The following is a 72,089-nucleotide window of genomic DNA, read 5'->3' on the forward strand; positions in this document are numbered from 1 at the left end:
ATATTACTAAATATTTAATATGTTGTATATCAAAAAGGGATAGCGAAATGATTGCAATGCCTAGTTTTGCCACAGGGTGGCATCTATTTCAGTGAAATTCAAGCTGTGGTCAACTTACCCAACTGGAAAGACTATAAGAGCAGCCTTGGTCATAAATGCTACAGTGAAGTGTATGATGTTATTTGGAGCCAGAGGAATTGGGTCCAAACCATAGCTCTGCTTCTAACTGCCTGGGTAACCTTGGGCGAGTCACCTGACTGTCCTAGGCCTTAGTTTCCATTTATAGTAAGTAAAGGGGTTGCTCTAGATGACTTCTTAGGTCCCTTCCAAATCCAAATCTATGACCACCCAGAATATATTCAGAGACACTCATGGGCAAAGGGCTGAGTACTAGGCAATATTTTTGATCTCAGCAGCTTATTAAGGCATCTGCAGCTAAAGGATGAGGGGCTGTTGTCTGGTTTAATGGAGGAAGCACCCACACAGATGATGTTATGTATTCTTTATCAGCAGCATGCTGTTGTGGAAAGATTGCAGGACCTGGGATTGGAACTAGGTTCAAATCCCTTCTCTGATAAAAACCTCTAGATTCTCTCCAGACACATAAGTCAGGTATGATCCCCTACTTGGCCTTCCCAGATCACCGCAGTCTTTAGTGTTGTCCCCAATCTTAAACTATCTTGTATTTACTTATCTGATGACTTGCTATTTCTCCAGTCAATTTGCACCCACTTTGTGCATAAATGATGACAGCTCATAGGCCTTGGAGACTGTCTAATCCAGCCAGATTTGAACTTAGGAAGATGAGTCTTCCTGACTCCAGGCATGGCACACTATCCACTGTACCACCTAGCTGCCCACTTCTGGGAGTGATAGTAGCAAAATAGAGGTGTTTACCATCTGAGATGGACCTTGATGGATGGGGGAAAATTAGAAGGGCAGAGGGGAATAGCCTCCGTAAAGGAGAGAAATGACAGGCCTGAAACTGATCGTCAAGGGACACCAAGAGCCACTTAAAATCTGATTAGAAGGAAAAGAAAAATGATTGGACTGCTAACTAGTCACATTTCTATATACTTCTAAGATTTATTAGGCTTTATAACAATATCGTGAAGCTAATAGTGTAGAAATTATCTCTACTCTTTTACATACAAGGCAACCAGGACTCAGAAAGGCTAATTGACCCAAGGTTACTGTTAGAAAGTGTCAAAGCCAAGACTGTCAAATTAGTGCTGCTGCCTCTATCAAGAATACAACAATGGGCCATTGGAGGAAAATGCCCTCTCTGGTCTCTGTACCTTTGCAATGACTATCTCACATCCCTGGAATGTACTCCTTCTTTATCTCTACCTCCTAGGTCCCCTCTCTTCCTTTAAGACACAACTTAAAACCCCCTTCTATACACAGCCTTTCCTGATCTCCTGACTGCTAGTATCCTCCCTTCCAAACCACCTTGTATTTAACTACTTTGCATATCACTGAATTTATTCACTTTGTATTTATGATATATATCTTATTATTTTATTTTTAACACTCTTTTTTTTTAAATTTTCAGTTCCAAATTCTCTCCCTTCCTTCAGCTGTTCCTGTGCCCATAGAGAAAGCAAGCAATAAAATACCGATTATACATGTGAAGTCATTATACTATATGCTTTTAATGTTCTTATCATCACCATCATCAGAATGTAAGCGCTTCAGGAGCAGGAATTTTTTAAAAAATTCTTTGTGTTTGTATCCTCGGTGCACAGTGCCTGGCACATAATAGGTGTTTTACAAATATTTTTAATTGATTACTTTTAGTTATGGGTAGTATGGTGGATTAAACTGGGGGCAAGTGGAGGAAGGGGAACCTCTGTAACTGCAGTATTTCAAGAATTAACTCGCCTGAACAGTAAAATACTATGACAATTATGACTACCAATGAAAATTATGACTGTTATATAGGTGCAGAAGGTTATCTTTGTATCTAATCCTGAAAAACTGGGGTTGGGGTGGGGGGAGCTGGGAGAGTAGTCAGTGGCTCTGGAACTGTCCAAAGTGCTGAATAGTGTTAAGGTCTTTCTGACTATGACTATATCAGCAAGAGAAAAGAAAACATAGGTTGAAGGAAGGGCATAATACGAGAGTAATATTCATATGGATCCAACATTCATTTCAGAAACATGCACTCATACCCCTCATGAAGTAAGGGTGAGGTAGCATCGTGTAGTGGATGGTGCAGTGGAGAGAAAACATATTTGATGTGGAGTCAGAAGATTTTGTGTCTAGCCTCAGCTCCAACATTTGTTAGCTGCGTGTTCATGGGAAAATTGTTTCACTCCTTTAAACCCAAGTGTCTACATCTATAAAATGGGAGGAGGGGCGATAATACTAACACCACCTATGTCACAGAGCTTTTATGAGGAAAACACTTTCTAGTCTAAGGCTTAGCTCATGTGCCACATTCCCCACAATGCCTCTAAATGCTCATACCTTGCATGTAAGAAATTACTTTATATCATATCTATATCTCATGTTACATTATATTTATATGTCATATTATATCTATATCTCACATTATTTTATGTTATGTTATATATTTAAATATGTACATGCTGTATCCCCTGGTAGAATGTGATGTCCTTGAGGAGAGAATCTTTCATTTCTATCTTTCTGTTCCCAGCGTTCAGAACATTGTTTGACACTCAGTTGGGTTTAATGGACACATGTTGATTGATAAATAATGTAACCTAGAAATATGAAATACCATCATCATATACTTATATCTAGAGAATTTACCCATACTGAGAATATTGCTTATTTCTTTTGGACCAGACCTCTGCTTTTCATAAGTGTAGAGAACTGTCAATGAGGAAATCCCTCTACCAAATGCAGATTAAAACCTGCACCACAGCTTAGAGTGTTACAGTTGCCTAGGGGACTAAGAGGTTAATTGATTTGCCCAGAATCATACAGCCAGTTTTAATCACAGACAAGCCTTGAACCTAATTCTCAGGACAGCCTTCTATCTACTACTTCATGTTGCCTCTCACTGAATAATTATAGAAATATCAGAAAAGAAAAAAATTCCAAATTATATGATCTCAGTTAAGAAGTAATAAAACTATTTAATGTAAAGGTCTACCTAAAAATATGAATACTCAGGTGACGACTATTTACTCAAATATGAGAACAAGGAAAGAATGAAAGTTTGTCTGGAACTAAAGCAGACAAGAGAGGGTAATTAGTCATACCCAAATAATTAATTCCAATGTAGGCTTTATTGTTGCTAAAAGTGGAAATAAACATTCCTGGGAAACTCTAAAGATAAGGAAAAGTCACCAGATTTATAGGGAGAGAACAATCAAGTAGTCAAGATTAGTAGAGAAACCAGAGAAGAGAAGTAGAATAGAAAGCAAATAGAAAGTATAATCCTTCAGGGGTTTATTTATGGACTTAATTAAGCTTATGAGAATGTAAATTGGCAGCACTGGAAACATGTGTTCCCATCAGCAACTGGGTAGGATTGGGTGAAATCATAGACTCATACAATATTAGGCCTGGAAAAGACCACTAAACATAAGGTGCCAGAAATGGACTGGACCTTGGCAGTTATCTGCTCCAGCTCCCTTATATCCCACTTTTGATGCTTGACTTGTTGCGTAACCATGGGAAAGCCATAGCTTTTTGAATCTGTTTCCTTATCTGTAAAATGGGGATAAATTAAAATTCAATTCAAAAATACATATAAAAATTATACTGTCTACATAATAGTGTAGTTGTGAGGTTCAAATGAGATAATGTACGCAAAAGATTTGCAAAAAATTAACATAATTTAACTAAAATTATTATTTAATATAGCTATTGAGGGTCTATCACAGCTAAAGGATGAAACAGAGTTAGCATTTATATCGAACTTTACCTTTTACAAAACACTTCATATCCATGTTCCCATTTGTTCTTTGAGATAGCCCTGTGAGGTTAGTAGTGCAAGTATTATTGTCCCCTTTTTGCAGATGATAAAAGAGACTCAGCTGTGGAAAGGGCTTGCTGACGATCACATCACTAGTAAGCGGTAAAATTAGATCTGGGACTTCAAGTCTAGTATGCTTTCTATTATGCCCCAACTGTTCTGATCTAGAATGAATGAACAAAGTGATTATCAAGTACTTACTATGTGCAAAGCACTGTGCTAGGAGGTCTGGAAACAAATAGAAAATTAAAGCATTCTGTGCTCTCAAGGACCTCCCATTCTGATGTGAGAGGTAACATGTGCTGTCCAGAGACTTTCATTCCCTTGACTTCCATAAAACTGTTCTTCTCCTTCTAGCCGATTTCCTTGGCAATCTCTTTCACTGTTTTATTGTCCTCTGACGTGTCAGTATCTTCCAAGGCTCTGTCCCAGCTCACATTCTCTTCTTTCCCAACACTCTCATTTGGTGATCTTGCCAATTGCCATGCTTTAAATTATTACCTCTTTGCACCTGACTTCCAAATCCCATATCTAGCCCCAATATATCCTTTTATTCCTAACTCCACATTTCCAGGTGCTGTTGGATTTCCTATTGGTAGCCCAAACTCAACATCTTGAAATCTGACTTCATCATTTCTTCCATTCCCTACCTCCACCTCCAAACCTCTATTTCTTCCCAGTTACCCTTACAAGAAACCTCAATCTCTTTTGACCTTTACTTCTTCCTCACTCCCCACATGCAATCTTTTGTTGAATCTACCATTGTAGCATCTCTAATACTGGTCCCCTATACCCCTCCATTGGTACCTCTACCCTCAAGTTCAGGCCCTTAACAACTTGTATGGACTATTAAAATGGTTCCCAATGAATGTCTCTGCCTCCAGCCTCTGCCTTCCCCAATCTATATTCCACACAGCTGTGAAAATAATCTTTATCAACACACAATCCAGTTGATACTGATCAACTGTCACTTACCATGTCAATCAAATGACACTGACCATGCCCCTTGCCATGTGCAAGAGCATTGAGTGGTTTTTGATTGCCTATAAAATGAAACACAGACTTCTTAGAAAAGAGCGTTTAAAGCTTTTAAAATATGCTTACATTCTAACTTTTCCGTTTTGTTTCAGAGGCAGCCAGATAGAATAACAGACAGAGAATGGCACCTGGGGTCAGGGATTTTTGGTCACCACAAAAAGCTGCTATAACCCTCTCCTTTTAAACTTCTTTATTCCTATTTTAGATATCACCATTATTCTAGTCTCCAGGGTTTGTAACCTTGGCATTATCTTTGATTTCTTACTCTCCTCCATTTCAAATATCAAATCAGTTGCCAAATTTCCATTTCTACCATCACAATGTTTTTTGCACCTGACCCCTTCTCCCTCCTCGAGTAACTACCACTTTTTCCAGGCCATTATTGCCTCTCCATTATATTACTAGAATAGCCTTATGATTGCTATCTCTTTGATTTTCTCAACACTGTTGCCAAAGTTATTTTCTTTAAGGCCAGATTTGACCTGGCCATTCTTCTCAATAAATTCCAGTGGCTTCCAGTCACCTTTAGAATGAAATATAAACTACTCTGTAAACTTTTAAGGTCTTTAACAACCTGGCCATGATCTATCTTTCTGACCTAGATGTCATTGTGCATTATTCTCCCTCCTAAATTCTATGATACAGTCAAACTATCCTTCTCTATGTGCCTTATAATGAACACTCTGTCTCTGGTCTTTGTGCCTTTGCACTGTGTGTCTCACATGCTTAGGATGCACTCTTTCTTCCTAAAAGAACCCCCCTCTTCCTTCATAAAAGCTACATAAAGCTTTTCAAAATTCCCCCAACTTCTGTCCCACTTCTTAAATTGCCTTTTATTTAACCACTTTGTATGTATTCTCTCTATATTATATATATGTATATATATATATATGTGTGTGTGTGTGTGTGTGTGTGTGTGTTTATGTATTTGTATATATACACACATAAACACACATCATCCCCCAAAAGTCTTAGTGCAGTTTTAAGCTTGAATAACTTGAAGAATTTTGAGATACCCTGTAAATATATCTTCTTGTTTCTACCAGTAGAATATAAGTTCCTTGTTAGTAGGAATTGCCTAATTCATTATGTTTGTATCCCTGATGCTTAAAAAAACAATAATTTATTAATTAATTGAATAAACCTGGGTTTACATTCCAGCCCTGACAGTCACTGTCTTTGTAACCTTGGGCAAGTCACTTGATTTCTCTGGGCCTCAGTTTCATCATTCATAAAATGAAAAGTTTATTCTAAAGTCACATTCCAGTTTTGAATCCCATGATCTTCTGGGCCTCTTTGGATTGACTGGTTTCTTAGACTATACTGACATCTTACTTCATGGGTCCTCATAGTTCTATTCAGAGGTTGTCAATGTGAACAGTGTGCTGTGTCTCTGGACCCATCTGATGTGCTACTTATATGGGTAGAGGAGAGAGAGTAGTGAGCTGGCTTATATTCTGCTGCCCCCTACAGTGTCGATGTCTCTGGCTCCAGGCCTATCCCAGTGCTTGTTTTGAAATGGATCAGGATACAGACTTGCTAAGAGACATATCTTCCCATACAGTCTAAAAATCCAAATTCAAGAGGATAATCTCAATTCTGGGATATAAGGTTGATTAAAAGTAAAAGTGTTTGTCTTTTTGGAACATGCTTCTTTTTCCATTGCTGAATGCTTTAGCTCCTGTCACCTGGATGTCCACCTTTCATCCTCTTAGATTAAAACATTGTCAACTGAATGTGATTTTTAAAAACTTTCATATCACTATATATTAGCACCCATTCAGCAGGATTAGTCAATCAGATTACTCTATGTAATAAAATAATGCTTTCTATAATTTCCCTTTTTGGATCCTATCAACGTTCCAATGAGGTAGTTCACAGAAAAATGATGGCCACTGTTCTAAGGATCTAGGAAAAGAAGCTCAGAGAAGAGATGGGACAAGTCACAAAGCTATTTAGTGACAGAGATGAAGCCAGAACTCAAAATTACAGATACAGGCTCATGCATAGCAGGGCATGACAGAGAAGCCCGTCCCAACTTGTGATACAGGAAGAGGGACTTGGCAGATTAGGGGTGAGAACATAAGTTTGTATTTCCATATGCAGTTATGTTTCACTTCCAAGTTAAAGGTCTTGGAATTCTGATTGTTGATGGAGTCATAGGATCAAAAAACTTGAGAGCCAGAAAAAACTGGAACATCATCTCTATCTCTAATCCTCCCTAGCCTCCATCCTGCATGCTCTATACCCATGTTCCCTGCCACACACTTTCCATGTTTTATCTAATTTGATTTTATTTTCAGTTCCTAATTCTTTCCTTCTCCCTCCCTCCTCTACTGATTTAAAAGATAGTAAAAACAAAGCCTATTACAATATGTTTAGTCATGGAAACCAAATTCCTGAATTAGCCATGAAAAAGAAAGAAGGAAAGAAAGGAAGGAAGGAGAGATGGAAGGAAGGAAGGAAGGAGAGATGGAAGGAAGGAAGGAAGGAAGGAAGGAAGGAAGGAAGGAAGGAAGGAAGGAAGGAAGGAAGGAAGGAAGGAAGGAAGGAAGGAAGGAAGGAAGGAAGGAAAGAGGAAAAAGGGAAAAAAGGAAGAAAGAAGGAAAGAAAAGAAAATTTGGTCTAATCTGTACTCTAAGTCCATCAGTTCTCTATCTTGAGGTAGTAGGTTTCATCATAAATCCTCTGGAATTGTGGTTGGTCAATGTACAAAGTTACTAAGTCATTCAAAGTAGATTATCTTTACAATGTTGCTGTTATTGCATAAATAGTTCTCCTGATTCTGCTCTCTTCATTTTGCATCAGCTCACATAAGTCTTCCCAGGATTTTCTGAAACCATCCACCTCATCATTTCTTATAGCACACTATTATTCCACCATAATCATATGCCACAACTTGTTTAGAGGTTCCCCAATTGATGGGCATCACCCTAGTATCCAATTCTTTGCCACCACAAAAAGAGCTACTATAAATATTTTTTTTATGTAAATGGGGAATTTTCCTAATTCTTTGACCTCTTTGGGGCATAGACCTAGTAATAGTATATACTGGAAGTTGTTACCAAGCTCCTTTTAATCTTAAGTCCTTCCCTTCCCAAGCCTCCCAGCTTTGGAGGGAACAAGAAGCAGGACTTCTTAACCTTTCTGTACCATTGACTCTTTTGGCAATCTAGTGAAGCCTAATTACCCCTTCTCAGAATAATGTTTTTAAATGTATAAAATAAAATGTGAAGGATTACAAAGAAGACAAATTATATTGCAATGCAATTTTTTAAAATTAAAAAAAAAAAGTTCACAGATCCCAGGTTAAAAACCCCTGGCATCACAAATCACACCACTCTTTCCCATATTGGCCTCTCCTTTTTTAATAATAACTAATACTTGTATAACACTTCAATGTGCAGAGTGATTTCCTCCCATAATATCTTCTTCCCTTCTCATAATAACCCGTGTGAAGTGGTGACAATTATCACCATTTTATAAATGAAGAATCTGATGTTCATGGCAGGTAAATCACTCACCCATATTCATAGCTAGTAAGTGTCAGAAGCAAGACTGGAAGGCAGGGTTCTTCTAGTTAAAAGTGCAGTGTTCTTTCTACTATATCATGTGACTAGACCTGGATGAGGAAGACGTATATATCTTATAGTATCATTCATCATGCCATCTGCCTCAGTTTCTTCATTTTTTGATGTGAGAAGATGAGACTAGATGCCCTTATAAGTCACTTGCACTTATAAATCCATGATACCATGACCACTTAAAGCCTCGGTTTCATCACCCTTAAAATGGAGATAATAATAGTTATAGCACATCTATATCACAGTTGTTGTGAGGCTCAAGTAGGATAATGAATGGATGAATGAATGAGAAAGCATATATTAGGTGATTACTATTCACCAGGCACTTTACTAAGTCCTAGGGATATTCTAGGGATAAAAAAAAAATACAAGGAAATAGGACTGTCCCTGCCCTATAGGATAGGGGAAGAACACGGGAAGGGAAGCTGTAAGAGAGGGGGAGCTACTAATATGGTGGCAGGGTTTGGAAATGGCCAAGAATCTACATGAAGTCCTCCTTATAGGGACAGTAAGGCAAAAACTCACTTATTAGAGCTCAGTGTCTCAGGAGCTAAGAACAGAATCTATTGAAAGGACGATGAGAAAGGTGGGAGGGTGAAGGCTCCATGGTTTGGAAATCTTAGGGAACTGACCAGGAAGACAATATATATCAAGTTCTTTATCAATTTTAAAGCACCACATAAGGACTAGTTACTGGTATCACTGCATTATGTCACATTTCTTTTATACTCCCCAGTAGACCGTAAACCCCTTGAGGGCAATGACTGTTATTTTTCGTTTTTGCATTGTCAGTGCCCAGCACAGTACTTAACACACAGTCCACCCTTAATAAAGGTCTATTGAATTATTGAATTGAATTTGACACAGAACATTCCAGCTGAGAGTGGCCTTTGAATAAAGAGCATAGGTCATCAGAGTCACAAGAGACCATCTAATGCATGTTTGGAATTGGGAAGCTTTCCTGTTAAGATCAGAATTTTGAATCAATGCCAAATGAGAAGTTTAACAAATATCTCATGATTATTAGGTGCCTGGTGTGGCAGGGCTTTGACGTCTTATTTTAGTTGCCAGAGGGAGGATCCTTGTCACACAAGGCAGCATTACACTCCAGTGCATAGGGAAGAGAGTGAGATAGTCATGAGCCTAGACGGAAGGGCGATGCAAGAGAGTAAAACCAGCGATGTTTGGAAATTTAGGGAAGGTATTTGAAACTCAGAACTCAGCTTCCCACAGACATAATTTTACAGATGGGGGCTGGGCTCCCAGGCTAGCCAGAGACATTTATTTAAACCCTAATAAAGAGGAATGATGAATTGGACACAGTATGGAAGAGTAGGAGGAAAGCAGCCTGGATTACTTTTGAGAAGTGATAGATTTCTTTTAAGAACCCCCAAATTTCTCCTTGAAATAAATGTTTTACATGTTTTACATACCAGTCTTCTTTGATTATAGTCTTATGTCCCTGGGTCTTGGAACACTAAATTCTCCAAAGAACTGAAATTGAGAAACATTCAAAAGAGGGAAAGAAAGGGAGGAAATTTGGAATTTAGAACTCCAAAATTAAAAAAAAAAGAATGATAAATCGTTTTTATGTGCAATTGAGGGAAAAATAAAATAAAAATATTAAATTAAAAAACTCCATTAAGATGTTATGGACTAAGAAGAAGTAACCTGGCACATGGCAAAGGATCAGTGGACTCAGAATTCGGAGGACCTGAGTTCAAATCCTGGCTCTGTCACTTACTAGATGTGTGTCCTTGGGCAATCAAATAACAAGTATCTGTTGAACACTTGCTCTGGCCTAAGTGCTGTGCTTGGTACTGAGGACTCAAAGCTGCAAACCAGCCCAAGGTGTCCTTGCCCTGAGGGGACTTGCTTTCTGTCAGGGAAGGTAGCGTACACAGAAGTAATACTGTACGTATAAAATATAAAATTGTGTATTCAGGCCCCTCTTCAGGCCTCATTTTTTTTTTCATCTGTAAAATGAGCTGTTTGGAGTCAGTGATCTCTTAGGTGCTTACCAGCTCTGGATCCATGATCCAGTGGTTCAAAATCTGGGCTAATCCTGCTGGTGTAGGTGTATGTTTACCTCTGTGAAGAGTTTTGCTAAGCCAACATTGAGCCTCAGTTTTCTTATCTGTGAAACAGGTAGGATAACCCTTGCATCCCTTACGTCAAAAAGATTTTATAGGGAAAAAAGCTGGTCAACTGTATAAACACTATAAAAATGAAAATTACTGACATTTTCTGGGACCTGAGCCTCAGGATTCCAGGGTTGATGTTTCTAAGTCCTGCTTCTCCAAAATACCTTTTTCCTTTCGATGCAGTCTTATGTTTTTAAGGGTACTCCCACATGGACATTCCCTCCACTGATGCAGATCAGCAACTTAACCATAGCGTGCAGACTCAGAGTTGTCTGGGAGGACTGAAAAGTTAAGTGACTTGCCCAGGGTTACACAAGTGGTATGTGTTAGAGGCAAGACCCAATTCCAGGTCTTCACTGAAATGAGGGGCCCTCCAAAGTAGCCTTGAGAGGCAGAGGGTTCTCCTCACTTGAGGTCTACAAGAAGAGGACCACTTGTTGGATGCATTGTGGAAGGGATTCTGGTTCTGAGTAGGGTTGGAGTGGATGGCTGCTTATGGCTCTCCAGGTTCTGAGGCTCTGTAAGTGTCCCTGACTCCAAGGCTGCCCTCAAACCCACATGCCCTGCTGCTGCTCTTCCAAGTCTTGAGTGCCAAAGAAATGTCAGACTGGCCTCTACCTGATCTTTATCCCACACCAGGGACTAATGATGGGAGTTCTTGACCAAGGGAACCTGGAGACTTAATATTTCACAGAACAGGAGCAGCTGTGAAATGACCTAAATGCCCAATGGCCTAGAATAAGCCAGAGCAGAGGATTTCAGATGCAGAAAGAAACACACAGAGTTTTGATGAAATATTAAACAAGTCACAGATGGTGACAACAGCACCTTTTCATTTCCTGGTATCTGTGACCTTAACCCGTTTAGTCACTGCAGGCTCCCTTCCTTTCTAGCAGGAACCCCTGCTTTGCAGGAAATGAAGACTTTTTTACAGTGGCTAAATCATTGGAAGTTTTATGAGAGTGGGCCTTTTTTTCCTTCTTTCTTTCTTCCTTTCTTCCTTCCTTCTTTCTGCTGTCTCTCTCTCTCCTACCTTCATTAATTAAGTCATACAGATTTTCCTGGGGACACTGAGAGCTTCAATAGCCTGTCCCTCATTACCCAGCCAGATTGTGCTGGAGATGGGACTTGAACTTCCTAATGCTGAGACTGCCCATTTTCCTCACCACACTGCCTCTCTTTCCTTTGTGGGCAAAGTCAAATTAGAAATATATCAGCTGCCATGGATTCTCAGGCATCTCTTGGTTTCATAATGAGGTTTCTCTTCCTAGTTGTATAAGGGTATGCTGCTTGCTTCTTTCCTCCTGCCCCCTCATTCCTAGTTCTGTTTTATTAACGTGGAGAACAGATTTCTTTCTTGACTCCTGTGTGAGATGAATAGACTCATGTGGGATCTGTGTCCTTTTCAATCACTGATTATGGATGCTGCATTTTACCTGGAAAACAGCTCATTTAAGAGTTTAGGGTACTTGTTCAGACATTTGGCAAGAGTGGTCTTCAGACCCCTATCTTTTGTTTGTTTGTTTTTTAAATTCTAGTACATTGAACATAATTCTAACAGTAAGGACTTATGGTTTATTGAAGTTTTCTCTTTCCCCAGTCTCCCAAGCATTATGCACCTAAATAATATTTAAATTGAATGGATTAGTAAATACTTATGGAATGAAGGAATTAGAAGCAATTGTAGAATTTTGAGCCAGAGGGATCTGATGGGGGAGCGGGGTAACAAAACCTCAGAATCTCCGACTCAGAAGGGATCATAGAGCAGAACTTAGACCACACCAAGAATCTCCTGTATGACATCACTGACAAGCTTTTATCCAATCTTTGCTTAAAGACTTTCAGAGAGGGGAACCAATTCCCTAACATGACAGCTTATTCTGCTTTAGGACAGCCCTAATGTTGAGACAGTATTTCTAAAGTGTTCAAACCAAACTTGCTTCTTTGCACCTTCTATTTGAAGAACTTAAGCTGATTCTGTATCATTTCATAATTGATTTTATTCTATAGTTGATCCTGTTTTGTATTACTGCACCATTTTGTATGATTTCTCAAGATGTATTTCTTTGTTTCTTTGTCTATGAACTAATTTAAGAAGTTCAGTCACCCTGCTGATGACTGTTCTGTTCCCCTCTCAGGGAAATCTGTTATCCTTGAGGGATGCATGTAGACACCAAGGAGTCTCGCCCATTCTCTCTAACCTTGCAGCTGGACTCAAACAATGAATATTTCTTAGTCACAGGACTTTTGCTTCCCTTCTGAGGTGGTTAAAAGAAAACTTGTTATCTCTCTCACCTTAGGCTCCTGAAGAATTCCCTAACATCTGTGTACTATTTTTGATGGCCCACACGCTAACCTGGTACATTTTCACAAGATATGCTATCCCTCCCTGCCTGTCCTTGTACAATTAAAGAGGGTCTTATCTCCTTCCTAAGAGCTAGGGAGTCTACTATTCTTGGTCTACTATTAATAGCCTCAGGATGCAGATGAGTCCCATGAATCAATCAAGCATTCCTATACGACAGAGAACTAGCCCCACGTGAGTTTCAGCCCACACTTCCTAATTTAACCGATCATATTGTTCTCAACTCCATGATGCTGTCAACCCTATAGCCAGTTTTATTATTTTGTTTTTTGTTCCATGCTTAAAAAGGAACTGTAGCTCCTCCTGTGGGTCATTGGCCTAATTGAAGTAGCCATTTCACCCATTTTGTTAACAGGTTCAAGCCCTGCTAATAAACTGATGCATTTGGAATTCTGCACCTCAGTTTACATTTACTAAATTCTATCGAGACATATTTATTGTTCCTATTCTTGGCCTTTAGGTACTTGAAGACAGTGATTATGTGTCTACCATACGTCTTCCCTTCCTTGGGCTAAATATCCCCAGATCCTTCAAATGATGCTTGTATGTCATGATCTTATGACCACTCACTCCCCTTGTTGCCTTCCCCTGCGCACATTCCATCATGTCATATCCTCCCTAAAATTTGGTGTAAAGAACTGAACATAATACTCCTAATGTGATCTGAGCAGAGTAAATCTCCTTGTCTTACAGAGGGGATGATAATAATACTTGCACAACATCCTCAAAGGGCAATTATGAGGGAAACACTTCAAAACCCTTTAAAATCTGGAGAAATATGAGATTTTTATTACAGAAGAGAAAATTGAAACTCATGGAAGTTAGGTGACTTGTCCAAGGTCACACAGGTAGCAAGTGGTAAGGTCAGGATTCAAACCCAGGCCATCTGACTCTAGATCTAATGCTCTTTACATTGTTTCTCATTGCCTCAGGGATTAGATGAAAGTGCAATTTTCCCATTGAGTGGAAAGAGTAGACTGACATGCAGATGGTGTATGAAGTATCTCAAACATATTCCTGATAAAAATGGATGTAAGCCATTTGAGAACAAGGACTGTGGTCCTTGTCCTTAGTGACTAGCACAGTCCCCAGTGCTTAGCACAGTTACTGGCATTTAGTAGGTGTTTAGTAAATGGTTTTTTAATGGGGTTGTTGAGAACCAGAAGCAACATTCCTCCAATTGTGTATATTATTGGAAAGGAACCATTATTTGAAAAAGCATAAAACTGGGCGGCAGAAGACCTGAACTCATGTCATAATTCTACTAGAAACTAATTGTGTGACCTTAGACAAGTTGCTTCTCTTTGAGAGGCTTCAGTTTCCCCAAATGCATATTTGGACTAGATCTTCTAAGGTCTCTTTGAGCTTCCCCATCGTATTCTCTGACATTCTGTGGACAATCAATCAATCATGGAGCAATTATTAAGCATCGAGTGTGTGCCTGGCACTGGGCGGTTAGGTGCTAAAAATACAAAGACAAAAGGGAAACAGTCCATGCCCTCAAGGACCTCATATTCTACCTAGAGAGACAACAGACAAAAAATATAAATAGATCAGATATATTCAAAATAAATATAATTTTTAAAAAGCTTTTGAAAAAAAGCTTTATTAACTGAAGGATCAAGAGAAGTTTTATTTATTTTAAGAGAAGGATTCAAGAGAAGTTGGTGTTTTAGTCCAACTTTGAAGAAATTGCAATTCAAAGTTCCTCTCAGGTCTGACATTCTATGTTCTAAGGTCCCTCCTACTTCTCATATTCTATGTTCTGTGTTCTAAGCTTCTTTCCATCTCTACCATTCTATGTTGTTAAGGTCTCCTCTAGTCCTTGATGTTTTATGTTCTGAGATCCTTCCCATCTCTGATTTCTGCATTCTGTATTCTAAGGTCTTTTATATCTACAACATTCAATATATCTAGGATTGCTGAAGGCTAACTGTTGATTGGGCAACTTATCTTCATAGCCCCAAGCCCATTGTGCAGGTCACAGAACCAATACTTAATTCCTTTAGAGAAAGAACAGAAGTTGGAGGGAGCAGGGAACAGTTTTATATGTGTGTGTGTGTGTGTGTGTGTGTGTGTGTGTGTGTGAATAAAAATCAGCATGATGAATGGTCCTATTAGACTGATGGAAGGAGGAGGTCTAAACTAGGGGGATTACTTAGGTTTTGGAGGCAATCCCAGATTAGGACAAACTAACTTATAGCACTCTATCGCTGGGTTTCATGGGACCTTGTTATTAATATACCTGCTCATCCATCAGTCCTCTCCTTCTGGCTCTGACCAAGACTTAAAAAGGTTTTTAAAATTCTAATAAATTAGTCATACTAACATCAGACATTTGCTCTGGTTGTTCCAGTAAGGGAGCTCCGACTGTGCCAGTGAGGGAGCTCCATCTGTTCAAAGGTTGATTGCTTTGGGACCTCTGCCTCATCTCTCTGTGTGTTCCCTTACATCCTTCCTTCCCATCTCACAGAGGACCACAGGCATCTTTCTCCTCCTGTGTCCCTTGAGTTTCCTTCTCCATTGCTGTTCCGGTAGTCAACCTAAGCCTGACTGCCTTCTTGTGGGGCTTTTGTTTTTTGGGATCTCTACCTGAGTTCTGAAAACTGAATAGGAGATATTAAGTACTTCCTGCAGCACTTCAAAAGAGCCAGGATTTCTTCCATATGGCTGCTCCCTCCACCCGCACAGACCCCCCAACCTTTTGATATCTTTTACATGAATTTTCATGGATTGCTATGACCAAGACAATCCATCATCTACTAGTCAATGCCTTGGTGGTGAATCGCTATGAAATGTAGCTAAGCTAGTCCTCACACACAGGCACATTGGCTGTACCAGGATTATACACACCTTCCCAACTTTCCACAAGTTGCCAGAACTTGTGCCTTGCAGGTATAACCTGGGAGAACCAAGAGTTATTTCACAGTGATGATGATGCATCAAACAACAAGAAAGAGCAATATTGGTCCAAAAAAGAAACATAGAACCACAGAAGGAAAGGTAGAGGGGACATTAGAGGTCACATGGCCAGAAGGTCTCAGGTCTTCTACCAACTGTTTTTAGCCCATGAGAGACATTTATTTTCTTCAAATTGAACTGACCAGAACAAATAGGACAAATATTTAGATGGTAGGTTTAGATGCAAATATATGAGGAGTGTAAAATAAAGCCAAGAAAGTAACTTTATAGAGATTCTACTTTTCTAGTTCCATCGGCTACCCAGTGTAAAAGAGTAGGGTGTATGTGTGGTGACATCGATGAGGCCTGGATGGGAGCTGTGTGTGGTAGGGTGGCAAAGGCACTAATTAGGGTCAGAAGATGTGGGTTTCAGTCTTAGATCTGAGGTTAATTGTGTGACCCTAGGTTAGCCTTTTTGTGCCTCAGTTTCCTTATATGTAAAAAGGGTATATGTACATTATTTACTAACCTCATAGGACCGTTAATAGAAAAATGCTTCATAAACTTTAAAGGGCTTGCAGAAATGGTGACTGTTCTTGGCTCAACAATATATGTGATTCATAGAATGGCCCCCAAGCAGTAGATCCCAAAATGGAAGGTTCTGGAGTCACGGTACCTAGAGCAAAATCCTTCTTTTATTCTTACTAGTCTAAATGTTCAGAATTTCTTCTCTTTGTGCCACAGTAGAAAGAGCAATGACTCTGGAGTCAGAGGACCTAAGGTCAAATCTCCTTTCTGACTCTTACTGTTTTTGTGACTTTGGGCAAATTCCTTAGCATTCCCGAGTCTGTACAAGGAGGGATTTGGACTAGGGGCTTCTGAGGCCCTTTCTAGCTCTCTATCTGAAGGAATAAACAAGGGAGGTCAGCACATACAACTTATTCATTGTGGGCCCCCCACCTGTAGAATTTAGGGACGTGCCTTCTCCTTTAAGGAGCAGCAGCCCCAGTCTCCACTCAGAGGGAATGTGAGGAATTTAAAGACTATTCATTTCTCTTATAACCTGAGAGTTAGTGTGCAGAGGTCCTACAGGCAACATGGATCCCACTTTCCTGACCTTGGTTAACTTTTACCACAAGGGATATGTATACATATTTATATGCATATTTGACATATATTATACATATAAGGACATACATAATATATAAAATATAACTATCTAAATATATACACAATATACATGTAAACATTTTATTTATGGAGAGAAAAAGAGAAATAGAGACAGAGACTCTAGAATATAAAAGCAGAGATCATTGCACCACCATTGCATTTTTGTCTTACATACTGGAAAGGAGAGAAAAAAGTATTTATATAGGGCCTATTACATGACAGGCACTGTGATAAGAGCTTTTATAAATATTATCTCATTTGTTCATTTTAACAACCATGAAAGATAAGCAGTATTCTTATCCTCATTTTACAGTTAAGAAAACTGAGGCAAATAGAAGTTAAATGACTTGTCCAATGTCACACACATAGTATGTCTGAGGTTGAATTTGAACTCAGGCTTTATCTGCATTCTCTCCCCTCTACCACCTTGCTGCTTTTAATATTGAATCAGTCTGTCTCTTCCCTTTTGGGCTTAAGGTCTGCTTCTTCTCCATCAGCCATGCTAAATCTAGGGGATCTCCCCTCTACAGGGGTCCAAACATCTCTCCAAATATCTAACCCTACCAACATTAATCATACCAGGCAAGGATTTGGTAGTTCTCGGATTTTTTTTTACACAAAGGAGAATATAACAATATCAATGAAAAACAATGAGAAATGGCGGTTGGAAAACACTCCATTGGAAAAGAGGCAGCTGGTAACTTCTGCTGCTGACTGTCAAGGTCTAACCAGCTTCTCTGGAGCTCATGTGTCTCCCACATCACCGCCTAGCTCATCAGAGACACCAGCTTTGAGCTGATCTCTCTTTGACATCCAAGTCAGGAGAAAGGCCAAGTTCCACGCGGCTCTTCTGCATTCTCACCAGCATGCCTGTCAATTCTTAGTCACTGGGAACTGTCACTTCTCATTCCCATCATCTACATTTCAAACTCCTATAGTAAAGGAGTCAGTCAGTGAACAAGGATTGCCCTGCATAATCTGTGTTCCACTGGGCTGTGTATGTCTTATGCAACCAGCTGTTTTGCAAGCTTCCTAAGGCCTTGGAAATAGAGATCCTCAAAGGACTGGGCAGTGATGGCTCTGTGTTACAATGTCAGGGAATGGTGCCCTCTTAACTGGATATTCTGAGCCCTCCTCTATTTCCTCTGGTAGGCCTCTGTTAACAAATCATAGAACTCTGCTAGAGTTATGGCTCTATTGCTCTTCTTCCCAAAGAGAGAAATATATACCTACATGCACACATTATGGAATGCTGCCCTTCGTCACCTGTAGCAGTCATAACAAGCTAGCATCTTCATGGAGTAATCAATCAGAACATAGTTTACTCATGGGCTGGCATTGACTCACTTTAACCCCTCATTCAGAGCTACAGCATCTCAGAATTGAAAGGGACATCCACGGCTGTGTAGTCCACATATCCCTGTACACAGCTCAATTTAAACTAGGTCTTGATTGGAGCAAAGCCCTTCTTTCTGAATTTTGTGTTTGGTTACTGAAGATGTTTACAACAAAGTTTATCATTTATGGATCTCTCCATTATGACCACTGGAAAAAGTGAATGGGAAGAGGAGCTGAACTGAGCTGGACCCTCAGATATCTCTCTCCTTGCCTCCTCTCTCCTTCTCACTCCTGTAGCCAATCGTCTGCCAAGTCTTGCCAATCCCACCTCCACAACATCTGTCACACTCCCCCTCTTCTCTCACTCACACGCTTTTACTCTATTTCAGGCCCTCATCATTCCTTGCCTTGACTGCTTCCATATCACCCTAATTCCCTGCCTGGTTTCTCTGCTTTCCCCACATAGCTGCCAAAATGTTATTGCTAAAATAGATATGAAAGAATCAAAAACCTTCAGTGGCTCCCTATTACTTCAAAGATATAATACAGAATCCTTAGCTGGGCATTTAAAATCTTCCACTATTTGACTCATCTTTTGAAAAAAATCTCATTTCCTATTACTACCCTTTGATTGTTCTCCATTTCAGTCACACTGGCCTGTGAGCTACTCTACACACATGGTAAACAGTCTTCTTCCTTTGGACCTCTGGGTCTGTAATATACTCTCTCATCTTCTCTACCTCATAAAATCCTGGGCTTTCTTCAAAGCAGACAAATGTCATCTCCTACCTGCTGCCTTTCTGAATTCCCCCGGTTGTCAGTGAAAGCCTCCTCCTGAAATTACTCTGTGTCTGTGTATGTAAGGTATATTTTGTTATTCTTTTTTAGATAATAGTTCCCAGGATCCATGGCCATAAACAATCTACTACTTCCCTGGATTTGACATCATAAACAATTTCTGCTGTGACTGTGCAGTGAGATACAATAATGAGACAATGTAAATGTTTGTGCTCAAGTTGTAAACACCTACTACGCCTGTCCCATGCTAAGTTATCATGATATTGCTGAAGTTAACGTAAACTTGTGAAGCTATTGCTGGCAAATTGCCTTCTTTGTATGCTCCTCTATAAACCATGTGAGCACTGGTCAGTAAGTGGGGAATGTGCCAGCTGAAAACTGTGTATGCCTTAACCTGCCCCTATCAAGACTTGGGGGGGGGGGGATGCACAAGCTGGAATGCTCTGTCTTGATCTACCCTCATCGAGACTTAAAGGAATATTGTAGGAGTTGGTGCTCCTACTCTCTGTATATTCTCACCTGCCCCTGGGAGAAGATTAATTATGGGGATGCTGTAGGAGTTGGTGCTCCCATTACCAGCAACCCCATTGAGAAGAATAAAGTAATTAAATAACCCCTAATTATGCCTCATTCCTGTCCTTGTGACTGCCTAGATCAAGAGTGAACCTGCTAGATGCTGAAGCCCAAAAGCTGCGGTGGCTCTTATGTTATACTCTATAACCCCTTTGCCCTTCTGGAGAATGTAAACTCTTTCAAAACATGGACTATTTCATTTTGGCCACTCAGCTTAGCACAATGGCTTGCATGTAGTAAATGCTTCATAGATGTTTATTATGCTTGATATGGTGACACAGACTTGATCCCTGCTACTGGGGGGGGCTGAGGCTGGTGGATTGCTTCAAACTGCAGCAAACTGAGCCAGCTGGCTCTCTGAACCAAGGGTAGCACCAATATGGAGAGCCCCCAGAGTCTGGGGGGGACTAGGCTGTCTAAGGAGGGACAAACTAGCTCCCAAGCTGGTCAGTAGTATGATTGGACCCATGAGTGGCCAATGTGCTCCCAAACTAAGCAAGATAAGGAGATCCAATCTCAAAGAACAATAAATCATTTTTGCCACAAAAAAACACACAAGAAATCCCTCTATAATATTATCAGCATCATAATTATCATCACAGAATAATTGGGCCAAGCTTTCAAAGTGTAAAGACTAGTCCAAGGAGATAAAAATCATAAGAGGAGATACTGTCACTTTTTTGTGTCTTTGTGTTTTTTTGGAGTTGCCAAGAATACTTTCAATGAGCCTACAGAGGATAAATTCCTTTACTCATTTACAAAAAGCAGTTATTTTATCTACCTGTGCAATAGTGAATAGAACATTAAACAAAGAAAAATAATGGCTGGAGAGCTACTCGTCCTATGGCCATTTTTATCTGAGGTTCACTGAAAAAGATGAGAAGGAAAAGTTAATAATAATTAGCATAAACCAAAATAATAGTCAAAATTTACCTAATTTGATTCAATTCACTAAACATTTTTAAGTGCCTACTGTGTGTCAGGCACTGTGCTTAGCACAAAACAAGCTATATGCAAGATAAATAGGAAATAATTAACAGAGTGAAGTTACTGGAATTAAGAGGGGTTGGAGAAGGCTTCCTGTAGTAGGTGGTATATTAATTAGGTCTTAAAGGAAGCCAAGGAAGTCAGTAGTTGGAGTGGATGAAGAAGATGATTCCAGGCAGCCAAGGAAAAATGTGTGGAGCTGAGAGATAGTGAGCCTTGTTCATGGAACAGGCAAAAGGCTAGTGTCACTGGATTGAAGAGTAGATATCAGGGAGTAAGGTGTAAGAAGACTGGAAAGGTAGGAGGATGCTAGGTGATGAAGGGCTTTGAATGTCAAACCAAACATTCTGTGTTTGCTCCTGGAGGCAATAGGGAGCCACTGAAGTGCATTGAGTAGGAGGATGACGTGATTATATCGCATTTTGGAAAACCACTTTAGTGGTTAAATAGAGAATGGATTGGAGGGGGAAAAGACTAGAGGCAGGCAGAGCCACGAACAGGCTATTGCAGTAATCAAAGTGTGAGATAATGATGGATTGTAATGAAGTGGTGGCAGGGTCAGAGGAGAGAATGGGGGCATGGACAACAGCTTGGATATGGGGTGGGAGGAGAGACAGTGAGGAATCCAGAAAATGTCTGAGTCAGGATTTGAATTCCAGTCTTCCTGACTCTAAGGCCAACATTCAATCTACTGCAGCTGCTTCCTAGCACAGCTGTTCTTGCCTTGAGTGGAGTGAGAGTGGAGTGGGCTGAGGTTGGCACCATCAACTCTTTTAGTAGAGTGCCAGGCAGTGGCTTTTATTGAAGGGGGTTGCATGTGGAGGTAGTTTTCCCCTGTCTCTGGTTAGTTTATCTACAATAGCCAGCCAAGACACGTCTTTGCTCGAGACGGTAGCAATCAAAGCAATCTGTTGGCCAGGGCCCACTGCTGTCCTTCAGGGAAGAGAATCAGACATCCTTAGGCAACTGATACCCAGAGGAAAGCTATTCTTCACCCACAGGGAAATGTAAATGGAAAGAAGCCTTGGTATCTGCTTGCTTAGCCTTGCTACAGATTGGAGTGGAAAGTCCCAAATGTTAGCATTGTGAGATTTACTGGAGGCCTGGCAGATTGGAAGGCAGAACTCTAGCCTCGGCTTACCTATTTAGTGTAAGACAATTAAACAAGTTTCTATTAAATGCTTAGTGCTATAGGGGCCTGTGCTCCCCTTCATCCTACTGTGGGAGAAACATTGGCCAAATATGATGGTTTATTCTACTTCATTGTGACTTTCTGGATGTCTCACTATGGTCAGACAATAATCTAGGGGTATTGGACAGTTGTCTCGAACAGAGGTTTTTGACTTGGGTTCATAAAACCAGCTTATGGATAGATTTCAGAAGGTCTATAATTGTGCATGTAAAAAAAACAAACAAACTACATCTTTATTTTCACTAATCTCTGCCTGAAACGTAGCATTTCCTTCCATTATGAATTTTTAAAAAATATATTATTCTTAGAAGGGATCAATAGGTTTCTCCAGCCTACTAAAGGGGTCCATAACACAAAATTGGTTAAGAACCCTTGACATAGAGTATCATATTTTTTAAGTGATTGGAAAGGCTTTCTACTTACCACTCAGTTGGTATCATGGAAATGTGCCCATCATTTTCCTCAGATTTCGTCTATCAGTCTCTCTTGTTAACTAGCTGTATGACTTTGAGCAAGTCACTGACTGTCTTATTCCTAATTTTTTTTTTTGTATAATGGAGGGAGGTTTGAACCAATGATCACTAAGATCTTCAATAGATTTAACATTGTATGAAGCAATAACTCTCTGAGACTCAGTTTCTTTATGAAGTAGGGATAATATTACTACCTAGCTAATATGGTTCTTCTGAAGAGCTAGTTAGATTATGTATGTGAATGTACTTTGTAAAATACAATCGAGCATTCATTCTCATCCTCATGAGCATCTTCCATATTAAATATTATATGCGGTGCCCCCCCCCCATTATTTGATATTGTTTCTAGAAGTGCTACCTTTAGCTATCCTAAAGAGAACAAAATTACATGTATAAGCATTGGTAAGGGACAGACAAAATATCCCAAATTGACAATGAAAAGGTGCTATTCTTAATAAACCTGAGAAAATTAGTGAAAAACTAATCAAGATAATTAATTGCTTTAGAGAGGTTGTCAGAAACAAAATAAATTCACATTTTTTTTATCTTTCAAAAACCAGGAAGAAACAATAATAAGAGAAATTGACTTAAAATATCTGCAAAGTGTGATGGTAAGAGGAGAAACAGGATATTCAGTGTCATAAAAACCCCACATATCTAAGCAGTAAGCCACCAATACACAGAGAAGATTTATAGAAACAACTATAAAACACTCTCGACAGGCACCTGGAATGTGCCTCAGCTATATGTTATCTTTCAGAATCCTTATCTTCTTTCAAGATTCATTTGGTGTGCCACCTCCTCCATAAATTCCTCTCTATTTTTTCTAGCTGCAAATGTTCTTAGCCCTCCTCAAAGCTTACAGCTCTTTGCCTGGTTCTTGTCTATTTCCTCATCACTTTCTACCTTCTATGGGTGATATTTATGACTACTATCAACTATACTGTGCTGCAAGGGTCATATAAATATTATCTACTTCTTTAGCATGCTACTGACTATTGCTACTGTGAATGCATGTGCATGTGTGTATGTATATTTCATCTTTGTATCTCTTACCCCATGCCCAGTTGTTCTTCATCCTTAGTTTTCTTGGAGGACCAGTGACATCATGGGATGATATCTTGACTTGCATGTGGATTGGATCTAAGTGGGGCAGAGTTGTACAAAGTCATCAGCCTCACTCTGTCTTCCAGAGTCATCAAAAAACAGGGGCAAGACAAAAGTCAGGATGATTAGTGATGACCTAGGATGACCCAGTGGATGACCTTGACATCTTCAATGTCTGACCAAACTCTAAGGGCTCCACGGTGCCTACTTGAGCTGCCTTCATGGTCATTGGAACAAATTGTTTTCATCCACACTTTCCACTGGGGAAGACTTCACATGCTTAGCGTAGACACTCCTCCAACTCATCTATGGCTTTGAGGGCTGTCAGTTACGCTCAATCTGGGTTTAGCCCATCTGCAGAGACAGTTTTACTGGGGGCTGGAAGGTGGTGGCCACTGCATATGCTACAGCTTCTTGGAGCCACAGGTGAGAGTTGGGTGAAAGGTAGACACAAAAGGTAGATGAACAGCCCTGAAAAGGACTCGCAAACCCTCACACCAGAGCTGCTAGTCTTCCCTGATAACCATGCCTGGTACATATTAGGAAAATATGTTTTGACTTGAACTAACCCTCTGTGCCTCAATGTCCTGATATGTATAGGGTGTACTAAGTGATTTTTAAGATCCTTCCAGTTCTAAATCCTAATGATGGTTGCGACTGGTGTTTATTAAGCAGTTTGACTTTGGCAAGCCATTTACATATACTATATCTTATTAGTAAAGCATTTTACAATTTCAAAACAACTCTATATAAAATATCTCAGATTCCCTTTAGCCTGCTTGACTCCTGGGCCTGTTTGTTTCTATGAAGGTCAGTCAATTACTCCCAAGTATAAGAAGCACTACCCACTCATCCCATTAGCAATATCTCCTATTCCTTTTTCATTGTGACTTTACTGAGGAAGAAATTCAACCCAATCTTACTCCATCTCCTCTGTCTCCCCCACACTGGCCTCTCAGGCTTATTCTCCTGAGATATTGGAACAATCACTGCTCATTGAGAATAGTAGGAGATGGGATTCATTTCAGAGGAAGTGATATCATTTGGGGTTTCCCTGTTTATATTAAGAACAGACAGATTGGCATCCTCAGGTGATGTCCCTGAAATGCCCCTAATGCAGACATATATTGAATTTGGGAATCCATTCTCCTGAGTATCTATGGCCTCAGGGGAGGAACAATGATTATTATCTGCATTCCTTCAGAGTTAGAACTGAGTCTCCTAGAGTAGAACTCCCATTATCATCATCATTGTAGTTGTTTTCAAACTTAGTACTAAGGAATTTAGCTGCATAATAATTAGGAGAACCAGCCTGGCGACATAGTGGCTATTGAGCTGTTCTGAGAGTGAGAAAGACCTGGACATAGGTTCTACCTATGTTACACACTGGTTATGTGATCCCATTGTACAAGTCACTTGTCCCTCCAGTACCCCTAGCAAGTTTCTAAGCAGAGAAGGTGACACTGAAGTAGGAAAGGCTAATTCTTCAGTAGCATGGGATTCAATATGGAAACCAATGGTCCATTTTGGGGGACAGTCCATTGTCTTTAAAAGAGAAAGCCTTTGGGACTTGGCTGGAACATGCCACAGATGTGAGACAGGGGTGATTTGGGACTGATGCTAAGAAATGAAGTGACATATGTGGAGCCTCTGGAAAGTTGGTCTTCACAATGTACATACACAGAAGATGCTATTCCTGAGGTCACAGTATATCAAAATGTCAAATATTTAGAGTTGGAAGGGACTTGAAGGGTTATCAAATCCAATCCACTCATTTTATACTAAGATAATTGAGGAAAGTCAAGTCAACAAAAATTAATTCAGCACTTACCATGTACAGACACTGTGCTAATCACAAGCAATACAAATACAAGTCAAAAAAAAAAAAAAGACAGCCTTCGCTCTCAAGAAGCTTATATTCTAGTAGGGGATACATAATGATAATGACACATACAAGAGGTATAAAGTCAGGGCTAAGGGGAGGTACCTAAATATGGTAAGAAAGTCTGAAGAGTCAGAAGCAAAACTAGGAAAGGAACAAAGGATGACTGGCCTGGGCCCTCAAAATGGATGTTCTGGGAGGGACTCATTATGAGAGAAGGGGCCTTGGGATGGAAGGATCACAGGGTGAGAAGACCACAGGGTTGAGAGAACTTCCAGGATCAGAAGGAAGCCAAGACATTGTTGTAGTCTAAAGGGTCAGCAGCAGAGCTGTGAGAGTCACAGAGAAATGAAGTGATTTGCCCAGAATCATACACCTTGTAAGTGTTACAGGTAGGATTCAAAGCCAGGTCTTCCTGACTCCAGCTTTAGTACTCCATCCATTACATTATCCTACCTTTCAAAGCAATTTCCAACCAAACGGATTTGAACCCTGGCCCTCACATTAAAAAGGGTTTGAATGTCTATGAATAGAGGGTGTTAATACAGTAGCATTGGGAGCCCTAAGGATACCTCTATGAAATTCCTGTCTCCCAGCAGAAGGGGAAGATAATAAAACTCCCTTGCCAAAAGTAAAGGAATAGCAATCTCAACAAAGCTCCTAGATCCTGTGTTAAAACCTTCTTGTGAATGAATTTGTGTTTCCTACTAAGAATCACTTGGGTGTGTATGTGGCTACTTCAGCATCCTGGATTTTTCTTTGCAGCCTGTTTTGATTAAATGTCTTTTAGGGATGATTTTGTGAGTCAAATTAGTTTGTTGTATAAGAAACACACTGGATGGGTGCTTAAATTGTAGATTTGGTTACCAAATAATGTGGTGGACCCTGGAAATCATGAAGGCTCCCAGTGTTGGGGGCAGGGCATGTTACATAAGTACCAAGTGAGTGGCATAAGCCTCCCTTATCTGTGGAAGGGCCTAATACTTATTAAATGCCCTCCAGTAAACAGAAGCCCTTCTCTTGCCTCTCAGCTCTCAAAAATGATTATATGGGTTGGGATTCTGTTTTACCTTTTTATGTTCTTTTTGTTTCTTCCTTGAAGCATGTAGAGTCATGGAATCACAGTTTTAGAGCTGAAAGGAAACTTAGATTTCATTTATTTCAACTCCTTCATTTTACAGATGAAGAAACTGAGGCCTGGAGTTGTCTACAATCACACAAGTCATAAGTAGCAGAGCCAGGATTTCAACCCATGTCCTCTGTTCAAAAAAAATTCAACACTTTCTACACTGTAGCACTGTGCCTCTTTCTACATTCTTTTAAGGAAAACTTTATTCTGAATAAACTGGAGAATATAGGTGAATTGCACCAACCCCTTTTTCCTTTCTCCTAGGGATAGAGACCAGCTTTTCCCTTATGGAGACATAAATACTATTGGATAATGGCAGAACAAGTGTCACATGTGCTCTGTTGCTCGCTCACCTAATACTTCTTGCTTTCTAGATTTTCCTGGTTGAGTTATATAATGGCAACTAATATATTCTCAGCAAGTTTTATGGAACTGACTTTGAAGGAAACCTGAGGTAGATGATTTAAAACTTCTGGCAAAACCCAAGGTTGAATCAGACATTTTAGATCTTTGGTGGAGACTTCTCCCAACTGATCTGGGATGGTTTCTGATGTTTGCAACAGCCCTCAATATATTAATGGATGTGACCTCTGTGGTATTAGCAGTGATTCAGATTCAACCTATATTTATCAACCCCCTAATATGTGCAATCTACTGTATTAGGTACAGGAGACAGAAAGTCAACAATGAAGGCAACCTTGCCATAATGGGCTTCTAACCTTCTGGAGGGTATAACATATAGACATACGAATAAATTCAAAGTACTTAAAGACATTAGAGATAAAGAATAACAACTGTAGAGGATCAAGGAAGGCGTCATGGAGGAAAATGTCATTTGATCTGAGTCCTGAAGGAAGATAGGTTTGAGAGGGGAAGGGTATGTTAACTCATTTGAAAAAAAAAAAGTGCTCAGGATGGAGATTTGGGACACTCAGAAAGTCTGGGAGAAGGAGATGAATGATCAGATCTCAAAGAAAATTAAAAAAAAAACAACACACTCAAGTTAAATGCACAATGGGAGTATCTGGGAAGAGAAGTGACAATGAAGCCAAAGAAAAAGAGAATTTCCAAGAGGGGCTGGTCAACAGTGTGTGGGGGGGGGTGGGGCTGGAGGCGGCACGCTAAGGTCAGAGATAGTGAAGCCTGAAAAAGGCATTGAATTTGGAAATTAAGTTTAGGAAATCATGCAGAAAGCAGGTTCAAAAGAATAGAGGAGTTGAAGGTTAGATTGTGATTCTGTAACAAAGGTGGAAATGGAGAAGATCTGCCAACATTTCAAAGCCTTTGAATATGACATTTGAATGCTAACACTAGGAGGATGAAATTGAGAAGAGCACCTGGACTTGAAGAATTCCAAGATGATGGAAACCCAATTTTTAAGGTATTTGGGGATCAGTTTTCAAGATGTCTCCAAGAGAGGAAGATATCAAATGACTGTAATAAATGACGGAGGACGTTATTGTTCCAAAGAGAATAAAAAGGGCATCAATAGTGAATTACCCATGTGCATAGTTTCTCATATCTGTACGATATTCAAGGGGAAGTATTTGTCACCAATTTATCTTCAAAAAATAAAAAAAGGAAAGATCACAAAAGAGTCTTAAATAATGCAACCACAGAGGTAACTTTGTTCAGTCACCACTTAGTTGTTAAAATCAAGTGAGGCATAAAATAAATAGAAAGAAAAATTATTTCCAATTATGTTCACCATTGTCATTGAAGATAACTTGCATGCTGTCTAAATGAAAAAGAGGATTCCTCGTAAATTGCAAGGTCTTCCGGATATGCCTGTTCATATATAATGGTGTGCTGTCTGCATTAAACCTACTTAGTGACATTGACTGATTACTCAAAAGAGATCACCTTAGCAATTCGTACAGGAACAACTACATGGATGACATAAATATTTATAGTTCAGACAATGAGAAGTCCATGAATTGGCACATCAATACAAATTACTGGTATAAGCACTGTACATAAATAGTCACATGAGTTCAAAATCAAATAAGAGGTATAATATGATCTGTGTTGCATTTAATGATCATAACTTGCACCTTACTGCATAGCCTGATCTTCTTAATTCAAACATTTTCTTAAAAGTATGAGTAATCACAAATCTTAGAACACCAAAATTTCTGAAGAATCAGAGGGATGGGTGACTCAAAGGGCAGTGGAGACATTCAGGCTGGGTTCAAGTAGGCTGCAGCATATCTCCAGATATATCAAAGGAGGAGAATTGTTTCTAAACCTAGTTTATCATATTCCCTGTAGTTGAGATCTTGTTGACATATTGAAGCAATGAGACGGGCTGCTCTATGAACTGACCCAATATCTGGCTATCAGAAAAAAGAAATGAGGTGCTTGTTGCTTGGATGTTTCTCTGAACTACTCCACTGGAATGCAAGGCCTGACCCCATGAACAACTTTTTACTAGATCTTTCATAGCCTCCTTTACCTCCTTGTTTCTCAGACTGTAGATCAGAGGGTTGAGCATGGGTATCACAATGCCATAAAACACAGAGGCCACTTTATCATTCTCTTGTGACTCGCTTGAAGAAGGCTGTAAAATACATGTAAGAGAGGGTCCCATAGAAAATGGTGACAGCAGTCATGTGGGAGGCACAAGTAGAGAAGGCTTTGTGCTTCCCTGCAACAGAGGGCATCCTCAAGATGGCAGCCAAGATGTAAACATAGGAGAAGAACACTACCAATAACGTGCTTAACAGGTTGAAGCCCACAAAAATGATTAACAGCATGACATTAAGATCAATATTAGAACAGGAAAGGGCCAGGATTGGGGGCGCATCACAAAAGAAGTGATTGATGGTGTTGGAATTGCAGAAGGACAGTGAAAAGAGAAAGCCCACTTGAATGATAGCATTCAGGGAACCCATAATGTAGGATCCAGTGACCAGCTGGATGCAGGCCCTCTGGGACATGACTATTGGATAACAGAGTGGGTTGCAGATGGCCACATAACAATCTACAGCCATGGAAGCCAAAAGGTATAATTCAATCGTGGCAAATGTGGCATAAACATATGTTTGTATCACACACCTTGAGAAAGAGATGGATTTATCTGTAACCCAAGAAATTCAGTAACATCTTGGGAGTGATAGCAGATGTGTAACAGAAGTCATCAAAAGCCAAGTTTTGGAGGAAAAAATACATGGGACTGTGAAGGTGGCCATCACATCTGATGAGCAGAATCACATGCCCACTAGATGTCACATAGATGAGCAGAAACACAAGGAAGAGGATGTACTGAACTTCTTGTAGAACTGCAAATCCAAGTAGAATTAACTCAGTCACTCTGGTGCCATTTCCTTGGATCATGGCTTTCATATCATCTGAATAAGAAGAAGAATACAGAGAGAAGGACCAAGAGATTTTAGTGACCTCAAAATTAGGAACGAAATAGTTGAATGCTGGGCCTAATTTTGTTAGAATGCGTTGTTTTCCCATCACCTTTATTTCTCAATTTTTCCCTCCCTACTACCTGACCCAAGGAATATTCCTGGTAACCCTAAAATTGAAAAATAAAAGAAAAGAGTTCAGCTAAACCAACCAGCAGACCAAGTGTGTCTGAGGATGCTCTGACTTTTTTTCTCACATGATGACTTACGTTTTCTAAGATTACCACACCTGAGGCACTTTAAGAATCATGGGTTTCCTAGTGACCTGTCACCTAGCTCTTAAAGACAGCTTGCCAACGAGCCCAGTTATGTTTGTTCTCAGCAACCACAGCATAAGTATCTAGACTCCCTGGCACTGCTCTGAAAGGGAAAGCTTTTGCTGGGCTGTGTAAGTCATAATACTAACAGATAACATTTATCTAGCACCCTAAAGTTGGAAAGACACTTTATATTTATTTATTTTAAAATGTAATCCTTACAATTGTCCTGGGACATTGGTGTTAGCATTATCCCCACTTTATAGAAGAGTAAATTAGGCAGTTTGAGGTTCAGTGATTTGCCCAAGGTCTTACTACAGATGTATGAAACAAGTTTTGAACTCAAGACTGCCTGACTCCAGGTTCAGCACCCTATTCAGTGTATCGCCTAGCTGCCTCCTTCTCATTTGATATTAAAAAACCCTCAGAATTCTAAAACACACCATTCATATTGGTAGTGCTGGTCATCCTGGAGGTGCTCTGGTGACATTTTTTCATTGCCTGGAGTAGGAAAAGATGAGTATGGAGGGATATTTAGATCCAGTGAATCACTGGTTGTTAGAGCTAGAAAATGAGCCCAGGGCTCAGAGTTAGAAGGGTGCTCAGTACAGGAAATGTTAGCTCTGAGTGAAGGGGCCTGGAACCCCTAACCTAGAATGATGTGAGACCTGTAGGAACTTCAGAATGTCAGCACTGAAAGGTGTGTTAGAGATCATCTGGCCAAGTCTCTTTACGTTCTCAACATGTTTATGTTTCTCTGTGAGAGAAAACAGGCCACAGGGAGCTTCCATGATTTGTCTGAGGACACTCTAAACTATCCCCCAACTCGGAGCCATTGGCAGAACTGGACTAGAGGCCAGGCATCCTTACCTCCCTTTCAGGGCCTGCTGCTTTTTTTGTTTGTTTGTTTTTGCAGACTGGATCTGGCTATCTTTCTCAGGCTGGATGTACAGTGGCTGCTCATCTCCCAATGTCACTGGTAATTCCATTTCTGACTTGGGCTAGTCCACACCTCCTCCGGCAGTCTGGTGGCCCACTGCTCCTCATGGCTCCTTCTAGTGGTGCTAGCCTTGCTGGTGACACCCCATTGGCTCTCACCCCACTGTGGCTCAGAACTCCTGAGATCAAGAGATCCATCCGCCTCAGCCTCCCTGAGTAACAGTAATTTACAGGCAGGTGCCACAATCACCTCCTTCCTCCTTATACCCATGCCCCACCTGTGCCCACATCTTCCCCATGCTCTTTTTCCTCCCAGTGACTGCACATATCTCTCTGCCCCCACTTCGTAAGTCATGTACATACACATATAACTGAGCTATGTTTCTAAAGTGTTTACCCATAGAAATCACTGGGTTTTTGTGTCCTAGCTGATGTCCCACTATCACCTCATCCCTACTGTCTCACCATTGGGCCACCCCTGTCCTGGCCACCAGGGTCAGAATGTCACCCTGATACAACTATACTTTGCTTCATTGCTATCCAATACCATAATTATTTTTTTTTCTCCAGGTGAAAGATCAGAGAGGTTAGTTAGTGACTTATCACAGGTAAAGTTGAAATCTGTCTTGGTTCTGCCCCCACCAAACCTGTCCCTCCTGCCTCCTTACCTGCTCCTTTTGGTGGCATCTCGAGGCCCTCCGTTGCCCAGGCTCAAAACCCGAGTCATCTGACTCTTCCCCTTCCCTCATAATCACATCCAGTACGCTGCCAGGTCCTATCACTTCTTCCTATAAAAGGGCTCTTGCCGCTGTCCAGTGCTTTTTAGTCACACAGCCACCCTGAGAGTTCAGGCCTTCCTCACTCTGGGTCTGGGCTGATAAGTTGCCTCCTAAGGCTTCTCTCTCTTTACATTGTCTTCCTTATTCAACCATCCTTCACAAAGTTTCCAAAATACTCTGCCTCAGGCAAACAAGGGCCCTGTACTTCTCTGGAATAATCGATCGCTCCTTATTGTCACTGATAGTATTTCTAACACGGAAATTCTTTCATTGGGTATTTAAGGACTTGGCTCTAACCTCCTTCTGAGACTGATTTCTCATTATTATTCTTTTTATACTCTACATAACAGCCAGACTGGACTGGGAGCTCGCCTCCAAAGTAAGCCTGCCTTCTTCAGCCTCCATTCCTATGAACAAGCTTCTTCTCTCTCAAATGCCCTACCTCCTTAACTCATCTTTCAGCCGCTTTAGTGTTCTTTTAAGACCTACATCAGGCAATCCACATCCTCTAGGAACCTCTCTCTGAAACCGCCAGTTGAAAGCAATTTCCTCCTCAACTTTTACCATGGTTTTCTCTCTCTTGCTCAGTCTCTCTGTCTCTCTCCCCTTTCCTTCCTTCCTCCCTCTCTTTGTCTCTTTGACTCCTATCACTCACTACTTCTACATAGTATTCTCTGTAAATGGCATATCTTGTCTCCTCCCCCATTAGAGTAGAAGACAGCTATCTGGAGTACCAGGACAATGTGCTTTCTATCTTTGCATCTCAAGCCCTGAGGACCAGGCCTTGCATCTACTAGTACACAGAAGTGTCAATTAAGAGCAGGAAGGACTTGAGAAGCAATTGAGGACAGCCTTCTCATGTGGTTCTATAAATAGTTAGTAACAAGAATCAGATTGTATTAATTTCCCGTAGACAAAAAGGTGGTATAGTGGATTGAGTAATGGATTTGGTGTCAGTAACAGCTGAACTCAAATCCTGCCTCAGACACTAGCTGTGCAAATCTGGGCAAATCATTTAAACTCCTCTCAGCCTCAGTTTCCTCATTGTAAAATGGGGAGAATGATGGTAATATATGTGAAGTGCTTTAAAGACCATAAGGCACTATAGGAATCCTAGATCTTTCCTACCCAGCAATGAAAGGGATGAGGTTAGTGATCTCTAAGGTCACTGGAGTTCTAAACCTTAAGAACTCTGTTCACCGATGGTGATCTCTCCCTTCTCCTGATGATCAGTCAGTAACCCCAGAAGGTCAGATGCTGCATGTGAGAGATTCCTGCCCAGCCTCAGAACCAGCCCCTCTGTCTCTCTAACCCTTATCCTCCAGGTTCTGCTTTCTCTCCACCACACTTTGCCAAGCACACCCAGTTCATTGGGAATCATGGAAGATTGGCTTCAGGGGAAGTAATCTCACTGTAAGTTCTCCTGCTCCCAGCACGTCTAGGCTCTCTCCAGTGTTAAGGTGACATCACTTCAAGGGTTCCAAATGGAGCACTCATAAGCCAGCCAAACAGCACAGGAACCTGTTCTCCTGGGTATTTCTGGGCCCAGAGGATGAGGAAAGATCACGAGGAGTGATCATTATCTACTCTTCTTCTGACTTCCCAGGAGTGCTGTTGTTTTCCAGTCACTCTGGAATTTTGTAGTAATAATTATAAACTGTTATGTTTTTCCAATATCATTAAGCTCATTTCTTACAGCACAGTAGTATATTCTATCACAATCATATACCACAACTTGTTCAACCATTCTTCAATTCATAGGCATGCCTATAATTCCCAGTTCTTTGTTACCACAAAGACAGCTGCTACAAACATTTTAGAACATACAGGTTATTTTCCTTTTTCTTTAATAATCTTTGGAAATAAACCTAGTAGTGGTATTGCTGAGTCAAAGGTGATAATTGAGATGATTATTGTATCGATGAGGGCTAATGAGCTCAACCAAATGAGATAGTATGGAGGAGAATAGAATATAGTTAGAGGTCTTTGTAATTGCAGCATAGAAAGCCATCAAGTTCCAACAGTCTTAGTAGCATAGGTGTGTTCATGTATAAGGGCAAAATTACACTAAATTAGAACTAAGTCAACGTCTAATAAAGCCTTTCTCATCTTCTCAAGAGACCATGGCATTTGCTTTGATGAGGGAAAGGCACACTACTCTACAACGGTCCCAGTTCTTGAGCCAATTCCCTGCAGGGAATGACTTGCTATATACTGTTTTCACTGTGTTGAAGAGACAGAATATTCAATAAGAGGCCTAGGACAAGCACTTTCCAGGACACAAGACAGCATTGCAGTATGGTTGCTTAATTCAATGTGCCTGATTGATTTTGCAATTCAGTTTCCATTATAATTTTTTTACTAAATAATGAGTTTATGTATCAAACTGGCCTAGTATATGAGAAGATTCATTGGACAGGGGATTCAGCTGGAGGTATGAATACCTGCTGACCCAAAATAGCAACTCAAACCTGGGAAGTGGAGAAAGGTTCCAGTGTCATAGGGGGCTGGAGAGAACCTATACTAATTTAAGTGCTAAATAACAGGCCTGAGCTCTGAGATCCATTGAGTTCTTCCCTTCTGCATAGCTATGGAGAGGTCTTCCAACTTTATAAAACCTTACCTGGACCTGAACCCTCCCTTATGTCATTTGTATAAATTTGTCCTCCTTTTTAGAGCCAAATTCCTCAGGCTAAAATAAATAAATAAACAAAAAATAATAAAAAACCTGTGCTTATTGTTGCCCCCTAGAGAAAGGCCTATAGTGTATTTGATGGTTCTTCTGTGGAGGATTTTTGGAAAGACATGGGGGAAAATGTCTCAAATGTACATGTATTTTGATTTTTTCCTGCCCTGCCATACCCTTATTTCTCATTTCCACATCAAATCTATTGCCAGGCCCTTTTCACTCGACCTTGACATTTGTCACAATTGTTCCCTTCTCTGCTCACATGGCCAACTTCCTGGTTCAAGCTCTCATCACTTCTCACCTAGACTAATGTCACAGCCTACTAAATGCGCCCCCTATGTCCAGTCTCTTTCCTTTCCAATGCACCCTCCATTTAGCTGTCAATATAATCTTCTCCAATGCTCACACTTCATCTCCCTATTCCATATATTTTGCACAAGTCATTCTCTATTGCTGGTATTCACCCCTATAGTTCTTTCTGTGCACATCCTAACTTACTTCAAATCTCAACTCAGATGTCATCTGCTCAAGCACAACTTCCCTACTGCACAGCAGATGATAAAGCTCTCTGTGTTCTCAGCTTACATTGTTTTCACTTCTCAGTGAAAACTCCCTCCCCGGTAGAATACACATTCCTAGAAGGCAGGTGCGTGTCATGTTTGTCCTTCTGCCCCCAGTGCCAAGCCCGTGGTAGGCAACTGGAAAATTGGAGGAATTTCGCAGAATGAAGTGATCATGGATCCACTGAAGTATGGAAGAGATGGCAGTCTAAGAAAGAAAAATTGAGCAGTTGTGCAAGTATTAAGATGAAATCCCTAAAGGTCTCTTCTTTAATCCTTGGTTGAAATAGAATTTATCAGTCTTGCATATAATTTTCTCTGGTTTTCTCCAAAACCAGGACCAGATAATTTTTCAAGAAAGAATAAACTCTTATTTTATGCTGGAACCCCACACAGAGAACAGGTAGTTAATGTATTTCAGAAATTAGACAAGAGATTTACCAAAAAGGAAACAAAGGACTAAGGATCTCATTTGAAAGTAAGAAAAGAAAACAAGGGGAAATTTTCATCGACCAGCAGAAAACTTTCAATGTTTATGTTTCAGGACAACTATGGATCCCAAAGCATGAGTTGGAATCCATCTCAGCTGAGCAGCACCAAGGGAGCCCTTTTTCAGTCTGACATGGACAATTGAGAGGGCTTCTGTCTTCTTGAGCTGTGCCCTGAAAGGTAACGGTGATGATCTCGACCCTTGTCAAACCCAATAATGCATGCCCGCTAGAGGTTATTCATGTAGGGTTGTGTGATATTGATGGTAGGAAACTAGAGAGAACTGCCCAATGCTATTAGGTCCAGACAGAAACAAATAAACACTTTTTAAAAAACTACTTAAATCTATAGAAGCATATGTTTTTATTAATAATGTCAGTAGAATATGGGAGATTCAGAAAAGAGAACTGGATTTGGAAAATGAATGGCTGATTAGGAAGATGGTGTTGTGGGTAAGATAAGAATTCCTAGACCATGGCTTGAAATATAAAAGTGATGATTTTCTGAACAGTAATGAAGCTGTTAAATACATGCAGATCATACACACACACACACACACACAAACGTACACACAGACATATATGTGCATATATATGTATATATATACATACATATATGCATTCTAAGATTTTTATTAGATTTTAAAGACTACAGGTGAGTGTATATATACATATATATGTATAAGCATATGTGTGTATGTATATATACACATACATACTTAAATACATAGGTAGATAGATATAAATGCATCTATATGTGTGTGCCTTCATCTGGATTCTTTAAAATTAATAAAAATATTTGAATATATTCAGGTTCAGTAAGTCAGTCAGCCATGAAGCACCTACCATGTGCTAGGTTGTAGAGATAACATGAAAGTTAAAAAACCCGGCTCTAAAGGAAGTTCATATTCTAATGGGGGAGAGAGGATTTGAACCCTTATAATACATCCTCAGGTCCTAAAACCAGCAGATGTGATTGACAAGCTGCTATCAGTGATCTTCATCATTTAAAGGGCCTAACTGGTATGGTCCCTGTCACAGTGCCCTTCCATGGGCCTCGGGATGCCCTCATATGGGTCTGCCAGTATCTTGATATGGGACTGGGACATCCTTGTGCTTTTATATGGAGCCTCCCCCCTGGAAGCTGGAGTTCTCAGGCTCCTGGTCCAACCTCATCACCAATGTCCGTAGACCTCTTGTTTGTCTGTCTACACCAAACTTGGCTGATCAAATGACTAACTTTGACTTATCCTGGATTTCCCCATCAGAATTTCCTAGAGCTGTTTGGAAGAGATCTGCAAAGGGGAACTCAGCTAAACTGCTTCCTAAAAGCAACACCACCTTGCCTCTTCCTCCTGTGCCACAATTTGTTTAGACAGCTTACAACTGAAGCCATCTACTCGGCTTCCAGTATTTTACTTCCACAAAAGAGCTACTATATTTATTTGGGTGAATAAGGAAACTTTTTTGTTTAAATCAGGGATCTCCTTGAGATATGTGAACAGCCATGGAATCTTTGAGGTCAAAGGGTTTTTAGCCATTTTATCTGGATACTTCCAAATCATTTTCAACAATGGGATATACCAATTCACTGCTCCAACAAGATTGGAAAACAGTGTCTGTTTTTTTTTTTCACACTTTCTTCAACAAGGACTATTCCCCTCTTTTATGAACTTGGCCAGTTTTCTGGCAGTGAGGTGAAACTTAAGGGGTTTTTTTTATTTGCATTTTTAGGGGTAAAGTCTTAAAGGGATTAACAAACTTCTTCCCATTTGAGACTACATTCTCTCCTCTTTATAATATTCCCTGAGACCTGGCTCCCACAATATCCCTTTCCCACCATGTCAGCAAATCCAGACTCAGGCACTTGCTAGCTACATAACCTTGTTCAAATAATTAAAATCTCTGTCTGCCTCAGTTTCCACATCTTTAAAATGGGAATAATAATAATAAAGCCTACTTTCCAAGGTGTTGTGAGGATCAAATGAGGCAATGTTTGTAAAGCCCTTTGCTCCCTGGTCCAGCCCTACGTAGCTCAGGTCCCTAACTGCTGCCCCAATCCTTCATTATGACCAATCAATCCACAAGCACCCATTAAGTGTTTCTTATGTGCCAAAAGCCAATTAATTAATAAGCATTTATTAAGTGCCTACTGTGTGTCATATACCATGCTCCATATTGGGCATAAAAATATAGAAAATCAATCTCTGCTCATGCAAAGCTTTCAACCTAATGAAGGAGACAACAAGGATATATATAAATAAATATAGAACAAATATAAAGTACCATGAGGTTTCGCTGGATCTCTGGCCACAGGAGCTGGTGGCCTAAGTTTTCTGTCCCTTCATCATGGGGAGATTATCTGGAGTTTCTCAGTCTAAGAAGCTTTGGGTCCCAAAGCCCAAGGACTCCCCTTAAAGTTCCCCCACATAGGTCTGATTTCTGATGGAGGAAGGCAATGAGAATGAGCTGGTCACTAACTCTTATGATGGGACCACAGTCAGTGGCTTTTACTTGAGGGCACTCCATATGGGTACAACCAACCCTGGTATTTTGTGGGCACAAGCTTCACTAACCAAAATACAAGAAGAGATCTTGGAACTTGGTGGGAAACCATTTGAGAGCCCACTTGCCTCTAATGCATTTTGGTGAAGAAATAAATATATATATTCATTAGAGTATAATTTGTTTCAAAGTTAGAAGTTATTCTATAGGACTGGAGAGTTCTGAAAAGAGGATTTTTTCTCAGTTAGATGGAACCTCTACCATGGCATTATTAGCATGCTCAACGTACTTAGCAAAGCTCCTTAGTGACTCAGCATGATGAGTAGATGAAAGCAGCTTTAGAATCCATTTGCTTAAACTTAAAATTCTCTAGCATCAGCGATATGGAGTCATATGGAGGCCCCTCAGCATAAGACAAACAAATAAAAAACCTTACTGCAATGAAAGAGTTCCAGGCTTTGAGTCTGAAGACCTGGTTTTGAATCTTGATACTGCCCCTCCCTACCTATGTAACACTGGAAAGGTCATTTAAACTCTGGGCCTCCGTTTTCTCATCTGTATAATAAGAGTGTTAGAATAGATGGGCTCTGAGGTCTTTTCTAACCCAGGATCTTCTCTATGATATGCAGACCTCTGACCACTGCCCAGTTGTCTAAAGCAAGTCCATTCAACAAACATTTCTTGAACACTCATGGCACTAGAGCTTGTGTTTCTACTGATCAAGGTGTATCTGCAGAAACTTCTTGCTCATTCTTAACTCCTGAAATTTCCTGGATCTCCTGTGAGAGTCAGACATCTTACCCAGGCTGGTGGACATTGACCTGAAAAGGCCATTAGGAAAGGACATTATGTAACTTATGTAACATTGCAGTAAAGAGCTTGTTTTAAGCCTAGCACCAGTGTCAAATTCGCATGGATTCCTCCTCTGCTGCCATAGGGATTTTCTATTAAATGAAAAATGATGAATACCAATCTAAACACTTTGAGCCCCCTTTAGGAAAAGTCCTAAAAATTAGGCAGAAGTTTGATATTCATCTCTCTCCTTTTTCAGGATGAGGCAAAATTCATGTTCCTGAAAATGTTTGGGAAAATAAACAGCAGAGTATAATACATTATCTCTTAATAGACAGACCTTGGGAGGGGAAACTGAGGAAAGAGCAGAGCTTTTTTTGGAGCTTCCTCTGTTCTTAAGGAGATGGATGACTCTGGAGGAGATGGACCAACGCTTCTGCTCCAAGTTGCCTCTAGAGCTGATGGCCTTCCTCAGGCCCTCCCTTTTCTAGCACATCTCAGTCCTACCTTCACTTTGTCCTTTTTCCAGATGCCCTCTTTCTTTCTCAGCTCTTCATGGCTGACTTCTTCACCTCCATTATCAGAATCTCAAAAGCTCTCTCCTCAGCTCTGAACTAGCTACTCCTTTTGGACAAGATCCATGGGGAGTGACCAAGTCTCATAGCCAATCAGAAGGGGCTTCCCACTGACCCCATTGAAATGTCTTTGATTAACTCAAGGAGCTATCCAAATCTTTTTATAACCTAGTGAACAATCAAAATGTATCACTTTGTAAATATATCAAGGCTTAGCATCTTTTCACTTACTTTAAACTGAATGGAAGGTGGTGATGATAATTTAATTACTCATGGAACCCTCACTATTTATGTCTTTGGGTGCATCATGCACTCCCTACATACTATGATTGGACACTCTGACACTAGTCTGGCCTCATACAGTCTTCCATTTTCTTTTGACACAAGGAATTTCATTGCTTTGGATAAGTCACTTCCTCTCTTTGGAACTAAGCTCTATCCCTATAAAATGAGGTCATCACTAAGATCTCTGCCAGACTTAACATTCTATGAAATCATGGAAAAATTTTACTTCAGTTTCCTTACCTATAAAGTAGAGAAAATGATATTGTGCTGCCTATCTAACAGGGTTATTTTGAATATCTAAATAGATCACGTGAGAGGTTTTAGGCCATAGTGCATAGTGAGGATGATCTGCATCCAAGTCTTGTCTTTGACACATGCCAACTGAGTGACCATGGGCAAGTCACTAACCCCCAAGTGCTCGCTAGAAATTCTCAGTCATAATCTTAGTGTCAGCCATGTCACAAGTTGGCCTTCTGTACCAGGGGAGGTCACTGGAGGCATTTTCTCCTGTGGGAGTTTTCTACACTGACCAACTTTGTGTTTTGAGTCTCTCACCTCTACTAAAATGTGGAAGCATTGTGGCAGCTAGGTGGTGGAGTGGATAGAGCACCGGCTCTGGATCCAGGAGAAACTGAGTTCAAATCTGGCCTCAGACACGTAATACTTAGTAGCTGGGTGCCTCTGGGCAAGTCACTTAACCCTAATTGCCAAAAAGAAAAAAAAAGAGTGAGAAAGATAATCAGGGAGCCACATTTTGCTAAAAGAAACCATAAACAATAAGGTAATATTAAAAAACTTTTATAGCAAGATTCTGTAATAAATGCCTCATTTCTCAAATATATAAGGAATGGAGTCAAATCTATACAAACAGGAGTCATTCCCCAGTTGATAAATTGTCAAGGGATATGAATAATTTCCTTTTTTTTCTTTTTTCAGACAGTTTTCAAAAGAAGGAATCAAAGCTATCTATAGTTATATAAAAATGCTCTAAATGATTATACATACATAAACAATTTGTGGCTATTAAATGCTTACACTAATAGCACTAAAAAACTGTTGGTGAAGTTGTGAACTGGTCCAGTCATTTTGAAGAACAATGTGAAACTTCCCAAAGGCACTATCAAACTGCACATACTCTCCGATCCAACAATGCCACTACTAGGTCTGTAGCCCCAAAGAGAATAATGAAAAAGGAAAAGGATCTATATGTAAAAATATGTTTATAACAGCTTTTTGTGGTGGCAAAGAATTAGAAATTGAGGGAATGCTCATCAGTTGGAGAAGGGCCAAACAAGTTGTGGCATATGATTGTGGTAGCATATTATTGTGACATAAGAAATGATGAGGGGTGGTTTCAGAAAAAAAAAACATAGCAAGACCTCCATGAACTGATTACAAGTGAAGTATGAAGAACCAGGAGATCACAGTGCATAGTAACACTGATGTTGTAATTATGATCAACCATGAAAGACTTGGCTACTCTGATCAATGCCATGATCCAAGATGATTCCAAAAATGATGAAAAAAGGCTACCCTCCTCCAGGGAGAAAAATGATGAACTCTGACCACAAATTGAAGCATAATTTTCTTACTTTGTTCTTTTTGCTTTATTGCATTGTTACTAATATGGAAATATGTCTTGTATAATTCCACATGTATAATTGCTATCATTTCCCTTGCCTTCTCAGTGAGTGTGGGAGAAGTGGGGAGAAATTTGGAATTCAATGTAAAAAAAAAGTTAAACACAAATAAATAATTCTTTAAAATAAGTATACTATATGCCAATAAAAGAAAAAAGAAAGAAATTCTAATACACTGGAGCAAAACACCAGTTTTTTCACACTAGTGATTTCTCTAGTCAAAGCAAAGTCTTCCAAAAAAAGCACAAAACATAGGAAGGAAGGAGCATACGTCAATGCTGTGCTATGGGGAAGAATTAAGATCACTAGTCTTAGAGTCAGAAGACCTAGACTGAAGTCTTGGCCCTAGCACCTGCTGTCTAGAGAATATCACAGCAGCGCTCTCAGTCTTTGTTTCCCCATCAATAAAATGTGGATAATATGACTTACACTGCCTTCTTCATGGTGCTGTTGTGAAGAAAGTTCTTTTCACCATTTTTCTTCCATGATGCAGATGATGCAGTGGAGAGAGGGCTGGACTTGGCACTAAGAAGGCCTGAGTTCAAACATGTATTTTCTGTGTGACCTTAGGCCAGTCATTTTCCCTCTTTCAGCCTCAGTTTCTTCCTCCGTAAAATTGGGATTATAATAACATCTACCTTATATGGCTCAAATGAGAAAAGATGAAAATTACCTCACAAACTGGAGTGCTAGGGAAACACTAACTTTTATTTATCTATTTATTTATTTATTCATTCATTCATTCGTTTGTTTGTTTATTTAGAATGCTGTAGCAATGTGAGATTGTGCTAAGCTTGCCTTAGAATTCCAAAGCTTCTAGCTGGGGAGCTTGATATAGTGGATGGAAGGCATTACTTAGGGTCAAGAAGGCCTAAGTTGAAGTAACTCCTAAGAACTCGGTCATTATCAGTGCATTATTAGACAGGAGTCTACATAGACAGAGGGCATAAGTGTGAGTCAATCATGTTGGTAAAAAATGGAGTGAGAAAGAGGGAAGTACAGGGAGATGGTGGAAGGAGGAGGTAGAATGGGGAAATTTTTCTCACAGAAAAGAAGTTTCTGCTTCTGAAACAAGCTAGCAATATAAGCACAGGGAAATCACTTAACCTGCTCTGTGCCTTCAGGCATCCCTTCAGTCAGATAAGTATTTCTTAAGCGCCCACACGTGCCAACCTGTACTCATCCTAGAGGCAAATCAGAAGGCACTACAGCTTCCTGTGCAAAATGTGACAGAGTAAAACCTGGGCTTCAGGAATCCCATCTTGGCAACTCTATGGAGTGAATAAGCTCTCCCTGCTGCCTAGCAGATTCTACTTTAGACAACTGGCACTCATCTCCAAAGGAAGCACTAATTTAATGACCTTCATGTGGAACAAACTGGTGCAGGGAAAAGCTGTCACTGGCTCAAGTTCCTAGGGAATTTATAATGAAGCATGAAGAATATAATGAAGCTATGGCATTTGCAAAAATCTACACAGGTACAATGAATGTGTATTTCACAGCAAAAGAGGGAATCTTGTCTCTGCTGTAAAAATCAAAAGATCAAATAGTACTGGGAAGGAAGGAAGGAAGGAAGGAAGGAAGGAAGGAAGGAAGGAAGGAAGGAAGGAAGGAAGGAAGGAAGGAAGGAAGGAAGGAAGGAAGGAAGGAAGGAAGGAAGGAAGGAAGGAAGGAAGGAAAAAAGATAGGGAGGGAGAGACTGAAGGAAGGAGTCCCACCATGAAGGAAGAACATTGTGGTAGATTTCATTTTTTCAGTGGTGATTGTGTGTGCATCTTTAAACTGCTAAACTCTGCTCCTTCAAACATGTGAAATACCTTGATTTCAGGTTTCAGCACCAGAAAACTCTGGCTGAATATAACTACTCGAAGTACAAGGATGTGACATAGTAGAGAAAATTTCAGACTTGTGTGTGTATGTTTGTGTGTGTGTCATATGTGTGTGACAATTTCAATGTAATTCCCTTCATAATTCTATATATTTTGTTATAGGCACATGAAAAACATTATTCTGAAAAATCCACAAATTTCTCTATAGGACAGGATAGCTGATGCAAAGCTTTGCAGAACTGGACATGAGGACAAGATCTTGTCAGGCGCAACTATTTTCTGGGATCAAATCTGAGTTGGACACTTCCCAGCAGGATGAATTTGGGCAAGCCTCAGTTTCCTCATTTGTAAAAGTACAAAATAACGTGAAATCCCTTCCTGTATCACCTCAGGGCAGATGTATGAAAGCAGAATCTAGTCTGAATGTATTGCATGTTTACTGGATATCCATCTACTGCTGTAATAAAGGGAATGCTTTCTCTTTAGGCAGGAAAGTAGATATACTGTATGTGACTAACTGAATAAAACCATTTTGTTTCCCCCAAAAAAGTGAAGCAGTAAAGTGGATTTTAAAGTAGTGATTCCTTTCCCTGCCTGCAACCCATGCCTGGAATTTTCTCCCTCCTCACCTCCATCTCCTGGATTCCTTGGCACCTTTGAATCTCAGCTAAAACCCTCCCTTCTACAAGAAGCCTTTCTTCATCCCCTTAAATGCTAAGAATTTCCCTTTGAAATTATGTCCAATTTACATATATAATACATATACCTATATGTATAGTTTGTATATAGATGTTTGCATGGTGCCTCCCTGTAAACTCCTTCAAAGCAAGGGCTGTTCCTGCCTTTCTTTGTCTCCTTTTTGCTTAATAGGGCCTGGCACGTAGTAGGCACTTAAGTGCTCGTTCACTTGCCTTCTTGTTATCATACATTTCAAGGATACGGACATTTTGCTGTTTCTATTGCCTTCAGAATGGATAGCTTCTTGGATGGGGAGAAAAAGAAGGATGCTGGTGGATTTCTGCTAATGTGGTTGATAGACTTTAGACAGTTCAAGTAAACATTTCCATTACCTGTATCTCAGGTACCTAGTACTTCAGAGGCATTTATCTTTGCAAACTTGGAGTCACGCTCAGTATTTTCTCTGCTTTGGTTGGCCCTACCACCATCACAGCTACAAAAAGCCATCTTCATTCTAAATAATTGAGCCCATTGAGAGAAGTGAAATAGACCAGCAATTGAACCACATGTAGTCCTTGGACAGGTTAATAGGCAAGCCAAGTTGTGGTCAGCAAGGAACACCATGAGTGGGCTTATCAGCTATAAGACAGCCACAGTATTACTGCCTGTGATCCCTACTCTTCATAATTGAAAGCCTTAGTTTGGTGAGGATGCCTTGTTAGGCCCAAATATTTTCTAATGAACACCTTGACTTTCTTAAAATGTGTAAAGAATGGAAAAATTAAAAATGTCTCAATTTACATATTCTTGATTTATTTTCCATTAAAAGGTAGTAAGTGGTGGTCGGAATGGGTTGCCCAGTCTTCTGCTTCTCAGAAGTGTCTTTTTCACCCCTCACCACTACCTCACCCTTCAGCCCTCACCCACTACCACCTCAGCACACAGAGGAGCCAATTTCATAATACAATTGTAAGACTTCTTTGGGGAAAGGAGGGAGCATTTTCTTCCCAAGAAGCTCACTTTTGTCCCCTTTATCTTGGGCAGATATTCTCCCTCAAGTGTTCATTTCCCTGGAAGTTATGCTATCAAGCAATAAACTACTCAGATGAGACTTACCATCTTCATAACTTAAACTGGTCTATAGGGATTCCATTTAATTTGAATATGCAATGTTTTCTTTCTTTAAACTGAGGGTATTATTTTTACTTAATAGTTGAACCTTTCTTAGAATGTTCAAATTCCTGTGCATCAAAGTCTCTTGGGGTCGCTCACTATTTCTAATACTCAATTCAGTCCACCGTAACAGCTCCCATTGCAAAAGAACTTTAAGGTTTAATAAATATATTTTCTTTATAACAACTTTGGGAAGTAGAGAGTTCTAAGTAGTATTCCCATTTTTGAGCTGAGGGGACGAATGCTCAGCCAGGTTAAGTGATAACCCAATTCTACAGGTTACACATCTAGGAAAATATTCTTTCCACTATCCTATACTTCTTTGCTCTGTAACAGAGTAATTACCACTATTTGTTGTTCCCCAGTTCCCTCATCTGGAATATAAGGAAGATAGACTAGATATTGTCTTAAGATGTTTCTACGTCTAAGTCTATGATACTATAATCCAATCCCAGCCTTGACATTGACATTTACTGTGGGGGCAGCTAGGTGGCACAGTGGATAGAGCACTGGCCCTGAAGTCAGGAGGACCTGAGTTCAAATCTGGCCTCAGACCAAATACTTGACATTTACAAGCTGTGTGACCCTGGGAAAGTAACTTAACCCCTATTGGCTAAAAAAGCAAAAAAAAAAAAAAAAGAGAGAGGGATTTACTGTGATGTTTGCCACATAGGATATTAAGGATATAGTCAGGAAGTGTCTCAACCCTTTATCTTGATCAGGTCACTCATAATTCTAAAAACAAAAAACTAATTAAAAGGCTCATGCTCCCCAAATTATCCATTTTTTTTCTGGGGGAAAAGAAAGCAGTCTTTTTTTGAATTGTTCTATCACTTTAGCTGTCAACTTCTAACCTTGATATATTCATTTTAGTTTTCTTCATTTTTAATCAGCATGAACATCACAAAAATTTGGGAGCTGAAAATTTTAGAAAAAAATTCATGATGGGCTGGCTGCCTTGGAGCAATGGTGCCATCCTGTGACAGAACTGGATATCAGAATTGTTTTACTCATCTACTCCAATGAAATATGTAAAATATGTAATGTTGCATAAATGAAGCAATTAATGGGTGAAGCATTTATTAAGCACTTACTGTATATAAGGTGTTAGGCTAAACACTGGGGATTCAGATAAGTGAGATAGCCCCTGCTCTCAAAGGGTTCCCATTCTAAGGGAAAAGACAACACATACAGAAGGGTTCAGCTGCGTGTCAGATGGAAAGGTCCCATAGTCCTAGGGTGTAGCAGCAAAGCAGATGGTACATTCTCTTATTTAATGCCATTTCTACTGGTATGTTATCTTGTACCTTTCTTTAATAAAATTAGTTCTTGTTTCTATAATTTGTTCTTTCACATACATATCCTTTGAGATTGTTTAGTCTTCAATTAAGTTGGAATCATTGTTAAGCCATTTATTAGTTATTTTATAATAAGAATGTTTACTATTTCTGCATTCTTTATTTGTTTATGAATTTTTGTGGCCAAGTACATAGCCATTTTGTAATAAATGCACCATGTTAAGCTCATTTAAATGTATATTCTTTCTGACTCTGATTTATCAAATATCAGAGATATTTGCTATTTAAATTTCATTTCCAGTTCTTAATTACTTTCTTTATTTCTTGGGGAGATTGGTAGAGATCTAAAATACTGAGTCTCAACAGTTATAATAATGCTGTCTATTTTTCCATCTGCTTGCATTAGCTTTCACTTTAAAAAATAATAATACTAATAATAACTAACGTTTATGTAACAGTTACTCTGTGCTGTTCATAAATAAATGTAGAAAGTACACTGTGCTAAGTGCTTTACAATTATTGCCTCATTTGATCCTGACAACAACCTGGGAAATAGGTGCTATCATTATCCCCATTTTGTAGTTGAGGAAACCGAGGCAAACAGCCATTACGTGAGTTGCCTAGAGTTGCACAGCTGGTAAGCGTCTAAGGTCAGATTTGAACTCAGTTGCAGAGCCAGTGTTCTTTCCATTGTGCCACCTAGCTGCCCCAGAAATCCAATTTTTAAGGTACTCAGGGATCAGTTTTCAAGATGTTTCCAAAAGAGAATGATATCAAATGAATGTAATAAATGACAGAGAACATTATTACTCCAGAAAGAAATAAAAAGGGCATCAATGACAAATTTCCCACATGCGTAGTTACTCATATCTGTAAGACATTCAAGGGGAAGTATGTGCCACCAACTTGTCTTCTATAAAAAGCAAAAGGTCATGAAAAATTCTTAGATAATGCAACCACAGAGGTAACTTTCAATCATCACTGAGTTCTTAAAATCAAGTGAGACATAAAATAGAGAGAGAAATGATTTCTAATGGTGTTCAACATTGTCGTTGAGGATATCTTGCATGCTGTCTAGATGAAAAAAAGGACTCCCTGTAAATTGTAAGTTTTCTGGACTTTCTTGTTTACATATAATGGTGTGCTAACTACATCACACCTAATTACTGAAATTGATTGATTACTCAAAAGAGATCACCTTAGCAATCCATACAGGAACAACTAGATGGAGGATATAAGTATTTATAGGTCAGGCAATGACATAAAGTTGTATTACAAGTCCCTGAATTAGAGCATTAACACAAATTACTGGCATAAGCAGTGTACATATACAGTGAAATGAGGTGAAAATTGAACGGGATGAATGACATGTTGTATTTAGTGATCACAAATCGCACTTTACTGCAAAGGCTTATCTTTTTTTTTTTTTTGTAAGGCAATCAGGGTTAAGTGACCTGCACAGGGTCACACAGCTAAAAAGTATTAAGCATCTGAGGTTGGATTTGAACTCACATCCTCCTGACTCCAAGGCTGGAGCTCTATTCACTATGCCACGTAGCTGCCCTAAGACTTATCTTCTTAATGCAAACATTCTCTTAAGAGTATGAGTCATCACAAATCTTAAAGCACCAAAATTTCAGAAGAATCAGAGGGATGGGTGCCTCAAAGGGCAGTGGAGACATCCATACTGAGTTCAAGTAGGCTGAGACATTTCCGGATATAACCAAGGAGGACATATGTTTCTAAACCTAGTTTGTCATGTCCACTGTAGTTGAGATCTTGTTGACGTATTGAAGCAATGAGATGGGCTGCCCTATGAACTGATCCACTATCTAACTGTTACAGAAAAGAAATGAGATGCTTCTTACTTGGGTGGTCCTCTGAACTACTCCTCTGGAATGCAAGGCCTGACCCATGAACAACTTTTTACTAGGACTTTCATGGCCTCCTTTACCTCCTTGTTTCTCAGACTGTAGATCAGGGGGTTGAGCATGGGTATCACAATGCCATAAAACACAGAGGCCACTTTATCATTCTCTTCTGACTTGCTGGAAGAAGGCTGTAAATACATGTAAGAGAGGGTCCCATAGAAAATGGTCACAGCAGTCGTGTGGGAGGCACAAGTAGAGAAGGCTTTGTGCCTCCCTGCAACAGAGGGCATCCTCAAGATGGCAGCCAAGATGTAAACATAGGAGAAGAACACTACCATCAATGTACTTACCAGGTTAAAGCCCACCGAAATGATTAACAACATGACATTAAGATCAATATTAGAACAGGAAAGGGCCAGGATTGGGGGCGCATCACAAAAGAAGTGATTGATGGTGTTGGAATTGCAGAAGGACAGTGAAAAGAGAAGTCCTGTGTGTGCATTCAGGGAACCCATAATGTAGGATCCAGTGACCAGCTGGATGCAGGCCCTCTGGGACATGACTATTGGATAACAGAGTGGGTTGCAGATGGCCACATAACGATCTACAGCCATGGAAGCCAAAAGGAATAATTCAATTGTGGCAAATGTGCCATAAACATATAATTGTATCACACACCCTGAAAATGAGATGGATTTATCTGAGACAAGGAAGTTTACTAACATCTTGGGAGTGATAGCAGATGTGTAACAGAGGTCAACAAAAGCCAAGTTTTGGAGGAAAAAATACATGGGAGTGTGAAGGCGGCCATCACATCTGATGAGCAGAATCATACCAACATTGCCTACTAGAGATGTCACATAGATGAGCAGAAACACAAGGAAGAGGATGTACTGCACTTCCTGTCGAACTGCAAATCCCAGTAGAATGAACTCAGTCACTCTGGTGCCATTTCCTTGGATCATGGCTTTCATATCATTGAAAAAGAATAACATAGAGAGAAGGACTGAGAGATTTTAGTGACATCACATTAGGAAAATAGACTTTAGTTTAAGGTTGGGGCATTTTCTAAAATTCCCACTAGTGAGCTACCCAACCCAAGGAGCCATTCCTTGTAACAAGCCTGAAAAAGAAAGAGAATTAAAGAGTTCAGCAAAACCAACCAACACACCGACAGTGTCTGAGGATGCTGTGACATTTTCTCCCACTCTGAGTTTGGTTTTCTAAGGTTACCCAACATGAGGCAGTTTAGGAGCCACGGGTTTCCTTGTGATTTTTAACCTGGCTCTTAAAGAAAATTTCACAAGGAGACCAGGCATGTTTGTTCTCAAAAATGATGGCATGGGAGGAATAAATATCTAGTTTCTCTGGTATGGCTCTGAAGGGGATAGCTCTTGCTGGGCTGTGTAAATCATAATACTAACAGATAACATTTATCTAGCACCCTAAAGTTGGCAAGACACTTTATATTTATTTATTTTAAAATGTAATCCTTACAATTGTCCTGGGACATTGGTGTTAGCATTATCCCCATTTTATAGAAGAGTAAATTAGGAGGTTTGAGGTTCAATGATTTGCCCAAGGTCTTACGACAGATGTATGAGACAAGTTTTGAACTCAAGACTGCCTGACTCCAGGTTCAGCACTCTATTCACTGCATCACTTAGATGATTCCTTCTTCTTTGATATTAAAAATAAACCCTCAGAATTCTAAAACAAACCATTCATGTCGGTAGAGCTGGTCATCCTGAAGGTGCTCCAGTGATATTTTTCCATTGCCTGAAGTAGGAAAAGATGAGTATTGAAGGATATTTAGACCCAGGGAATCACTGGTTGTTAGAGCTGGAAAATGAGCCTAGGAGTCAGAGTCAGAAGGGTGCTCAGGACAGGAAATGTTAGCTCTGAGTGAAGGGACTCTGGAACCCCTAACCTAGAATGATGTGAGACTTCAGAATGTTGGAACTGAAAAGTGAATTAGAGATCATCTGGCCAAATCTCTTTATGTTAAAGATTAAAAAACAGACCACAGGGAGCTTCCATCATTTGTCTGAGGTCACTCTAAACTATTCCCCAACTCGGAGCCATTGACAGAACTAGACTAGAGGCCAGGCATCCTTATATCCATTTCAGGGCCTGTTGCTTTCTTTTTTTCTTTTGGAGACTGGATCTCCCTCTCTTTCTCAAGTTTGATGTACAATGGTCATTTATTTCCCAACGTCACTGCTAATTCCATTTCTGACTTGGGCTAGTCCATACCTCCTTCTGCAGCCTGGTGGCCCACTGCTCCTCATGACTCCTTCTAGTGGTGCTAGCCTTGCTGGTGACACCCCATTGGCTCTCTCCCCATTGTGGCTCAGAACTCCTGAGCTCAAGGGATCCATCCACCTCAGCCTCCTTCGGTAACATGGATTACAGGTATGTGTCACAATCACCTCCCTCCTCCCTATACCCATGCCCCACCTGTGCTTTCATCTTCCCCACCATCCTTTTCCTCCTAGAGATTGCACATATTTCTCTGCCCCCACTACATAAGTCATGTACATACACATGTGTCTAAGCCACATTTCTACAGTGTTTACCCATAGAAATCACTGGGGTTTTGTGTCTTAACTAATGTCCCACCAACACCTCATCCCTACTGCCTTACCATTGGATCTCCTCTGTCCTGGCCACCAGGGTCAGAATGTCACCCTGCTGCAACTAGTCTTTGCTTCATTGCTATCCAATACCCCCAATTATGTTTTTTCTCCAGGCGAAAGATCAGAGAGGTGAGTTAGTGACTTGTCAAAATGAAAATTGGAATCCATCTTGGTTCTGCCCCCCCCAAAACCTGTCCCTCCTGCCTCCTTACCTGGTTCTTTTGGTGACATCTCAAGGCCCTCCATCACCCAGGCTCAAAACCCAAGTCATTTGACTCTTCTCCTTCCCTCATCAGTCACATCCAATAAGATGCCAGGTCCTATCACTTCTTCCTATAAAAGGGCTCTTGCCGCTGTCCAGTGCTTTTTAGTTACACAGCCACTCTGAGAGTTCAGGCCTTCCTCACCCAGGTTTGGGAAGTTAAGTTGCCTCCTAAGGATTCTGTTGCTCTCCATTGTCTTCCTCATTCAATCAGCCTTCACAAAGTTTCCAAAATATCCTGCTTCAGGCACAACATGGCCCCTATCCTTCTCTGGAATATTCAGTCGCTCCTTAGTGTTGCTGATAGTATATAAAACATGGGAATTCTTTCATAGGGTATTTAAGGACCTGGCTGTAACCTCCTTCTGAGACTAATTTCTCATTATTATTCTTTATGTACTCTACATACCAGCCAGACTGGACTGGGAGCTCTCCTCCAAAGTAAGCCTGCCTTCTTCAGCCTCCATTAATCTGAACAAGTTTTTTCTTTCTCAAATGCCCTACCTCCTTAACTCATCCTTCTGAATACTTAATATTCTTTTAAGGCCTACATCAGGTACTCTGCATCCTCTAGGAACCTTTCTCTGAAATTCCCAGTTGAAAGCAATTTCCTCCTCAACTTTTACCATTGTTTTCTCTCTCTTGTTCTATCTCTCTGTCTCTCTCTCCTTTCCTCCCTTCCTCCCTCTCTTTGTCTCTTTGACGCCTATCACTCACTACTTGTACATATCATTCTCTGTAAATGGCATATGTTCCCATCGGAGTGGAAGACAGCTATCTTGAGCACCAGGACAATGTGCTTTCTATCTTTGCATCTCAAGCCCTGAGCTCCAGGCCTTGAATCTACTAGTTCACAGGAGAGTCAATTAAGAGCAGGAAGGAATTTAAGTAATTGAGGAAAGACTTCTTACATGACTCCATAAATACTTAGTAACATGAATCAGATTGTATTAATTTCCAGTAGACATCAAGGTGGTATAGTGGATTGAGTAACAGATTTGATGTTTGGAACAGCTGAACTCAAATTCTGCCTCGGATATTAGCTGTGCAAATCTGGGCAAACCATTTAAACTCCCCTCAACTTCAGTGTCCTCATTTGTAAAATGGGGAGAATGATGGTACCAACCTCCCAGGGTTATTATGAGTATCAAATGAGGCAATATATGTGAAGTGCTTTACAGACTATAAGTCACTATAGGAATCGTAGATCTTTCCTCCCCAGTAATAAAGGGATGGGCTAAGTGATCTCTAAGGTCACTGAAGTTCTAAACCTTAAGAACTCTGATCCCTGAGGGTGATCTCTCCCTTCTCCTAAAGATCAGTCAGTAACCCCAGAAGGTCAGATGCCCTACCTACTCACTCTCCAATCACTGCATTTTCACCGTGGCTTTGCTGGGGGTGAGAGGTTCCATCCAGCCTAAGAACCAGCCCCTCTGTCTCTCTAACCCTTATCCTCCAGGTTCTGCTTTTTCTCTACCACACTTTCCCAAGCACATCTAGTTCACTGGGAATCATAGGAGATTGGCTTCAGGGGAAGTAATCTCACTGCAAGCTCTCCTTCTCCCATCAGATGTAGGCTCCCTGGAGTGCTAAGGTCACATCACTTCAAGGGTTCCAAAGCACTCATAAACCAGCCAAACAGCACAGGGACCTGTTCTCCTGGGCATTTCTGGCCCCAGAGGATGAGGAAAGATCATGAGAAGAAGTGATCATTAGCTACTCTTTTTCTGACTTCCTAGGAGTGCTGTTGTTTTCTAGTTCCTTGGGAATTTTGTAGTAATGATTATAGACTATTATGTTTTTCCAATATCATTAAGCTCATTTCTTATAGCACAGTAGTATTCCATCATAATCATATATCCCAACTTGTTCAACCATTCTTCAATTGATGGGCATGCCTATAATTCCCAGTTCTTTGTCACCACAAAGAGAGCTGCTATAAACAATTTAGAACATATGGGTTATTTTCCTTTTTCTTTAGTAATCTTTGGAAATAAATCTAGTAGTGGTATTGCTGAGTCAAAGGCGATAATTGAGATGATTATTGAATCAATGGGGGCCAATGAGCTCAACAAAATGAGATAGTATGGAGGAGAATAGAATATAGATAAAGGTCTTTGTAATTGCAGCATAGAAATTGATCAAGTTCCAAGAGTCTTAGTGGTATAGTTGGATTCATGCATAAGGGCAAAATTACACTAAATCAGATCTAAGTCAACATCTAATAAAGCCTTTCTGATCTTCTCAAGAAACCTTGGCCAGCACTTTGATGAGGGGAAGCCACAATACTCTACAATGCTCTCAGTTCCCGAGCCAACCCCCCTCAGGGAATGACTTGTATATACTGTTTTCACCACTTTCCAGGATGCAAGAAGACAGCAGGTAGTGTAGTTGTTTAATTCAGTGTGCCTGATTGATTTCGTAATACAGTTTCCATTGTAAATCTTTTACTGAATAATGAGTTTATGGATCAAACTGACCTAGTATGTAAGAACATTCATTGGACAGGGGATCCAGCTGGAGGTAGGAATACCTGGTGACCCAAAATAGCACCACAAACCTGGGAAGTAGAGAAAGCTTCCAGTGTCATAGAGGGGTTGGAGGGAACCTACGCTAATGCAACTGCTAAGTAACAGGCCTGACCTCTGTGGTCCATTGATTTCTTCCCTTCTGCATACCTATTGAGAGATCCTCCAACTTTATAAAACCTTACCTGAACCTTAACTCTCCCTTAAGTCATTGGTCGAAATTTCTCCTCCTTTTTAGAGCCAAATTCTTCAGAAAAAAATAAAACAAAAACAAAAAACAAAAAACTCTGTGTTTATTGCTGCCCTCTAGTGAAAGGCCTATAGTGTATTTGATGGTTCTTCTGTGGAGGATATTTTGGAGAGATATGGGGGAAAATATCTCAGACGTGTATGAATTTGGATTTTTTCCTGCCCTGCCATACCCTTATTTCTCATTTCCACATCATATCTATTGCCAAGTCCTTTTAATTCTACCGTGACATTCATCACAATTCTTCCTTTCTCTGCTCATATGGCCAACTTGTTGGTTCTAGCTCTCATCACCTCTCACCTAGACTAATGTCACTTCCTACTAAATAGATGCCCTACGTCCAGTCTCTTTCCTTTCCAATGCACCCAACATTGAGCTGTCAGTATCATCCTCTCCAATCCTCATACGCCATCTCCCCTTTCTGTACATTTTGCGCAAGTCATTTTCCATTGTTGGTACTCATCCCTACAATTCTCTCTGTGTGCATCCTAACTTACTTCAGATCACAGCTCAGATGTCGTCTCCTCAAACACAACTTCCCTATTGCACAACAGATGATAAAGCTCTCTCTGTTCTCAGCTTATCTTGTTTTCACTTCTCAGTGAAACCTCCCTCCCCAGTAGAATATATATTCTTTAAAAGCAGGTGTGTGTCATCTTTATCTTCATACTGCCAGTGCCAAGCCCATGGTAGGCAACTGGAATACTGGGGGAATTTCCCAGAATGCAGTGTTCATGGATCCACTGAAGTATGGAAGAGATGGAAATCTAAGAAAGAGAAATTACTCAGTTGTGGGAGTATTAAAATAAAATCCCTAAAGATCCCTTCTTTAATACTGGGTTGAGATAGAATTTATCAGTCTTGAATATAATTTTCTCAGGTTTTTTCCAAAACCAGGACCAGATAATTTTTCAAGAAAGAATAAACTCTTATTTTATGCTGAAAGCCCAGCACAGAGAACAGGTCATTGTAAGTAGGTAACTTGTTTAAGAAATTAGACAAGAAATCTACCAAAGAGAAGACAAGGGACTGAGGATCTGACTTGAAAGTAAGAATAGAAAACAAGGGGAAATTTGCATCAACCAGCAGAAAACATTAAATGTTGATGTTTCTGCCACAAATATGGATCCCTGTTGAGGCCTTGCACTGCTGATGGGTTTGAGGATTTAGATCAGGCCGGGTTGTTCCTGTTCCTGTCCATTATCTAAGAACCACCTAGGTCAGAACATAGACTCTCTGACCTCTCCCAGGCACTGTCTTTCCCTTGAGAAGATGAAGGATTTTCAACAAACCTTGAAAGATAACTGGGAAGCAAGGAGACAACTCTGTGGGGGAATCCCCCCTGTTACTGTTACCATGAGAAAAATTATTGTTGATACTTGGCTTTTTGCACTCTGGGTTCTGTTCCCACGAATGGGGCATTAAAAACCCTAGCCCTCAGATCAATCAACAGAACTGGTTCTGAACCTGTTACCCATCTGGCCCGCATATCTCTTTATCTCTCTCATACTCTCCAGAAAATAAACACTGTCAGGGACACAGGTGCCTGTGACAGATCCCAAAGCATGACTTGGTAAAAGGAAGAGCAGAGAAGGTAAAAACAGTGAGCTGGCAAGTGCATTCATATTTTATGATATAATAGGAAGAAGGACATGCTCCATGGAAGAAAGAAAGAAAGAAAGAAAGAAAGAAAGAAAGAAAGAAAGAAAGAAAGAAAGAAAGAAAGAAAGAAAGAAAGAAAGAAAGAAAGAAAGAAAGAAAGAAAGAAAGAAGAGATGAAAAGAGGCATAGGGGACGCCTGTGCTTAACCCAAATCAGCTGGTTAGAATATAGAAGATTATGATGCAGAGGAGGAATGGAAGAAGAAAGACCACTGACCATCTAGATTTCTGCAGCTGCTTACTGTGAGGTTCTTTACATAGTTGAGGAAGCTTGGCCTTTTAGGAGGAACCAAGTCCTTCCGCTCTAAGGAATAATGAAGAGAATTGATGGTTGGTATTGGGAGAGAAGGCCTCAATTCATTGTTAGGGGAAAAATATAAGCACAGTGTTGATTAATAATAATAACAATAACATTGGTAATTTATACTACATGATTTAAAGTTTGCAGAGTTTTGAATCCATTATCTCAGTGGAGCCACACAAAAGTCCTGTGATTTAGGATTGCCTACAGAAATGATATCGTTTTCCTTATTTGACACATGAGGAAACTGAGACTCGGAGATGAAGGGACTTTTGCTTGGTTAAGCAGGATTTCACCTCCGACCTTTGAGCTCGACACTCTTGTACTCCATCCTGCTGAGTGGCACCAAGGGAGCCCTTTTTCAGTCTGACACGGACAATTGAGAGGGCTTCTGTCTTCTTGAGCTGTGCCCTGGAATGTAACAGTGATGATCTCGACCCTTGTCAAACCCAATAATGCATGCCCAGTAGAGGTTATTCATGTAGGTTTGTGTGATATTGATGGTAGGAAACTAGAGAGAACTGCCCAATGCTATTAGGTCCAGACAGAAACAAATAAACGCTTTTTTAAAAAACTGCTTAAATCTACAGAGGCATATGTTTTTATTAATAATGTCAATAGAATATAGGGGATTCGGAAAAAAGAACTGGATTTGGAAAATGAATGGCTGATTAGGAAGATGGTGTTGTGGGTAAGATAAGAATTCCTGGACCATGGCTTGAAATATAGAAATGATGATTTTTTGAACAGTGATGAAGCTGTTAAATACACACAGACCATACACACACATACAAACACACATGTATACACATACATATGTGTGCATATATATGCGTATATATACATATATGTGTTCCAAGATTTTTATTAGATTTTGAAGACTACAGGTGACTATATATACATATATATGTATACATGTGTGTATGTATATATACACATACATACTTATATACATAGGTAGATAGATAAAAATGCATCTATATGTGTGTGCATCTGGACTCTTTAAAATCTAACAAAAATATTTGAATGTATTCAGGTTCAGTAAGCCAGTCAGCCATTAAGCACCTACCATGTGGTAGGTTGTAGAGATAACATGAAGGTCAAAAAAACAGTTCTAAGGGAAGCTCATATTCTAATGGGGGAGAGAGGATTTGAACCCCTATAACACATCCTCAGGTCCTAAAACTGGCAGATGTGATTGACAAGCTGCTATCAGTGATCTTCATTATTTAAAGGGGCTAACAGGCATGGTCCCTGTCACAGTGCCCTTCTATGGGTCTGCCGATATCTTGATATGGGTTTGGGACATCCTTGTGCTTTTATATGGAGCCTCCCCCCTGAAAGCTGGAGTTCTCATGCTTCCTGGTCCAACCTCTGTCTTGCTCTACTCTTATTTTTCAGGTGAATTTCTATGTATTCTTGAAACCTCAACTCAAGTGACACTACTTCTGAACACAGAATCATAACATCTAAATTTGAACCCTCCTACTGCCATTTACTACACTTGTGACTTGAGCACATCATTTACTGTCTCTGGACTTTAGGATCTTTCTCTGCAAATGTGCAGACAACCTCTGAGGTCTCTTCCAGCTCCAGATCTGTGATGTTGTGGTCTTATGACCAATCAAGAATCATTTTCTTACTAGTGATACCCTAGCCTCACACTTGAACCCAATAAGTTTTGTTTCTTTTGTACTTCTCTGTTATACCTGTCATGTTAATCTCATTTTATTCCATTTCCCATTCTAGAAAATTCATGTCCTGATACAAAACTTCCTTTTAGCAATGTCCCTGTGAATGGCATCTTTGACCTCCTTGTTCCTTAGGCTATAGATGAGGGGGTTCAACATGGGGGTCACTGTAAACACAGAGACAAGTTTATCGGTGTCCATGGAAAAACTTGAATTACATCGCACATCAATGAAGAAGAAGGTCCGATACAAGATGGTGACAGCAGTGAGATGAGAAGAGCAGGTGGAGAAGCCTTTCTCTCTCCCTTCTGAAGATGGGATCCTGAGGATGGCTGTGAGGATGTAGATGTAGGAGATAGGGATAATCAGGCCGCTGAAGATGCCAACAAGCCCAGCAATAACAAAAGCTAATAACTTATTAATGTTGGTATCAGCACATATGAGGGAAAAAAGGGGAAAGATGTCACAGAAGAAGTGATTGATGACATTTGGACCACAGAAGGGGAGACGGAAAGCAGCAGTGGAGTGAATCGTGGTATTTATGAACCCAGCAGCATAGAGGAGAGCCACCAGCTGGTTGCAATGGCTCTGGGACCTGGCAATGGAGTAAAGCAGTGGATTACAGATTGCAACATAGCACTCATAGGCCATGGATGCCAAGAGGAAGTATTAGTGGTAACAAAAGGCCCAAAGAATCATTGCTGTAAGACACAGCCCAGGAAAGAGATGGTCTTTCCCACCTCAAAGAAGTCTCTAAGCATTTAAGGAGCCACTGTGGAAGAGAAGCTCATGTCCACAAAAGACAGGTGGCTGAGGAAAAAATACATAGGGGTGTGAAGGCGGGCACCCACCTGAATGAGGATGATCATTCCCAGATTGCCTGTCATGGTAATGAGATAAAAAAAGTAGAACTAGAAGGAAGAGGATGGCCTGCAGCTTCAGATGGTACTTCAAGCCCAGGAAAGTGAACTCAGTGACTCTAGTGTAGTTTCCACTGGCCATTTATTCCTGCTGCTTTCTGCTGAGGGAAAGACAAATATATACTGTCACAGGATCTTAGGATTTTGAGGTAGGAGGGATCTTATGGTTCAAATTGTGGAGCTGGAAAGTACCTTGGAATTCATCTAATTCAATCCTTTTACTTTGCAAAGGAGGAAACTGAGGCTTATGATCATCAATATCACGTCAATAAGTGTTAAGATTTAAATCTAGGAACCCTAATTTTGAATCAACTCTACTGCCCTGTCATTTGAATCAACACCTTCAATCATATGAATCTATCTATGAAGAGCTATCCACCATTGCTTGGGAAGAGAGAGAGTTGCTTTATTCTGCTTCGTTGATGCTGTTGGTGGTGGTGGTGATGGTGGTAGCAGTGGTGGTAATGCTGGTGGTGATGGTAGTGTTTTCAGCCCTGGCCTTTGCAAATGTATGAGGTCAAAGTTGACTCAGTACTTACATTAAATTTTTTGAAACGTAACAGGAAGAATGATAAATGGCAATTCGTTTGGAACAACTGATTTAATGCTAGGAAAGGCACAGTTATTTGTGATCTTGCTCAGTTTTCCAAACTCCAAAAATACCGTAGCGTGTGAATGACTTGAAACCAGCAATGATTTGGCTATGCTTTCATTTTGTCATAGCACTTATAATGTGCATGTGTTTCTATCAAAATTAGGTTGACTCCAGCTGTTTAACCTTAGCCAAATGAAAATAGATTGAGCTGATTTGTCCTCAATTACTTAGTTTCCTTATCAGTTGAGTTTGGAATTCATGATATTCACCACTGCTGTATTGATTTCTTTTGTTGTGTCTTAAATTATTTGGGTTCTTAAGAATGGATGCTGCTTCAAAATGATATGCAACTCTACGGAGTGAATAAGCTCTCCCTGCTGCCTAGAGATTTTACTTTAGACTACTGGCACTCATCTCCAAGGGAAGCACTAATTTAATGACCTTCATGTGGGACAAACTGGTGCAAAGTCAGGGCCCAGGGAAAAGCTGTCACAGGCTCAAGTTCCTGGGGAAGTTATAATGAAGCATGATGGACATAATGAAGCTATGGCATTTGCAAAAAAAAAACTACACAGGTACGATGAATGTGTATTTCACAGCAAAAGAAGGCATCTGTTGATTCTGCTGTAAAAATAAAAAGATCAAAAAGTACTGGGAAGGAAGGACAGAAAAAGGAAGGGAAGGAGGGAGGGAGGGAGTCCCACCATGAAGGAAAAACATTGTGGTAGATTTAATTTTTTCAGTGGTGATTGTGTGTGCATCTTTAAACTGTGAAACTAGGCTCCTTCAAACATGTGAAATACCTTGATTTCAGGTTTCAACACTAGAAAATGATGGCTGAACATGACTCCTCAAAGTACAAGGATGTGACATAGTGGAGAAAATTTCAGACTTATGTATGTATGTTTATGTATGTGTCATATATATGTGTGACAATTTCAAAATTATTCCCTTTATAATTCTATGTACTCTTTGTAGGCATATAAAAAACATTATTCTGAAGAATCTATAAGTTCCTCTATAGGACAGGTTAGCTGATGCATGGCTCTGCAGAATTGGACATGAGGACAAGATCTGGGATGAAATCCAAGTTGGACCATTCCCAGCAGGATTAACTTGGGCAAGGCTCAGTTTCCTCATTTGTAAAAATTCAAAATAATGTGAAATCCCTTCCTGTATCACCTCAAGGCAGATGTATGAAAGCAGAATTTAGTCTGAATGTAGTACATGTTTACTGAATATCCATCTATTCCTGTATTAAAGTGTATGCTTTCTCTTTAGGCAGGAAAGTAGATATACTGTATGTGATTACCTGAACAAAACCATTTTGTTTGCCAAAAAAAAGTGAAGCAGTAAAGTGGATTTTAAAGTAGTGATTCCTTTCCCTGCCTGCAGCCCATGCCTGGAATTTTCTCCCTCCTCACCTCCATCTCCTGGATTCCTTGGCTCCTTTGAGTCTCAGCTAAAAGCCTCCCTTCTACAAGAAGCCTTTCTTCATCCCCTTAAATGCTAAGAATTTCCCTTTGAAATTATGTCCAATTTACACAAATAATACATATACCTATATGTATAGTTTGTATATAGATGTTTGCATGGTGCCTCCCTGTAAACTCCTTCAAAGCAAGGGCTGTTCCTGCCTTTCTTTGTCTCGTCTTTGCTTAATAGGGCCTGGAACGTAAGCAGTTAAGTACTCGTTCACTTGCCTTCTTGTTATCATACCTTTCAAGGATACTGACATTTTGCTGTTTCTATTGCCTTCAGAATGGATAGCTTCTTGGATGGGGAGAAAAAGAAGGATGCTGGTGGATTTGTGCTGATGTGGTTGATAGACGTTAGACAGTTCAAGTAAACATTTCCATTACCTATATCTCAAGTACCTAGTACTTCAGAGGCATTTATCTTTGTAAACTTGGAGTCACACCCAGCATTATTGAATACCTTACTTTGGTGAGGATGCCTTGTTAGGCCCAACTATTTTCTAATGAACACCTTGACTTTCTTAAAATGTGTAAAGAATGGAAAAATTAAAAATGTCTGAACTTACATATTCTTGATTTTTTTTTCCTTAAAAAGTATCAAGAGGTGGTCAGAATGGGTTGCCCAGTCTTCTGTTTCTCAGAAATCTCTTTTTCACCCCTCCTACCTCACCCTGCAGCCCTCACCTACTACCCCTCAGCACACAGAGGAGCCAGTTTCAGAATAGAATTGTAAGACTTCTTTGGGAAAAGGAGGGAGCATTTTCATCCCAAGAAGAGCACTTGTGTCCCCATTATCTTGGGCAGATATTCTCCCTCAAGTGTTCGCTTCCCTGGGAGTTATACTATGAAGCAATAAACTACTCAGATGAGACTTACCATCTTCATAACTTAAACTGGTCTATAGGGATTCCATTTAATTTGAATATGCAGTGTTTTCTTTAATTGAATGGATTATTTTTACTTAATAGTTGAACCTTTCTTAGAATGTTCAAATTCCTGTGCATCAAAGTCTCTTGGGGTCGCTCACTATTTCTAATACTCAATTCAGTCCACCATAACAGCTCCCATTGCAAAAGAACTTTAAGGTTTAAAAAATATATTTTCTTTGTAACAACTTTTGGAAGTACAGAGTTCTAAGTAGTATTCCCGTTTTTGAGGTGAGGGGATGAATGCTTAGCCAGGTTGAGTGATAACCCAGCTCCACAGGCTATGTATCTAGGAAAATATTCTTTCCACTATCCTATACTTCTTTGCTCTGTAACAAAGCAGTTGCCACTATTTGTTGGTCCCCAGTTCCCTCATCTGGAATATAAGGAAGATAGACTAGATATTCTCTTAAGATGTTTCTACCTCTAAGTCTGTGATCCTGTGATCCAATCCCAGCCTTGACACTGAGATTTACTGTGATGTTTGCCACATAGGATATTAAGGATATGATCAGGAAGTGTCTAAACCCTTTATCTTGATAAATAATTCTAAAAATAATTCTAAAAACAAAAAACGAATTAAAAGGCTCATGTTCCCCAAATTATCCATTTTTTTCTGGGAGATAACAAAGCAGTCCGTGAGAAAATACCTCTTTTTCTGAATTGTTCTATCACTTTAAAAACTAGTTGGCATCTTCTAACTTTGAAATATTCATTTTAGTTTTCTTCATGTTTAATCGGCATGAACATCACAAAAGTTTGGGAGCTGAAAATTTTAGAAAAAATTCACGATGGGCTGGCTACCTTGGAGCAATGTGGCCATCCTGTGACAGAACTGAATATCAGAATTGTTTTACTCATCTACTCCAATGAAATATGTAAAATATGTAATGTTGTATAAATGAATCAATTAATGGGTGAAGCATTTATTAAGCACTTACTGTATATAAGGTGTTAGGCTAACCACTGGGGATTCAGATAAGTGAGATAGCCCCTGCTCTCAAAGGGTTCCCATTCTAAGGGAAAAGACAACACATACAGAAGGGTTCAGCTGCATGTCAGGTGGAAAGGTCCCATAGTCCTAGGGTGTAGCAAAAAAGCAGATGGTACATTCTCTTATTTAATGCCATTTCTACTGGTATTTTATCTTGTACCTTTCTTTAATAAAATTAGTTCTTGTTTCTGTAATTTGTTCTTTGACATACATATCCTATAAGATTATTTAGTCTCCAATTAAGTTGGAATCCTTTTTAAGCCCTTTATTAGTTATTATTTTATCATAAGAATGTTTACTATTTCTGCTTTCTATATTTATTTATGAATTTTTGTGGCTAACTACATAGCCATTTTATAACAAATGTGCCATGTTAAGCGCACTTAAATCTATATTCTTTCTGACTCTGATTTATCAGATATCAGAGTTATTTGCTATTTAAATTTCATTTCAGGTTCTTAATTACTTTGCTTATCTCTTGAGGAGATTAGTCAAGATCTGAAATGGGTATACTGAGCCCCCAACTGTTAAAATAATTCTGTCTATTTTCCCATCTGCTTTCATTAGCTTTCACTTCAAATAATAATAATAATAACTAACATTTATATAGCAATTACTCTGTGCCATTCGTAAATAAATGTAGAAAGTACATTGTGCTAAATGCTTTACAATTATTACCTCATTTGATACTGATAACAACATGGAAAATAGGTGCTATCATTATTCCCATTTTGTAGTTGAGGAAACTGAGGCAAACAGCCATTAAGTGAGTTGCCTAGAGTTGCACAGCTGGTAAGTGTCTGAGGTCAGATTTGAACTCACTTGCAGACCCAGTGCTTTATCTACTCTGCCACCTAGCAGAGCACTAAGTGCATGTATATTAAAAATTGACCGTACTTCATGATATATGGTACCTTTAAATATAATGCAAGTTTTCTGTTTGTTTCTTCACTGGCTGTTTTTATTATTGTGTTGTTTGAGATCAAATGTCACCACTGTTTTGCTTTGTTTTTTGTCATTGTTGTTGTTTTTAACTCTCTGGAGACAGGTTTCAGCCCTTCATTTTAACCATGTGAATCTTTGTTTCTCAAGTGTTTTTCTTATAAACAATGTATTGTTGGGTTCTGATTCATTCAGGCACCTTCTGCCAACTGGGTAATAAGTTTATCCCATTTGTAGTCATGATATTTATTAACTGCATTTTTTTACCATCATATGCTATGTATATTTTTCCTCCCTCACTCTCCCAGCCCTTTCCAATGATGGAGGTCAGGAAAGAAAGAGAATAGGTTCGATACTAGTGATTAATAGTTGGAAGCTGAAGCTGATGGAATACTTCACCTTGAGAGACAGGGCTAAATCCTATCACTAAGTGACTGAGGGTCCCTTCAGTGTAAACACCAAGTCAAGCACAAAAGTAGTTTACCTCTGGGGGTGGGGGTCAGAGATATGCTATGGTGATTTAAGAAGAGGTAAACCAGCCCAGGTCATGCACAGAGCAGGTGTAAGTTTCCATAATGTTTAGCAATGGGTGATCAGCAATGGGGTTAGAGTCAGAAGTGGAAGGAAGGAAGGAAGGAAGGAAGGAAGGAAGGAAGGAAGGAAGGAAGGAAGGAAGGAAGGAAGGAAGGAAGGAAGGGAGGGAGGGAGGAAGGGAGGGAGGGAGGAAGGAAGGAAGGAAGGAGTGAAGGAAGGGAGGAAGGAAGGGAGGAAAGAAGGAAGGAAGGAAGGAAGGAAGGAAGGAAGGAAGGAAGGGAGGGAGGGAGGAAGGGAGGAAGGAAGGAAGGAAGGAGTGAAGGAAGGGAGGAAGGAAGGGAGGAAAGAAGGGAGGAAGGAAGGAAGGAAGGAAGGAAGGAAGGAAGGAAGGAAGGAAGGGAGGGAGGGAGGGAGGGAGGGAGGGGGGAGGAAGGGAGGGAGGGGGGAGGAAGGGTGGGAGGAAGGAAAATGCAGAGGATTAACTTACTGAGATGAGCACATGCAAGAGAAAGCACTGATGTGATATCATAGAAGAAATAATTTATGACATTCTGCCTATAGAATGGCAAGTGGAAAACTAAAGGCATATGGGTCACAGCATTTAAAAGGCCTATAGCATAAGGCCCAGCCACCAGATATATGCAGAACCCCAAGACAAGACAACTATGTAAATTAATGGGTTGTAGATCACCATATACTGATCATATGCCATTACAGCTAAAAGAAATGATTCGGTGTCCACAAAGACCCCAGAGAACCACACTTGGGTTGCACAGCCCTGGAAAGAGATAGTTTTCTTGTCCACAAAGAAGTCAGTCAACATCTTTCGGGCAATATTAGTAGAAGAATAGACATCCCCAAAAGACACATAACTGAGAAAAAAAAAGTGCATAGAGATATGAAGCTAGGAGTCTATCCATTTTAGAGTAATCATACCCAAGTTCCCAATGACTGTGATGAGATAGAAAAATAGAAACATGAGAAAGAGGAGAATCTGTCACTGTAGATGCTTTGTAAATCACCAAAAGAGAAATTCCATCATCATAGTTTGATTTACAGTTTTTATTACTTGCTATAATCTGCTAAAATATAGAAAAAGCCCTTTTTTCAATTAATAAATTCCATTGCTCACCTCCAGGCCTTAGCAAAAATGAATGTACATATCGAGAATGCATTCATTCATTTCCTTTACCTCTCTGAATCCCTAGGTTCCTTCAAAGTACAACCATTAGTGTTTTCTCCCCCTTGAAATTGCTTTTACAATATTTTTTTCTTTTTTTCAATTGGGAGAGAATGAGAGGGAATAGAGAAGGAGGAGGAGGAGGAAGAGGGAGGCAGGGAGGGTCAGTGAAACATTTATGCTAATTTCAAGGTGGAGGAGTGAAGGAAATTCAGAAGGAAGCTCAAATAGGACAATTTTGAAATGATGGGTTGAACTTATTATACAAGCAAGAAGGATTTTTTTTTTAAGCAAGGAGGAGATTGATGGAATTGGGTGGTTTCATAAATAATCAGCTTTTTATATTTTACTTTCATTACATAAAAGCTCATTTTTATGTTAAGTTTAGAATAAAAAAATAGAGGAAAGAAAAAATTATTTATGAACAAAAAATTTTATAATTTATTTTGCAGGCCACAGTGTGAGTCTTCTCATGTGTGGCCTATACACAGTGATGACTCCTCTCTCATAACTTTTAGTTCATTTTCCTTTATCCATTCTCACTCCAGGGTCCAAAGCAATCTGCGGGTGTGTTTAAGCATTTCCTCAGTAATTTTCAAACTTAAAACCTCTCTCATTGATTAATAAATATTGTACTTGCTGCTGTTGAATTTTTTCCATCATGTCCAACTTTTCGTGACCCCATTTGGAGTTTTCTTAGCAAAGATACTGGAGCGGTTTACCATTTCCTTTTCCAACTCGTTTTGCAGATGAAGAATTGAGGCAAATGGGCTTAAGTGACTTGCCCAAAGACACATGGCTAGTAAGTGTCCAAGGTCAGATTTGAACTGAGGTCTGCCTGACTCCAGGCCTGGCACTCTATACATTTAGCTGCCCAATAAATTATTTATTGATTCATTAAATAAGTTCAATTTATTAAGTATACTGGATAAGGCTTTTTCCCATTAGCTTTTCTCATAGGTAGGTGGCAGAATCCAACTTCAGACATTAAAGTTGTGTGACCCTGGGCAAGTCACTTAACTTCTCTGTGCCTCAATTTCCTCATGTGTAATATGGATGTAATAATAGCACCTACTTCTCAGTGTTGTTATAAGGCTAAAACGACATAAGATCATTAAGGTGCTTTGTAAATCAAAGCATTATTCAAATGATAACTATTATCATTATAATGATGATGATGATGATGATGATGTAAAAGCCCTGAAGTTTCTTGACTTATATAAACATCGAGGTTACAAGCAATACAATTTGTTAAGAATACAACATAAATATGATGAATAATAAAACAATAACATAAATATTGATTTAAATGAATTCATTATAACAAGGATCACAGCCAAAGTCATCACTAAATATCACTGCTAGTGCTGATATCTCCTTAATTTTATAAATGAAGTTCTCCCAAGATCCAGTGGCCTTTTTATACATTTTGGCTACAATTTAGCCTTAATAGCCACAGGCAGTTTCTTCATTGAGGAAGTAATATAGCAACTAGCACCCCACCCCTTCCTCCAACACACACATACCACATCTCAAAATAGCCCTGCTATTCATCCAATATATCAGTAAATTGAGTGCGTGTGTGTGTGTGTGTGTGTGTATGTGCTTGTGTGTTCGTGTGTATCCCAATGATATCCCTCCACCAAAGACAACAGAACTGCCCCCTAAATTCTCTTCACTGGGAAAATCCAATTCTGTTCTTAGCAAGAAAAATGATCACATTTCTAATAATAAAAGACTCTCTTCAGAGTACGGTAAATCAACCTGACATTCCATTCTATACCTGAACAAGAATTCCCTCTGTTACATTCCTGGCAAGAGATCATCTAGCCCTCAACCAAAGTCATCTGATAGGGGGAAATTGCCACCCCTGGAAGTAGCCTATTCCCCTTTGAAGTATATCGGACTAATAACAATGGTGAAAATAATAATAATGGTGAATCATAATAAAAATAAAATAATAATAAAAAATAATCAAAACTCTTAAAGTGTGAAAAAACTTAGCCAATATTACACTGTTTGATCCTTACAACAACCCTGTGAAGGAAGTGAGAAATTTAACAGATGAGGAAACTGAGTCAGAAAATTTTAGTGAATGCCCAAAGGGCTATAAAAACGTGCATACCCTTTGACAGAGCAATAGCACTTCTAGGGCTATATCCCAAAGAGATCATACAAATGGGAAAACAACTCACATGTACAAAAATATTTATAGCAGCTCTTTGTGTGGTGGCCAAGAATTGGAAATTGAGGGGATGCCCATCAATTGGGGAATGACTGAACAAGTTGTGGTATATGAATGTAATGGAATACTATTGTGCTATAAGAAATGAAGAACAGGCTGACTTCAGAAAAACCTGGAAAGACTTGTATGGTCTGATGAAATGAGCAGAACCAAGAGTACGTTGTACACAATAACAGCCACATTGTGCAATGACTAATATTGATAAACTTAACCCTTTCCTGCAATACAAGGATCTAAGACATCTCCAGAGGCCTCGGGATGGAAAATGCTGCCCACATCCAAAGAAAGAGCTATGGAACTTGATCTGCTATTTTTTTTCTCTTCTATTGAATTTTGTTTCCTCTTTCTGATGGTTCCTCCTATTGGTTTTAATTTTTACTTACAACACCACTAATGGGAAAGTATGTTTAACAGGAATGTAAATGTATAGTCTATATCAGATTGTGTGCCGACTTGGGGAGAGTGGTGGGGAGGAAGGGGGAGAAAAATTTTAAACTCAAAATCATATGGAAGTGATTGTTGATAAATCAAAATAAATTAATAAAATTTTTTTTAAAATTTAAAAAAAGAAAATTTTAGTGACTTGCTCAGGGTCAGACATATAGTAAATGTCTGATAACACATTTGAACTCAGGACTTTCTGACACCAAGTCCAACACTTTATCTACTGCTCAATTTAGCTGCCAGTAAGGAAAAGTTTTCCTTCTCTCGAGTAGAAATTTGGCCCTCTGCACCTTCCACCCATTCTTCCTACTTCTCTGCTCTGAGGTCATATGGAAGAACTATAATCCCACAAAAAGAGTGCCATTATGCCCACCTCCTCCCAAAACCTTCTTTTCTCCAGACTGAACATTCCCAGTTCCTTCAGTTTACAGTATAAAAAAAATTTTCAAGAACTCTCTCTACTGCCATCACCCTCTGTTAAAGTTTTCTCCAGATTATCAACATCCTTCCTAAAATGTGCTGCCCAGAACTGAACACAAGTGACCAGGATTTCCATCTTCTAGATAAGGAAACTTAGAGTCAGCAAGGTGAAGAGGTGTCTTAGCCAAGTTTAGTGTCCAAGCTGAGACAAACTGTGATTTCCAACACTCAATTCCAGGCTCTGTCTATTTCAAACACACACACACACACACACACACACACACACACACACACACACACACACACACTAAAACAAACCTAGTGTTTCCTTTAGTATCACAGTCTTAACATATGTAACCAAAGCAATGAATTTCTAATGATAGAATTCAAGAAAGAAGTTTGTCATGGACAAAGGGGACCTTTTGTGTGCTTGTCAGAGATCTAGTTCTTTTGTTTGTTTCAGACTTGATCTGTGATTCCATAAACTTGGGGAAATGCTGTTGAGGAAAATCTCTCCAGTAATGGAGATCTGGACAGTTTTAGAGAGCTTCCTGGGACTCTAAGGGGTGAAATGCCTTGCTCAGGGTCATTGAATGATAGGTAGGACTTGAACCCTGGCTTTCCTGACTCAATGGCCAGGGGTCTTTCCTCTATGAAATGTTTATTCTCTCTTCAGAGTCATAGTATCTTGTTTTGTGCGTTTCACATCATATTCTGTAAATATTCAACCCCCCCCCAAAAAAAAAAGGAATTCAACCTTTTGAATATTTAAATAATAAAATACTAGAGTCATCATATATTTTTCATGGCCACAAATTTTGACAAAAATAATTTTTCTAATTTATTAGTTAAAGAAGAAAACACCGCACTTGAAATAGAAGTTCTGTGGGAGAAAGACTTTCAAGTGACCCAAGAGTGAAACACAGGGTCACAGCACCACAGAATCTGAGATTTGGGAGGGACCTCAGTGGCCTCTAGTTTCCTGAAACCCATAAATGAACAAGGTCCATGGAATGTTTTCCTTGGAAAAGAAAAGGTGTTTTAGGCCTTGTAAACAAAGACCCAGCTGTACAAGATAGTAACTGCTGAAAAAAAAATAGTCTCCTTCTGTGTACCCAACATTATGGGAACAATAGACCACTTCAATATATGTCAGCCAGAAATATTTGTCTTTATTAACATCCAGCTGGATTCTTGACTAAAAAATCTCTGATTTAAGTGCTTTGTAAAGTCTACAAAGCACTTCCCACATATATACACACACAATCTGAATATGGTACATAAAACAAAGAGTGTCGCTCCTATTTGATACATGTAGAAAATGAAAGTCAAGAGAGGTCAAATACGTCACAAAACAAATAGAGGGAAGAACAAGAATGAAAGAAAGAAAGAAAGAAAGAAAGAAAGAAAGAAAGAAAGAAAGAAAGAAAGAAAGAAAGAAAGAAAGAAAGAAAGAAGGAAGGAAGGAAGGAAGGAAGGAAGGAAGGAAGGAAGGAAGGAAGGAAGGAAGGAAGGAAGGAAGGAAGGAAGGAAGGAAGGAAGGAAGAAAGAAAGAAAGAAAGAAAGAAAGAAAGAAAGAAGGAAGGAAGGAAGGAAGGAAGGAAGGAAGGAAGGAAGGAAGGGAAAGAAAGAAAGAAAGAAAGAAAGAAAGAAAGAAAGAAAGAAAGAAAGAAAGAAAGAAAGAAAAAGAAAGAAAGAAAAAGAAAGAGAGAGAGAGGGAGGAAGAAGGAAGGAGAGAAAGGAAGAAAAAAGAAAAAGATAGGAAAGAAATGTCAATGAAGCCATAATTGTTCATTGCTTCCCAAAGACATGATTACTGCAGTTTTCAGTCTCTGTGAGAAAGGTTATCGCTGTCAGAGTCACATTACACCTGGCAAACCCATCTGGTAGGATGTAACCTCCTCAAAAGCCCTGATTCATTTTTGCCTTTGTATCCCCAAGTCCAAGCAGAGGTTTTGTACTAGGCGCTAGGCACTTAATCAATGTTTTTTGAACACTGACTAAATGAAATCAGTTGCTGCTGCAAGTACTCTTCGGTCATAAGTTGAGTGGAAGGACTTTGCTTTTTCGTTTCTCATCTACCTTTTGGAGCAGACTTCTAAGTGAAAACAGAAAATAATGTGGGCTGCTTATTGACAGATTTCATTGGGAAAGATGAGAATTGTGTCTATGAGTACCTGGGGGTGGTTCTCTCTTGTTCTGAATCCCCCATACCACTGATTCTTTCCACTGCGGTGGCCAGTGGGGTCCTCTGACAGGAGCATCATAAGAGTCCTAACCTAATGCTGAATTAAGGCAAGATCTTCCTGGAACACAAAGAGAATGAGGGGAAACAAAAGTCATCAACACTGCCATGTGGCTTGAGGCACAGAAGAGCATAAACCCCCGGTGCCCCAAACCATCTCTAGATGCCTGGAATGTAATTACTAGAAGTGAATGGGGAAGTGAGGATGAAGCATTTACATAGCCCCTACTATGTTCCAGGTACCATGCTGAGTACTATTAACAAACATTATCTCATTGGACTCTCAATATAACACTGGGAGGTAGGTGCTATTATTATCCCCTTTGTGCAATTGAGGAAACTAAGGCAAATAGAGGTTAAGTGACTTGTATAGCATCATACAGCTAGTAAATATCTGTGGCCAAATTTGAACTCGGATCTTTTTAACTCCAAGCCTGGACAACTATTCACTGTGCCACCAGCTGCCTATAAAGATTCTTAGGTTCTAGTCTCTTCCTCCACAAGTTAATTGTAAATGTCATTCCACATAAATCTTAATGTACACCTCTGATCAGGTCACTCCACTACTCAAAATTTTTCCATAGTACTCTCAGTGCCAAAATTGCAATACCTTAGCCTGGCATTTGAGGTCTTTAATATGGCATGGCTCCCACCTACCTTTTCAGACTGATCACATATCACCTGCTACCACATGATCTATGTGCCAGCCAGAATGAACTACTTTCTATTCACAGTACAAGACCTAGGCTTTCCTTCCTCCACAGTTTTATTCATTCAGTTATTCACTCTGGAAAGCCATCTCTATCCATCTTTATCTGGTGTTTTCTGTCTTCAGTTACCAGTTTAAATAGCACCTCCTCCAGGAAGACTCCTCTGATTCCCCAAAGGAAAAAAAGAAGGTACAACCCTCATATTAGCTCCCAGCACCCTTACCCTTCTTACTCCATGATACAGGTTTTGGTTTTTTTTTTTAATTCTGTGTACACCTATCTGACCGCCCCTAATAGACTGGATGTCTGTATAAAGCAGGGAACCTAACCCAGTTATCTTCCTTTTTGCTTCTGTTGCCTAGAACTCTACACATTATTGTAGGCTCTCAATAAATATTTCATTGAGTAAATATTGTGGAAATCTTGGCTGAAGAGAGCTCTTAAGCCATCTTCTTTACAATGCAAACACTCCTCAGATGTCTAATGTGCTCAGCAAAGCCACTGTGAAGCAGAAAATCCCTGGGTCTAGAACATGGGTGCGGAACCTATGGCCTCAAGGCCAAGGTTCCCCACCCCTGGTTTAGAGTCAGGAGATCTGAATTTGAGTCTCTGGTCTGGCACTTACTAGTTATAGGGCCCTGGGAAAGTCACTGACATCCCAATTGTTGGGGACTGGCTGAACCGAGCTGTGTGAATGAAAAAGAGTGTCATCATGAC

At 39.8% G+C, this 72,089-nt stretch overlaps 1 protein-coding gene and 2 pseudogenes across 1 annotated transcript; all 3 read right to left on the reverse strand.

Annotated features, from left to right (window-relative positions):
• Nucleotides 1-28,881: 28,881 nt before the first annotated feature.
• LOC110199582 (olfactory receptor 5AK3-like) lies at nucleotides 28,882-29,969 on the reverse strand (annotated as a pseudogene).
• Nucleotides 29,970-48,421: 18,452 nt separating this feature from the next.
• On the reverse strand, nucleotides 48,422-49,372 carry LOC110199583 (olfactory receptor 5AK3-like). Its single transcript, XM_020974456.1, has one exon. It carries the CDS (start codon nucleotides 49,370-49,372, stop codon nucleotides 48,422-48,424), a length of 951 nt encoding a protein of 316 aa, XP_020830115.1.
• Nucleotides 49,373-57,802: 8,430 nt separating this feature from the next.
• On the reverse strand, nucleotides 57,803-58,741 carry LOC110199584 (olfactory receptor 5G9-like; annotated as a pseudogene).
• Between the last annotated feature and the right edge of the window lie 13,348 nt (nucleotides 58,742-72,089).

This window comes from Phascolarctos cinereus, unplaced genomic scaffold, assembly GCF_003287225.1.
Source record: "Phascolarctos cinereus isolate Bilbo 61053 unplaced genomic scaffold, phaCin_HiC Scaffold_9;HRSCAF=440, whole genome shotgun sequence".
Lineage (NCBI taxonomy): Eukaryota > Metazoa > Chordata > Mammalia > Diprotodontia > Phascolarctidae > Phascolarctos > Phascolarctos cinereus.

Excerpts from the sequence above, each read along its gene's own strand:
- LOC110199583 (XM_020974456.1), bottom strand. The coding sequence starts at position 49,372 with ATGATCCAAGGAAATGGCACCAGAGTGACTGAGTTCATTCTACTGGGA.